The sequence below is a fragment of the Notamacropus eugenii genome, chromosome 5, assembly GCF_028372415.1.
Source record: "Notamacropus eugenii isolate mMacEug1 chromosome 5, mMacEug1.pri_v2, whole genome shotgun sequence".
NCBI classification, from domain to species: domain Eukaryota; kingdom Metazoa; phylum Chordata; class Mammalia; order Diprotodontia; family Macropodidae; genus Notamacropus; species Notamacropus eugenii.
The window spans coordinates 259,322,352-259,394,440 of NC_092876.1; the positions used below are offsets into that span (position 1 = coordinate 259,322,352).

A 72,089-nucleotide genomic window follows, 5' to 3' on the forward strand; every position below is an offset into this window, starting at 1 on the left:
TTCAAAAGGCAATAGTAAAAAGGGGGTTCTCACTCTAAATAATTATAAAATGTACAAATTATCTGGGGATTAATCTATCAAAGCTCCTGAAACACTTGTGTCAAATCAAATATAAAATACTCCTTAAAGAAATAAAAACCAATGTGAATACCTAAGGAATATTCAAGGCTCATGTTCTGGCCATTTGAATACAACAAAAATGCCAATACTACCCAAATTAATTTATACTTTTAATACCATGCTGATCAAATTATCAAACAATACTTTATTGGCCTTGACAAAATAATAACAAAATTCATTCGGAAAAAAAAAAAATATCTAGAATATCAAGAGAAATGACAAAAAGACAAATGGACAAAGGAAAAATAGCATTTCTGAACCTCATGCGACACTAGAAAGCAGCTGTTATCAAAATGACCTGGCACTGGCTAAAAATAAAGAAATAGATCAATAGAACAGACTATACAAGGAAGATTCAGAAACAATTGAACTCAATTACCATGTTCAATACAGCAGAAAACATGAATTACTTAGGAAAGAACTCCCTAATTGATAAAAATTCTAGTAAAACTGAAAAGTAATATGGCAAAAATTAGGCTTAGACCAACACTTTATACCATATTCCATAAAACATTTTAAATGGATACATGATCTTAATATTAAGGATAAGACAAAAAAATTAAAAGAGAAGCAAATCATATCCTTCTCATAGTTATGGGTAGGAGACATATTTTTAACCAAACAAGGGATACAGGCAGTTACAAAAGATAAAAACAGGTAATTTTGATTACATGTAACTGAAAAACTTCCACATAAAATTAATGCATCTATGATAAAAGGGAAGTGGTTAAGTGGGAAAAAGTCTTTGTATAAAATTTCTCTACTAAGGGTTTCATATCTAACATACAAACATATATATACACATATATGTATGTATATACATATGTATGTGTACGTATATATAATGCATACACAAATCTGCATCTGTATGTGTGTGTGTGTGCGTGTGTGTGTGTAAAGGTCCAAGTAGTTTGCTCATAATGTTATAGTCTCTCTTCTCCTTGAGCTTGGTTTACCAGAGGTTTATTCCAAGAAATCATAAATGAACATTACATGAGACAAAAGAGTTAATTGTCCCAGTTTTTCTGGAAATAAAGATAGAATAAATAAATAGGGAAGGCTCTTTGGGTATGCAGAGGGAGGGATAATGAGAAATAAAAATAAAATATATCAACAAAATTTTTAAAAAGATATTCCTTTCAGTGAGATGGTAAAGTAGGAAGCTAGATTCTAAGGGATAAAGAAGTGAGTGGAAAGCAAGGAAATTAAGACAAATATATTCAGATCTTTCCAGGAGTCTGCTTGAGCTCCTAGGTTGATTGCTTCAGAGGATGGCAGTCAGGTAAAGGATTTTCAAAGATGGGGGAGACCCTGGCATGTACCTAGAGAATATGAAAGAAGCCAGTGGATAAGGAGAGATTAAGGATGATTGAAAAAGAAGGAGCAAGCTCTGGAGGAGATGAGAGAAGATGGAGAGGTTGGCCTCAGGAAGGAGAACAGCAATCATTTCATCGGAGACTGATGTAAAGGAAGGAAAAATGGTAGGAGAAAATGATGAAGAGGGGTTTGAGGTATGGACTGGAGAAGAAGAAATTTGCCAGGGAAAGCCTCTATTTTCTCATGGTTTGGTACCTCCAGCTAGTTTCCTCACCTCTTGTATAACATAATGATAGTCACTACAGAGCAAAGTTTATTTTTCTTAATGTTTCACAGTTCCTTAAAAGTCAGAGCTTTCATATTATAATTACTAGAGAGGTGGAAGCTTTATAGATGTATTGATGCAGCTTTTTTGTAAGTATAGACCCCCTTCTCTTTTCAACTGGGCTACCCCACAGCTCTACTCATGCTTTGCTCACACTGTTGCAGTATCCCTCCTCCCTGAACTTCATTTCAAAAGCAGGACCCAGGTCTGACTAATTCAAAACTGTGAAGTAGGCAAGTTGTTGAATTTCTCCTTTTTGTGTCTTCTCCCACCTCCCCATCTCATCATACTCTTTGTTGTTGTTGACCTTTGTTTCTATTTATACTCACTCTGAGCCATCAAATTCAAACAATGAGCAAATGAGGCTTGAGCTGGGATTGGTCATTGGCCAATCTGTGAGAGCCAGAGTGATTTGGATTTAAAGGCTCCATTTTACCCCCCTTATCAAAGCCTGCTTTACCAGAGCTTTATTCCAAGAAATCATAAATGAAAACTACATGAGACAAAAGTTAATTATCCCAGTTTTGTTTTGTTTTTTTTAGGGGGGGAAGGTATTATAAATAAATAGGAAAGAAAAAAAATCCAGCCCATGAACTCCAAGATATTTTGCAAAGTATAAGTGGTCAAAACCACATGTAAGGGTATAACTCCCCATGTAGACAGAAGAATGAGGAAGAGTAGGAGGGAGGAAATAGCTGCATTGCCCAACTGAAACTGGCCTGTTGGTTCCCTCTGGGGTAGGACAGCTACTACTGCCAACAAATTGTTTTTCATCCTTGCTTCTTGAAAAAGACCAAGGACATCAGGGGGATGATATCTTGACTTTCAAGTGAATTAAATTTGACTGAAGCAGTGCTATGCAAAGTCATTAGTCTCATCCTCTCCTCCAGAATATTGGAGTCCAGTAGCAAGACATAAGTCAGGACAACTGGTAATGGCCCTGGATATAGTGAGAGACTTTGGCCTTTTTAATTTAAGGTCTTTCCCAGGTCTCAGTTTGTCTGAGACAATACCCATTCAGTGATTAAAGGCTAGGTAAGAATTGAGGTAAAAGACAGCCTAATGTGACTTCCCAAAAGAATCAGTCTGAAAGGGGAAGACCCTCAGAGTTTCTGGACAAAACACACCCAATTACTATTTATACTCCACCACATACTTTACTCTTGCCATTAAGAACAACCTTGCCTTTAGGTAGGGGGCTAATAAACATAATCACTTAGAGAGGTAAGAGATTGATAAGGTTTAGCAAATATCTGGAAGTGCTATTTGTATTTCAACAGGACTTAAGACAAAAGAATGAATCCTGGGTACTGGGAGAACTGGTGAGAGGATAAATATTGTTTTGGGTGTGGGTATAATTTAGGGCCACACTAATTCTACCTATGGGTTCTGACTCTGGGTCTGATAAAAAAAATGACTTATAGAAACAATCAAAAAGAATTCTAAAGGATTTAGCCTATTGCTCATGGAAAGTTGTTTCTTTCTCCAAGTTTGTTCTTAGAGAAGAGGGCTAGCTTAGGTGTGGGGCAAGGTCTTGGAACTTTTGCTGGCATATTACTTTCTACTAATAAGGGATTGGGTTACTGAAATACTGAAGTGGTTTGGTGGTATTATCAATGTGGATACTACCTGCGACAATGCAAATCAGAACTTCCTGTTTTTCTGGACTAGTCTTTCTCCATCCAATAGACTATTTTATGATCATGTCTCTTCCTCTTACCACTTCCCCCTTGCCCTGCCCCTTTACTGGAACATGCCTTCTTGTAAATTCTTCCCTGTCATCAAGACACTTTTTTTTTAATTAAAACATCTCAAACTAGAAAATTTCACTTTCCTAACTCAGTGAACATCAGACTTTTATTTTTTTTTTTTTTGGCTAATGTACTTTTTTAGTTAAAAATTAAGTTTAAGCATCTAAGCATTCACACCCAATATGGATATATTTATTTATTTATAAAGTTTCACACATATACCTTTGTGCTAATAATTAGGAATGTTCTAAAATGTATAGAAAATAGAAATTAATAAAGGATAAGAAAAAGATGAAATAATATTTGATCTTAGAAACAAATTGGAATTATTAAGCAGGGGAGTGATATGCTTCAACCTATACAATAAGAAAATAGCTTTGACAGCTCTGTGGAGGATGGGTCAGAGTACAGAGGAACATGAGGCAAGGAAACCAATTAGAAGCCTATTGCAATAGTTCAGGCAAAAAGTAATGAGGGCCTAAATTAAACTGGTGGCTGTGTGAATGGAACAAGAGATAAATTCAAGAGAAATGCTGTCAAGACATAAATGACAAGATTTGACAACTGATTGGCTATATAGGGGTGAGCCAAAAATTACATGAGATTGGAACCTGAGTGACACTAGAAATATGATGGTATCCTTGACAGAAATAGGGAAATTGAGACTAGGTTTGGGAGGGAAAGAAAATGTAATAACATTTGTGATCTGCCTGCATTATGGCCATTTCCTTGCTACTCCATTTCCTTGACCCTTGGACCATGGTGGGCTTTGAGAGATAAGCTTTTGCCTTATCCTGCCCCAGGCCGGGCCTCTATATCACTTTATAGCGGTGATTTCTGGTCATTCCCAAACCATGCTACTGAACACATAGCCCCCATCTCCACATCTGCTTTCTAGCTCCCTTTTATGCATTATGTTCCCCTATTAGAAAACATGCTCCTTGAAGTTAAGGACTATCTTGCTTTCTTATATTGTATCTCTACTATTCAGCGCAGTGCTCGGTACATTGTAAATATTTACTAAATACTTTATCATTCGTTTATTTGTACTGCAACCCATCCATACCTGCTCAGCCAGTGCAACTTCATCTGTCCCATCTAAAACAAAGATTTTAACTTAACCATTACTATCACAAAGTCAGAGCTCTCATTTCAGAGAATATCTACTACAGAAACAAAGCAATCTCAGGGACAGGGAATACATATGCTGGTGGGAGTGGGGAGGGAATTTTTCCAGTGGCATTTGCAAAGCTCCTGCTATGGTACCTTGTAGGTTATTACTTAGTGTATTTTAACTACCCTGAGGGGCTTATGATCAGTTGAGAAAAGAGAAGGTTAGGAGTTGCACAGCTATGGAAAGAAGAGTAGGAGAGTACTAGGATATGATAGTTGAATAGTTGGTGTGGTTATGTTGGAGACAGGCTCCATTATAAGCAATGGCTGTCAAGATGGGTTGTGATCCATTTTCTCACCCAGAATGGTTGATCATATAGCCCTTAAGGTCAAACCACTCACCAGCTCTGGAGATGTCAGTCTTAGATGACTGGTTTTTCACAATCTTTGAGCTCAGAGATGAAAAACCAATGACATTCCTAAACAGGAGTCTTCTCTTTCGTCCAAGGGACCTGAGCTTTTCTGACAGCTTCAGTGCCATGACTCCAGGAAGTAAGTTGGAGTAGCTATAACTCCTAAACTGAGTCAGATTCTTTGAAACCTTGAAATTCCCTGAGTGCCCTGAAGGACTGACCAAGGAATGTGAGACCTCTGTGGCCTCCCTCTAATTGACATGTCCTAAAGACTGTAGTATCTAGGATTCCCTGATGATATCCCTGGTTGTATCTCTGCCTTATCCTGCTTTGGAGGTCTTACCTGGAAGGATGTTGCTCTTCTACTGTTTTAGTCACATTGGACTCTTTGTGACCCTTTGGACCTGTGCTCATAGGGATTTTCTTAGCAAAGATACCAGAGTGGTTTGTCATTAAGTGACTTGCCCAAAGTCACACAGCTAGGAAATTTCTGAGGCTGGATTTGAACTCAGGTCTTCCTGACTATCCAGCACTCTATCCACTGTACCACTTAAGTGGTACCTGGAAGAGGTGTTGTTGTTCAACTATGTGACCCCCTTTCTTCTTCATGTGTCCCCATTTTACAGATAAGGGACTGAAGCAAATCTAAAGTCACACAGCTAGTAAATGTCTCAGGCTGAATTTGAACTCAGATCTTCTTGACTATAGTACTGGTGTTCTATCTACTGTGCCACCAGCTGTCTCACCTGGAAGAATAATCAATAGCAAAATTCTCTTAAGGTGTAGAAGATCTGCCTCTGACACATAGCAGCTAGGTGACCCAGGGAAATTCTTTTACCCTCTCAGTGACCCTAAGCAACGATCTAAGCCTATAAATTGTAAAACAGGTCCAGATTTGCACTGGTAGACCTGGTTTCTTCATGTGGCATTTTCACATTAACAAATCAGAGGCTCCATCTTAAAAAAAAAGTTTTGTTATTCACTGGTTCACCTAATTCTTCATTGAAGGTCCTTTAATCACAGCAACGAACACTCAAAAATTGTTTTTATTTTCTTTTTTCTACATCACCTTCATTTCCAAATATAACCTTCCTCCATCATATTCTTAGAGAGCCATCCTTTGTAGCAAAGAATAAAAAAGGGGGAAAAAGAAGCAATTTAACAAAACTAAGCAACACATAGATTGAGTCTAAGAGTTTAGGCAATATTCCATGCCTGTAGTCCCCTACCTGTGCAAAGAAGTGAGTAAATTCCAGCAATGGACTCAGAAACTATACCTGTGCGATCTCCACCTGTGTGTATAGTTATTGTCTATCTCTCCATTAAGTCCTAACATATTGGAAGCCTTCTAACACTTTTGAAATTCCATGAAAGTCAGGACAACACTCAGATTGGTCATTTGTCTTTCCCATGCTGTTCATACATAGCTACTAGGCTTACCTCTCCCAGTAATACATTTACTAATTTCTTTTTTGCTATCTCTTATGCTCAAGTTGTTGTCAGCAAGATACTGTGCCATGCTTAGGCTAAGCACTCATCTCTCTGTTATCATTTGAGTTAATCTCAATTAAAATTTTTTGTACACAGTAGTTTCCTACAATTTGTATTCACATATTAAATAATATTGGTTCTAAAAAGATGGATTTTTGTGTTATGCATTAGTTTAGAAGCATTTAAAGTGCTATATAATTTACTAATTAAATCCAGCTCATTCCTTTCCTCTTGTTTCTATTCTGGGCCCACCTCATTTTCCATCTTCAGTGTCTGTTCAAGATGTGCTGATGAATAAACTAGAGGGATTATCCATCCAGCTGCATCTCATAGTCTGGATAACAGGCATCCTTTCTCCATTTGATTTTTCCTATATAAATCAGATCTCTTTTAAATGGCCATGACCTTTGTTGAAGAGGTCCTGTGGTATTTTGGGGCTTGATGCAGTCAGCACATTATCAGTCACAAACAGGAACATCTGGAGGATGTCATTGTCCATAGGGAATCCCTCTTCTATTGGACTCTGCACAGGACATCCTTCATGACAGAGGTAAACACCTTCAGAGAGCACATATTTCTCCCTTTTTACTTTCTTTGCTTGTGTATGTTTTACCATTTCAGTTTATATATGTTCTCATTATTGGGTTATCTAAATGTGACATGGACCTTTGGAGTCAGATACCTCTATAGATACAAATTCCTCTCCAAGGGAGACTTTGCTTATTGCTTAGAGAGGAGCAGGCAAAAATACCATGAGGTTGCACACTCTGCCCTCCTCTGAGAGTAGGTACTTGGCCTTGCTAGCCTCAAGTCATCAATTTTTCTACCAGTTAGGAGAATCTCATGCTAAATGCTCCAGGTTTGATGCCCACATTACACTGGGTGGTGGTGAAGTGACCATTAAATGAAATTGTCACCATTTTTGCATCAGTCAAAGACTTTTTTGTGATCCTAAATTACGCAAAGGAGCCATCTTGTTGAAGGAATTCCTTTAAGGTTACATTGTGCAATGCCTAACCAAATGCTTTCCGCAACTAACAACAAATATACATTATAGCTTTCAATCAAGGGAGACTGTGTGTGTGTGTGTGTGTGTGTGTGTGTGTCTGTGTGTCTGTGTGTCTGTGTGTGAGATGCAGTGGAAAGTGACCCAAAGTCACAGATAACTTGGGTTCAAATCCTCAGATCTTGGTCCTGTCACTCATTGCCCATGTTACTGCTAAGCAAGTGACTTCTCTTCTCTAGGACTTACTTAGCTCATCTATAAAATGAGGTGGTTAGAATAGATAACCTCTAATGTCCCTTCCAGGTCTAAATCTATGATCTTATGAATTATGTGGCTTTGATATAGTATAAAAAAATTCATGAAAGCCTTCTTATTTTAAAATTTTTATAAAGTATACCTTTGATGCATGAGTAAATGATTCCTATAAAGATGAAATGAAAAAGTAAGTAGCTATTGCTGTTCTCTCAGGAGCATTAAAAATATTTATAATTGGAATCTCTTAATCTCCCAAGCCCCCAAATTTGGTTCTACCAACATGGATTTTATTCTGTGTAGACTATGGATGGTTACCATTATAAAATGACAGTGACGAAATTCTGTAGAGGAAAGATCATTGACTTTGGAATGGAAAGAACTAAATTTTAGTCCTATTTCTGCCACTGACTAGCTGTGTGACGCAGGGCATTACTTAATCTCTCTGAGCCTCAATTTCCTTATTGGTAGAACACTACAATACTCAAAATTCTGTAATTTAGTGGTATGCTGAAGCCAGCTTCAACCACTTTTTGGGATCTGATTGCTAAATTTTCATTATGAGCACTTATATTTTGGAATTTGGAAATACAGCCCTGCTGTAAACCAGGGAATGATTAATTGTTCTTTTTTTTGTCTATACTTAAGAAAGTAATGAAGAAAATGTTAATAGTGCAGATTAAATTTTAAAGTGTGTCATGCATACATTTTTCCCAGAGGATTAGTTTTTAAACATTTACCATCACATCCTGGATTAAAACTATCTTTCATGAAGCCAGTAAGTCTTAGTAAATTCCTTGAGGAATTAACTACTTGAGGGATATAGTGATTAGATGCTGGGAAGCAGCTAGGTGGTAGGTACAGTAAACAGAATGATGGATTTGGAGTCAAGAAGACTTCAATTCAAATAAGCTGTGTGACCTGGCTAAATCATTTACCCTCTGTTTGCCTCTGGTTATTAATCTGTAAAATGGGAATAGTAATCATCCCATCTACCTGACAAGAAGTATTTGAAATCAAATGAAATAATATTTGTAAAGTGCTATGCAAACCTCAAAGCTCTATCTAAATGCTAGCTATTATTAGTATTTCTTCCCCAGAATTATACAGCTAATAAGCATCAATAGTGAGATTTGAACATGTCTTCCTGATTCTGCCCAGAATTCTATCTCTTATGCTCATCTATAGAAAGGGGATAGTAATATTTGCATTACTTGTCTTACAGAGGATACTGTAAATGCTAAGCCGTGTGTGTGTATGTGCATGTGCATGTGCATGTGTGTGTGTGTGTGTGTGTGTGTGTGTGTGTGTGTGTGTGTAAATTTGATCTGGTATTGATGATGACAATGACTAACATTTCTATAGTGCTTTAAGGTTTGTAAAGTTCTTTACAAATATTATCTCACTTTTATCCTCACAAAAAGCATTGCAGGTAGGTGATACAATTATCCCCATTTTACAGAAAAGGAAATTAAGGCAGACAGGGGTCAGGGGACTTGCCTAGTCTCCCTGCCTCCGAGTCCAGTGCCCTATTTACATTACCATCTAGCTTTTAAATACAAAGAGCCATTATTTATGACTCACGTTAATGAGGACCAGAGAACATATAGATAATTGAAATTTACAGAAAATTCCAAACCTCACTTTAGTCAAGAGTTTTTACTCACTTCCCTTACTTCTGTTCATATGCTCACCCTTTATTAGAAAGAACTGCTCACAAGAAGCAAAAAGAGATGATTTGAAATGCACTATCTCTAATTATCTATTATTCAAATTATGAATAATAGAATAAACAATTTTATTTGGTTTGAATTATCCTTGTTATCAGCATTAATATGTTGATAATTATGTCAAACCTTTATTGGGATCCTAATCGCCTAAGTTTTACCAAGAAATAAAAAAGATGTAGATGCCATGCCCTTCCTCCATTAACAATAGAAATGAAGGTAAACTCAGAATAATATATGTGGCTATATAAGGAATGGAATAGATTTATTCCCAGGGAAAAAAAAATGTGTGTAAATGGCATCTCTGCAAATTGAACCTTATTGAAAATTCTCTAGGGGAGGCTGATATTTAAAGGAAGCCTATGGTGATATAAAGTGAAAAATTATTTCATAAAAGAAGATCATCACTATGAAATAATTTCTTTCCCCCTAGACTTTCCTCCTAGACAGGATTTTTGCTAGCTTTCTGAATAACTAGCTGCCTACATGTTGTGAATCAAAGGGCTTTAGATGGGGTACTCTGACTCCAAATTTGTATTAGGTGGTTTGTTATGGATCCCTGAAATTCTACCATTAGAATTTAATTTCTTTGAGACTTAAAGCTTCTACCATTTTATATATATATATACACATATACCTGTATATACCTGTAAGAAGGGTAATTCCTTAAGTTATTGTAATAATTTCTGGCAAGGAGTTGGATTTCCACAAAATCTCTGGGATTCATAGTTCTTCCCAGTTTGAGAAGAGAGAAAATTGACACAAGTTTAGTTCTCAGAAGGGAGTATAGAGGTTCTTTTTTGTATGGTAGCAGTTCTTTTTAGAAAAAAAAATGAGAGTAGAAGGGAGAAGTGGGAGTTATCTCATGGTAGCAGCACCGTTATTGTGGTAGACACTGTCTACCACACCGGCAGTTGTATTCTTTAAGACCATGAGAGATGACTTCTAAATGGAGATGTGTATGACTAAAAGGTGTGTGTGTGTGTGTGTGTGTGTGTGTGTGTGTGTGTGTGTGTGTGTGTGTGTGCGCGCGCGAGTGTAAATCAAAGGAATCTCTCTATTATCAGGAGCACTAAGTGACAAACCAGCTTCCTCTTGAGGAAATAGGGGAACTGGTAGTCCCTCCCCTTACCTCTGCCTTACTTCTATTTAATTGTATTTTTTTTCTGTTAAAGAATACATTTACCAGAATTACTATTATTTTTCATAAGTACCTGAATTTGATCCTCCTCTTAGTTTGCCTGATAGCCCTTTATTTGTGGCATGAGAACACAATGGGTACAATACAGGAGTGAGAGGGTTCTTTCCTAGTCCAGGGTTCTTAAATCCAAACCTGTTGTTGCAGAGCTGTGTTCTCTATCTGCGCTAGCCATTTTATACCTTCCAATACAATTTTATATATTTCCAATACAAACTTTGACCAGATTTCTATATCTGCCCCATATATATAAACCTAACAGTGACAGGATGTTACACTATTATCTATTGATCTATAGCAAAACAGAAAGCAAAACCTAGGATAGGTTCTTGAAAGGAAGTGGAGATGTAAAGAATGAAAGAATGTTTTAATACTCAAAGATCTTAACAAAGGAAGAATGACCTTAGTCAAGAAATGTGTGTATGTAGGTACATAATCTGCAAGTAGCATCAATTCACTTACATTTCCCAGAGGAAGGAAGGCATTTGTAGTTACCAGATTCAAAGCAAACATATCCTTTATACATCATAAAAAAGAGTTAAAAATAACCCCATAAACCAACCACTATGAAATGAGTTGTGACAGTTGTGGTTTAATGGACCCTACAGCAATCATTAATCTACTTGCAATTTATTGAGCACAATCTATGAGATGTAGATCTAATCTCATTTTTCACCATGCTGCTATCCAATTTTCCCAACAATTTCTATTAAATGACTCTCTTACAATGTAATCTTGAAGTTATCTAGTCCTAATCTGTAATATACCTTCAGTTCCCATGTGAGATTATTGTCATTATATCTTCAAAACCATTCACAATTTTGCCTTATATCTCATTCAATACTTAAATTAAGTTCACATATATCTACTCCGTTTTTATATTTGTCTTATTTTTTAAAAACCTACTCAATTACTTTCTTCAGGTTACATTGCAAATGAAACAACCTAATAATTAAGCCATCTCAGTCATTTGTTCCTAAGCTTTTTACCCATAGCTGTGTCTCATTCCTCACTATCTCTTGAGACCTGCTGGTTGTTATGGGTCCAGGGTTTCATTTATTTTGTTTTGTGGAGACTCCTCATTTTGAAAACCAATAAATAATAATAAAAATAAGGCTATCATTGAAAGAAAGGCAGGCATTCCCCATCAGCTCATTTCTAAAAATGTTCCTTTGGCATTAATAGATTAAGGAACTCTGATTCTGATTGCCCAGTTACAAAATGTCCCTCTTAGGATAAGCTTTTGTTGTTCAATTGTTTCAGTTGCGTCCTACTCTTCAAGATCCCACTTGGGGTTTTCTTGGAAGAGATACTTAAGTGCTTTGCTTTTTCCTTTTCCTGTTCATTTTTGTAGGTGAGAAACTGAAGCAAACAGGGTTAAGTGACTTGCCCAGAATCACGCAGGTAGTAAGTGTCTGAGGCCAGATATGAACTCAAGAAGTCTTCTTGACTTTCTACTGCTCCATCATACTTGCCAACTCAGATTTTGACTGATGTCACCTCCCTCAGCCTCCTTCTGATTAGAGGGCTGGAGGGTGAAGTACTAAACTCCTCCCAGTGCCTTCCTTTATACTTTACCTTTCTTTACTTTGCATCTGCTGCCCTGCCTGGTTTCCAAAGCACAAGATGCTCTCTGGTATCCCATTGTTTCCTCCTCCACTTCCTATCTCCTTCTGTGTGTTGTCTTGCCCTTTAGACTGGATCCTGGAAGACAGGGACCGTCCTTTTTACTGATTGTATCCCAAGTGTTTTTAGCACCATGCCTGGCACATAGTAGGAGCTTAATACATGTTTATTGGATTGGATTGTTAAAATTGTCCTATTGCTTATGTCAGTTGATGCTTCAATGGCTACCAGGGATTACCATTCAGACAGTTTTTAAAAAATTACATGCATATATAGGGTAGATATGTCTATCATGAGGCTGAGTAGAAGATACTTTTAAGAGTGCTAAAGTGATTTTATGTAAATATACTCAGCCTATGGACAGTTTATTTAAAATTTGACCTTTTTTATAGGGATATTCTAGCCTTCCCTTGATTTTTAAAGTTTAAATTGCTTTCTTCCCTGGGAATCAATACTAAAATAGCTATTTAATACTTGCAGAGTGCTCTAATCCCTTAAGGAAAAAGTGCAACAAAAAGGCATAGGAATGGGGGACCTGTGATACAAATGGTATGTGAAGCTCTGCCAGGAAGACTGTTGTAATGGTGCAGGCCAGCCAGCACCTTTTCTGAAATTAATAGTCTTAGAGAGCTACCTAGGTCACTGAGAGGCTAAGGGAATTTTCATACAGTTCTGCATGTGTCAGAAGTGGGTTAGAGACTTTATTATAAATGCAAAAATAATTCTTTTACTCTACTCCATTCCATTCAACAAACATTATTCAGCCAAAAGTGTAGAAACCAGTAGGGTCTACTTACCCAACTTCCACTAGCATTGGCAAGTTGTGTCCCCAAAGGTCAATGATTATGGCTCTCTTCTGAGTCCTAATGTGATTTTCATTGATTGATTATCAACCAGAGTTAATTTATCATGAAAAAGAGTATTTACTAAACAACTGTAGCAAGGAAAATTATCACAGAATTATCTTCTTCACCAATTCTTTCCCCTACTTCCCACATACAAGTGGGGACACCCTGGCACACAAAAAGTCCCTGAGAAGAGCAGGCTCCAATTGAAAGAGCTGATGTGACTAAAGGGTCAACTCATAATTCCTGGTTTTCTGGAAATCTTTCCCCCCTCTTAGAGGAGCCTTCATGTTTTCCTCAGTGGTAGCATTGTGCCAGACTTCAAGAGTTGGTGTCCTTATAGAATTCTGAAGTCACCTTTCCATGGTTTGTTTAGTTTGTTTTTAATGTGTCTCTCACCTACCTGGGGATGCTGCTATCAACTTTGATAGAGAATGAGACCTTCCTTATGGAGACTCTGATGGATCTCCTAAACTCACAAAGTTGTCTGGGGAGGAAGGTAAAATAATATTTCCTCTTGGATTACCTCCCCACCCTGTCCTCTGGTACAGGTACAAGTGTCTGCTTCCTCAAGGGACTGCTAAACCTAGAATCTCTGGAAGTTCAACTACATTACTAATAGACTGATGAAACCCCAGGATCGTTTACTGCTTTATTCACAGAGAAGATGTCACAGTGGATTGAGGCCTGGGTCTTGAGCCAAGATACTCTGGGTCCATATTCATCCTCACATACTTGTTAGCTTTATGACCCTGGGCAGGTCTGTCCTCTCTTTGCCCTAGTTTCCTCAATTGTAAAGTGGGGATAATAACACCTACCCTATGGGATTGTTGTGAAGATCAAATGAGATAATATTTGCAAAATCTCTTAGCACAGTGCTTGGCATATATTAGACACTATATAAATGCTTATTCCTTCCTTCTCTCTTCTCCTTCCAAGTATGAGAGGATAACCAGTACAAAAGCAAGGAGAAGGGAGACAGGGTGCCGCGTATGATGAATACTAAGAAGACAATGAATCTTTTAGCAAAGGTTTAAGTAGAGACACTCAAAGGATGGGAAGACAGTAACAAGGAAAGGGTATTAGGGTTGTCTAGTGACACCTTCCCCTACTTTTGCATTGGGACCAGGACTGATACCTCTAAACTAGGGCAACACATCAAACTTCCACAATGAGATTGGGACAGAGAAGAGAAAAAAAACAGGGATGGCATCAGAGAACCTTAAACCTGGTAGTTTTGAGGTCATGGAAATAAGAGAGAGGCCACAATAATCTAAAATTTCTAGGTCAATGTTGTTATTAAGCACTTACTATGTGTTAGTCTGTGTGCAGGACACTGTATATAAATACAAAAAAATTAAATAATACCTACTCTCAAGGAGTACACATTCTTTTGGGGGAGACAACATATATAAGAATACATACACACATACACATACATACACACACACATATATATATGCATATATATATATGTACATATATAAGAAGATATGGAATAAATGTTTCCTGCGGATGCATCAGAGAGGAGGAGAAGGCTAGAGGTCAAACCAGCAGACAATCTAGATGTCAGTAAATGGTCACTCATCCTATAACCCCAGGACTCCTTCTGAAACAGTCCTACAAGTTCCCAGAAAATACTGGGAAGTCACAAAAAAGATGAAAGAATATCTGAAGATTTATTTCATTCTCTGATTTCTGTCCTCTGATTGATTCACTGGGTACAACCTGAGAGCCTCTAGCCAAGCAGCATAGTGTGAAATATGGGCTCAGGGTCAGATTCCCTCCAGGATTGTGTTGATAACCCATAAAGTTCTGAGCTACCTGCACTTACCAAGATGGTTAAAGAAGAGTAACTGATTCCTAAACATGATAACATTTTTAAGTACTCTTTGTAATTTGAAGTCATTTGACCTAATAAGTTCACAAGAAAAGACTTAGTATGGAGGAGATAGTAAGCTGTCTTCTTTTCATGGGCTATGTTGTTCTCTTTCTTCAAGTGACTGTAAGACATTTTAAAAATCTCTTTTGATGTGCAGTATCAGTGCCCAAGATTTTTGAGAATCTTCTTGATGTCCATATGCATGCAGTTATCTCTTTAACACTGGGAAGGGGAGTTATGAGAAACTTTCACAATAGTATAGGTAAGAGGTAAGGAGAAATGGAACTAGTGTAGTGTCAGTGTGAATGGAGAGGAGAGGATGGGCATGAGCAGTACTGTAGAGTTAGAAGGGATGAGACTTGGTGACTGATTGGATGTGGGAAATGAAGAAAAGAAAATCAGGAAGTTCTAAAGCTGTGAGATTGTGAAGATGCCAGTGCTATTATCAGAACTAGGGAAGAGAGGGAAAGTTGCAGATTTGGAGGAGAAGATGCAGAACATTTAGATCACATTGATTTGGAAGTAGTGGTAGAACATTTGGATGGAAAGACGGAACTAGAGGTTTAAGAAGAGGTTAAGACTAGAGAGATACACATTTCAAGTCATCTTCAGAAATTTCCATATCTAGATCTTTACTGATTTGAGAGGTATTAGACCCATCCTTATCCTTTCTACCTCAAAATTTTCACTGTCAGTTGATCTTTTTATTAAATTTGGTTGTCATATTTCCTTATATATTATGTCACTGCCCTACTCCTCAAGGGGCTAATTAGATTTTCCAAAATTAAACAGGCTATTTATACAAAGCTGAAAATGGAAATGGATAAAAGAAAAGACATTACTATGGAACTATCACTGTTTCCTACTAAATTTTAAACCACGTAAAGTAAATGCCACAAGGAGTTCCAAATCACCTAGGAACCACTTTGGTCAGCAATTACAACTTGATTGCTAAAGAGGTGGAAATGGTTGAAGTGGAGAGAGAGTCAGCAAAGAACAACACTAGTTGCCCCATATATAAACTCATTTGCAAAACCTTACAGAATATATTTTGGAAGTTTATGAGTATTGACTCATAATGCAGCAATAGGCTGTGGGAAGAAATGTTTGCTGAAAGTTTGCCATAAGATCCAACTCAGTCAGTTTTTCCAAAGAGCACTTAAAGATGAAAGTGGAATTAGATCAACAAACTAATGAAAACTTAAACAAAAAAGAATCAACATTTTTACAATAAACTGTCAATAACCAGAGCCACCACATTTGGATGCAACATCACAGCTTCCTGTGTATGTCAAGAAAAAATGGAAATGGCACACACACACACACACACACACACACACACACACACACATCCTCAACAAAAAACAAAAAAAAAAAACCCAAACCATAGACAAGAAGCATAGCTTGGTCAAACCAAAAATACATGAAAGAAACCCATGTTAGAGATGACAAAATTTCAGGGATACTGAAAAATTGACTTCCTCTTATATGGTAGGTTTATCTAGCTGTTCTTGTCCTTATTTTCTTTCAAGAAAAAAATCTTAGATGGTATTATTATCCAAAAAAGTCAATTTATGGAACACCAAACACTACCAACTCATCTGTCAACTTTCTCTTCTCTACAAAATCTTTATGCAAATAATCTATATACATATTTAAGGACATGCTTGATGGAAAGATGAGAAGGGAACAGGCAGGTTTTTCTAAAAAATATTCCATAGCAAATGATATTTTAGAGTTAAACAATTGACTGAAAAGTACAGAAAATTTATGGAATTTGCTATGTTTATTGTTTGTTGATTATTTTTAAAAAGCACTTCATTCAGTAGAGCAAAACAGAAAAGACTCTTCTCCAATAAGGTAGGTATCTTTTGTATGCCTGATAAGATTATATGAGATTCTCTGATCAACCCAAAGAAAACAACAACCTTATTTGATGATCTTCTCATTTTATCAGTATCAAATGAAGCAGGGAAATTTTTGCTTGCCAAAACTCATTGTCACTGTCATGGAGAATATCTAGCACACAATCTAAAAGGGAGAGAAACTCCCTGTAGGAAATAAATTCCTCTAATGCTCTGGTTTTGGTTTGACACTGTAATTTACATGAAGTACTGAAATGCTGAAGAGTTTTTTAAATGTGGTCCAAAATCGATAAAAAAGAAAGGAAGAAAAAAAAGGAAAGAAGGAAGACAGAATGGGAAGGAAAGAAGAAAAAACAAAAGAGTTTGTTTTATTTACACAGAATATAAAAGTGGATGAAGCAAGTCTTTTATCTGGGTTATTACATGTAATTAGATGAACAGCTCATGAAATTGTTCAGTCAGGATCACATACCTTGGACATGCACTGATGATGGAGAATATATTGGGCCCAGAATTAAATTGAAGAAAGACAGGGGCCTGTATTTCATTGGGAAACTATACAATGGTTTCAGTGACCCCATGCTTCTCCTCAAAATGAAACTCCATGTTTTTAATATCAATATTTTGATGAAAGACAGTCTGGCATGGTGGATATGGGTAGGTTTGGAATCAGGAAGGCCTGGGGTCAAATTTTCCTTCTGACACTTAATAGTCATGTGACACTAAGCCACTGACTTTATGATCCTCAGGCAAGTGCCCAGCCCTAGACTTATGTACTAAGTTATAGACAGATTGTAGTCTGTACTGGTGGAAGAAATTCCCATGAGGATAATTTCCCACTCCAAGAAAAATCACAGATCCTTTGGGGAATTCATGTTTTCTTCCAGTGATTCTATGTGACTATGAACCACATAATACTATAATCTACAAATAATCAAATACATAGACCACTCAAAGGTTAAGGGAGAAATTGTTGTGGGTACCAGTTTGTTAACACATATTGCCAAGAAGTGATGTGGAACATTACCTAGAAATGGATGACTGAGAAAAGAGTTAATAAGAATTCCCTTCAGTAATAGTTCTCCTTCCACTTATTTCAAGACTTTAGTCGTTTCATGCCTTCAGCATCTCATTCTAGCAATGAAGATCACAAAGTATCCATACTTCAAAAACAGAATAATTGAGTTTCAGATTTGGAAAGGATGTTAGTGGACATCTAGTCAACATATTCCTGAAAAAAAAATCCCTTTTTTCATTACACCTAACAAATGGTTATCCATGAATGAGCCTTTGCCTGAAGATGTCCAGTGATGGGGGAACCATTTGCTCCTTGGGGTACTATATTACATTTTAGGGTAGTCCTAATGATTAAGAAGCATTTTCTTATACATAGCTTAAAATTGCCTAGTTCTGTCATCCAGGGCTGAGCAGAGCAAATCCAGTCTCTCTTCCTAGACTCTTTAAATACTTGAAAATTGGTAAACTTCTTCAGGCTACTCAATCTTATTTCTTTCAACTGATCTCTTTTTGACAAAGCTTCCCATAAATGCTCTGCAATGGTCCAATTGCCTTTTCAGCTCTAACATTTTATAATTTCATGACTTTGTAATTTATTATCCAATTGTTTACCTCTGGCCATAATTTACTTTCAATTTTATTTTTTCCCCCTTTTTTTTCTTTTAGGGACAAGTCTACTACTTCCTCCAGTAAGCTAGTCTTATGTTTATAAATTATTATTCTTTTGTATATCTTCTGGTCATTGAAGTTATTTCTGCAATTCACTAAATAATAGCATTAATAAAATGGAAACCTTTATTGATGATATTATGAAGCCCAAAATGCAACGTTTCCTGTCAGGAAAAAGGGATACTGATGGGGGGAGGTTTACATATTTCCAAGAAAAACTGTTGCTTCAGACTTCCTAAGAAATGGGGTAATGATCAGTGCAACAATTGTTGCAGATGTTAAAAAATTATTAGTGAGAATTTTTTCCTTGAATCTTTTTTTAAGATGAAACCAAGAGTTTTAGAGATTTCCAATAGTATTTCAGTTGATTTTTTAATGCTAACAAATTGATGGTTTAAGTTTTTCTCTTTTCTGTGTCCTCATTACTAGTGCTTTCTAATGTCAAATAGAATAGTTTGAACTGTTTCAATTTCCACTTCCATAAATACCTTTTTAACAATAAATGACCTTAATAATTCCCAGAAATAGAAACTGAAAGAGAAAGGGGTTAACATTTACTATAAAACTTATTAACTGGAACTTAATGAACTGGGGCCTTGGGGAGATGAATTATAACAGAGGTAACTGTGTTTTATATTTCAGCTTTATTGAATGATATGTGATCAATCACAAATAGTGTCATAGCAAAATTTTATATTAGAGAACTGGGAAAGAAGTTAACATTTTTGGAAAAGGAGCTACCAGAAAGGAAGAATGCTCCCCCTGAAAGGAGAAATTTCTACTCTAATAGACTTAGATAGAAAAGAGAAGATAAATGAGGTAAAGCTATGCCACCCTTAAAGTAACTTCTACAATCATGCAGTTCAGTACTTATCCACGAAGGTTTATTATTGAAAGTAGAAGACTAATTATGACATCATTTTAAAGTGGTCTCATCATGGAGTCCTTGAGAAGAGCAAGATAAAGTCTTCTTCTTAATAAGAAGATAATGGAAGCATGGTGCTATGACTGCAGTGCCAGTTCTTGAGTCAGAGGTTACTTGTTGAGACCTTTCAGTTATGTCTGACTATTAGTGACCCATTTGGGATTTTCTTACCATTTAGTAAATGATAAAAATTGCCATTTTCTTTTCCAGTTCATTTTGCAGATGAGGAAACTGAAGACCTGAATTCAAATTTTGATTCTGTTACTTACTGAGGAAACTTGAGTAAATCTGTTCACTATTTTGAGTTTCAGATTATATGTCTATGAAATTGGGAAGGGTGTCAGACCGGAGAAGTTCCTTCCACCTCTAAATTTAAAAGTCTATGTTCTAGGGACATAACATAATAAAAAACGGCTCACATTTATATAGCTTTAAAAAGCCCATTCCTCAAAACAACAAGCATGGCCAATCTGGGCTGCCAGAGAAGGATTTACCACCATGAAATCACAATTCAAGTTTTCTTAGGATCCTAGGAGTAACCCTTTTGGAAGACTATCCCCCTCATTCTCCTCTTCTTTCTCCTCTTTCTTCTCCTCACTATTACAGCTCTCAACCCTCCTCAGCATGTTTCCGTTTATACAAAAAAGTCACAGTAATGATATCACTATACTAGTCATTTAACAAAAGGCAAAATAAATAATAATCATAACATTACAGATGCAGGGTCAGGTATTTCTGAGACTTCCTGGCTTTTTTCAAGAGTGGGCTTAAGTGACATATTAATCTCTCTGTTAGAACCTACACAGGTTCTAAGGCAGGGCCTATTTTTGCTTTTTTCTTTGAGGAGTGACCACTCTGGGACTACTTCCCCAACTACCCTGCAAATTAATGGTCAGTGGTCTCAGAGGATAACCTTGATAATGGAGTTTCTAGTAATGTTTTTCACAAGACCCTAAAAAAAGTATGTATCCCATTAATAACCAGGAGACCTGATTTCAATAGGCTTTTAGAAATGCATATTTATTGAGGTGATTTTTTGATACAAAGCCTCCCTCCAAAAACCCAGAGTATATTCTCCCACAACGTACATGGGAGAGTAGTCTTTGTTTTTGAGTACAATGGTAGTGAAGCACATCTATAGAAAATGGCAAAGAGTAAATTCTTAACTAGGTGGCACAGTGCATAGGTGCTGGCCTTGGAGCAAAGGAAACTGATTTCAAATCCTTCCTTACTTACTAGTAAGGAAGGATACACTTACTAGTTACACGATCCTGGGCAATTTCCTTAACTTCAGCTTTTTTTCATCTATAAAATGAGGAAGCTGGGCTCAATGGCCTCTACAATCCCTTCCCTCTCTAATTTAGAATTTTATGTTATTGGAAGTCCTTTCTGGTGTCCATAACAGGCATTCTTTTCTAGTTCAAAGGGTCTAGTTTGAAGGTGCTTCTTTTCTTGGGTAGGTGTTTTTTCTGCTTCCATCTGTGTACATGTTTTGTGAGTGTTTGTATTAGCCATCCCATATACCTGGAATGTACTCCCTCTTTACTGCCTCAAAATCCTATCCCTTTAAGACACAGCCTAAACACCATCTGTGTGAATCCTTTCCTGATCCTCCCTACTGCTAGTTTCATACCTTCCCAAGTTACCTTGTGTTTAACTATTTTGAATATATTTGGATTTATGAATGCTATATTTATGTGGTTATAAATTTACATAGGTACCTATTGTCTCACCCACTGGAATGTAAGCTCCTTTGAGTAGAGATTGAGGCATTCTCTGTACTTGTATCCCCAGTGCATAATATATATTTGCTGACTGGTTGATTGATGGCTCTCTGAGATCCTGTCCAACTTTGACATTCTGTAGTTCTGCATATTTTCATATAGTTAAGATAGATGCCTCCTAAAGGGTATTCACACACCAATGACATCATATGTCCTTGATGTGTTGACATGACCTTGGGTAAGTCAGTTTCTCAGAGCCTCTGGACCCTTATCTGCATAGTGCAGCAAACAATACTTGAATTATCTACTTCACAGAGTGCCTGAGAGAAAAGCAGTTCAAAAACCCTTACATGTCACAGAAATGTGGGTTTGATGCTGCATTATAGGAGTTCTAAGTCTTTTGTTTTCTTCCATTCTACTGTTGAAGTTAGCAGAGACAGCAGCAGTAGCAGTTTTCAGTGGAGTTTGAAGCCTGGTAGGACAGTTCTAGGGCTGCTCACGCCCATCTTCTTTCTCAAGTAGTGATTAATTAAACTTTTGACTTAATTAAAGATCCTGGTTGCTGTTTCATTTCTCAGAATTCTTGCATCAGTCAGGAAGTAGGAGCTAACAGTGGGTGTGTGCTCTTTGCTGTGGGGGAAGGGAGGTTACCGTAGAGAGAATACTTCCTCTAAGCCGCCAGTCTTCACCACTGGGCATAGATTTTGCCTAAAGGGCAGGGAGGGCTTTAGAATGAACTGTCTGGTAGAAAACTTAAATATAGTTAAGTATAGTATGCTTCCCAGGTGGACGGTGATGGGCTTTGGGAATTGTTAACTCCCTCTGCCCTACCACATCTCTTCCAGCTCCCTACAGAGCTCTGAGTTTGTTCCTCTTCTATTGTTAACCGCTGTCTGAATTTCCCACTGTTGAACAAAATGTTGCTTGTTACTGCTGTATTTTGTAGTTTTCCGACTGGGGAAAGAGCATTGGACTGGGTGCAAGTTCTGGTTTTGTTTCTTTCTGGCTGTGTGACCTTGGTTAAGATGCATAACCTGTCTGGACCTTAGTTTAGAGACATAAATTTACTTCTGGAAAGGACCTTATAAATTTTCTAATTTAACCATTTAAAGATGAGGAAACTGAGACCTAAAGTCACTAAGTGATATGTCCAAAGTCACACTGATGGGATACAGACTCTGGGAACCTCCTTGAACTCCCCTTGAATCTGGCTTTTCATATCCAGATCTGTTACCCTTAACCTAGCCTGGCCCTCCATGGTCTGATACCTCCCAATGGCCTCCATCTCCTTCCTACCCTTGATTACATCTCCAGGTACCCCAGTCCCATTAAGACTAGACCACTCCTTGATCTCTCTCACAATTGTTCAGTATATAAATTCCATCTTACTTCCATGAAGGTGTTCTGATTCTGTCAATTCTATCTGGCCCACTTGTCAATACAAACATCACAAATGGTTAGGCTTAAGAGTCAACTCAATATGGTGAATCTTTAATAAACTTTGTTTTACTTTGGCTGAAAGGAGTCTTGAGTCAAATGCATTTGGCAGGTCCTGGCCTGTCGGTATTTTGGGGTCCTGAGCACCCCAAACCTCAACATTATGGTTCCTTGACCTCATCAACATAGCTAGTAAGTGGTAGAGACAAGATTTGAACCTAGATCCTAAAATGCCAAATTCAGTGTTTGATTTGCTCCCAACTTTCCCATTACCTTCCGATTTTGTCTGCAAAACAAGGGAATTTGACCTGATAATGTCTAAGATTACTTCTAGTTCCAGAATCCTTTTGTTGTGGTTTAGTCCTGACTCTTCATGACCTTGTCTGGGGTTTTCTTGGCAAAGATACTGGACAAGTTTATCATTTCCTTTTCCAACTCCTTTGACAGATGAGGAAACTGAGGCAAACAAGGTTAAATGACTTGCCTAGGGGTCACACAGCTAGTGAGTGTCTGAGGCCAAATTTGAACTCAGGCAGATGAGTCTTCCTGACTCCAGGCCTGGCACTCCATCCATTGTACCACCTAGCTACCCAAGAAACCTAGGGCACTGAAATGTTTTCTTTGGCAAATAGGACTAAGAGTCCTATATGTAAAATAATCAATTTAGGCAGGATTTGATTTTGACTATGAAAGTGTCAATGATATCATAATTTAGATTTTTCAATGGATCTTTAAATCAGCCTGGTCATATGTTTTTTTATTTTCTAGCATTATATCAGTATCTTTGGCACTAAGGTTTCTACTTGCTCATGAAACAAACCCTTATTTTCCCTTAAAAACACCTCTAAAATGTTGTCATTCCACTAACATTCTATTTTGGAAAATTCTTTATGTCTATAACATATCTGGGTCATTTGTTTGCAGATGTTTAGTAAATGATGGTTAATCTAAAAATATCCAGAAACAATTACGTGGAAATAATTGTATTTCAAGCACTGAGATCCTTTATATTTCTGTTATTGTCCCAAATAATTGCTAGACACGGCAATGAACACCTGTAATCCCTGTTACTGGGTAGGCCAAGGTGGGAGGATGTCCTGAACTCAGGGCTTCTGACTACAGTGGGCCAAAGCTGATCGGATGTCTGCACTAATTTCAACATTAATATTCTGAGCCCCCCAGGAGCAGGTGACTACCAGATGATCTAAGGAAGGGTAAATCAGACTCTTATGGAAATGGAACAGAACAGAGCTTCCATGTCTATTAGAGTGGCCCCTGTCTGACTGATCTTGAAGACAGTCTTTAAAACCATCATCACTGATGAATCTTTAAAATCTCTAAAGGTACTTTTTTAGATTGCCACCTTGTTTCTTCAACCTATTTATTCTTAAATATGCAGCATAGAAATTCAAATCCAAGTATCTTCTTAAGATGACTCTATCCCTACTTCAATTAATAGATTCTAATGAAATAAATTGGCAAAAAAAAAAATGAATCTGCCTTTTATTTCCTTTTTCACTCTACATCAGGTTAAACATTTTCAGATAATTCTCTCTACAGGATTAATGTGTAGGGGAATCTATTTTTTAAACCAAACATGCAAGACAGGAAAAAAAATACCAAATAAAAACTACAAGTTAACAAGACAACTTCATTTTTTTTTTCTCCCTTCTTCCCAGAATTAGAATTGGAAGAGACCTTAGAGGGCTTCTTTCCCAAACTATGCCTAAACAAGAATATTCTCTATGTTATCCTTGTCAGGTGGTCATCTAGCCTTTTAATGGAAAACGAAGGATGCACTCCTCTCCCCAAGCCCTCCCACTTCATTTTTGAATATCTCTGCTTGCTAGGAAGTTTTTCTGTAAGCTAATAAACTTGGCAGTCCTCTCTAGTGAGGCAGGTCATAACATATCACTGTGTTCACAGTGAGGGTCTACCCAAGGTGCTTGAGGCCTTCCTGGTCTGAATTCTAAGGATATCAATGGAGTACTCTCACTGCCTAACTGTTATCCATTGACCTGTGCAAGTGATTAGACCATCTTCTTTTTAAACCTAGCATGCAAATTCCTAAATTTACCCTTTCCCCCCCTACTTCAATATATTGCACCTAGGTTTATCCTGTGGGGCCAAACAGAATAAGCTGAAATCCTTTTCCACGTGACCATGCTTCAGCTACTGAAAGTAAAGGGTTATATCTTCTTTTTCTCCAGGCTAAACATTTTCAATTCCTTCAGCTATTTCTCATAAGGCCAAAACTTAGTCATTCTGGTTGTCTGCTTCTTGAAGGCAGAAATTCACTTACATTTAAATTAAAAAATGAAACCTCAAACTTTATTTAACAATGACAACAAGTCCTGAAAGAGAATATATCTTCTACATGGGATATAATTTTGAATTAAGGAAGGGGTAGAATTTAGAGGAATGTGGAGAAGGAAAGAAGGGGAGGAAAAGAAAGTGTTAAGAGAAAAGGGTGGAAGGAGGAGGATTGGAAGATAAAAGAGGAAGGAGATAGACACTCACAGAATTAGGGAGGAGCCAAAAGAGCATAAACAAATGGGAGTTAGTCATATACCTGGGGAAGAAAGGAAGAGTATAACATAGATGAGAGAGAAAAGCAGAGAAAGCAATACATAGAAGGAATGTGAGGTGAGGGAGAGAAGCAGCAGGTTCCTGGGGCAAGTATTAAAAAGTAATCTGCTTTGGTCATTCTTTAACGATTCACTTGAGCCTTGGACTCTAGAATAAATGATAACCTATTATGAATCAGTTGATTAATTAAAATGATAATTTCTTATCATTTAGTTGATTAACCCCTGGTTCACAGGTCATTGTTCTTTATTCTTAAACCTCCAGATCTCCTCTGAACAAAGTAATAATAGCAACTCATATTAATATAACGTCCCTCACAATAACCCTGTGAGGTAGGTATTAGAAGTACTATTACTCCCATCTTAGAGATGAGGGAAGAAACAGGAAACTCACACAGATTAAGTGACATGCTCACTGTCCCAGAATCAGTAAATGTCAGATAGAGATGGAATTCAAAAACAGATCAGATCTCAAGTCCAGAGCCTTATCTCTACAGAATAACTCATGAAGGGGATGACTCTGTGTGTGTGTGTGTGTGTGTGTGTGTGTGTGTGTGTGTGTGTGTGTGTGTGTAAGAGAGAGAGAGAGAGAGAGAGAGAGAGAGAGAGAGAGAGAGAGAGAGAGAGAAGAGAGAGAGAGAGAGAGAGAGAGAGAGAGAGAGAGAGAGAGAGAGAGAGAGAGAGAGAGAGAGAAAGAGAGAGAGAGAGACAGACAGAGAGAGAGAATTCCTCCAGCTGTATGAAATTAAGTGGAAGTCCTGGAGGTGCCCTTTCTCTAATTCCTAGTGTTCAGTGTCTAACAGGAAGCTTAGGCTACTAATTCACTATCAATGGTCCTGCACTTTGCACTTTATTTAGTAGTGATAATTTATCAGGCATGTATTTATTATTATGCATTAAGTATGAGCCAAACACCATCACTGAGCCCTGCCATAAAACTATGGTGACCAGAAACTTGAAGCAATTATAGTGGGAAAAGAGGAGACATTGTTTTAGGGGGTCAACAACTGAGGGCCCTGCAATGCACTGATTCCACTGGCTGAGCTTAGCCATTGAAAGGAGAGAGATGAAATCTTATATAGCACTTTAAGGTTTGCAGAGTGCTTTAAAACTATTTTATCATTTGAACTTCACAATTACCCAATACTATACATATATTATCCCCATTTCACAGTTAAACAGAGGGGTATCTTGCCCAAGGTCACACAGCCAGTTAAATGTAGAGAATATGATTTTGAAATCAAGGTTTTCCTTACTCCTTGCCCAGTGATCTAAAGAGGGTAAAGGAAAAGTAGAAATAAGAGAGGTGCAAAATATAATGCACAATGTGGAAAACAATGGAATGCCTCCCTCAGTTGCCTCAGGGGTGTGTTGGAACCAGCTCAAGAACTGGATCAAAATGTAAGCGTTCCCCATTGGAAATTGGTAAATGTAACAAATCATGGAGTGATTTACAGTTTTGTTGATTGTCTAGACTAAAGAAAGTGATGGAGAAAGTGTTAATAATGGAGATTAAAGTGCATCTTGTTTTCTGAGAGTCCATTGTTAAACATTTACTAGCTTGTCACTGAGTCATTGAGTCACTAAACTATTTGTTAACATTCCTTCATTGGCATTCATACCAGTAGTGGTCAGTCTCTGGATTGGTATAAAAATGTAAGCAATGTACAGATGGAAAATGTCTGTACTTTCTTACTTGCAAGGGAAATTTTCTTTTTTAAGGAGTATATATATATATTAGCTAACAGACACCTCAACAGAATAAAACTTTTCTCTCTTGGCTAGCTACCAGTCAAGGAAGGCATTGAGTTAACCTTGGTTTCTACCAAGCTAAGTGAAATATTAGGGTCTGATAGGATCTTCCCAATCTATGAAGTTGAGTACTAGCCAGAGGATTTGTCTGTGAATGTGCCTTCCTTGGACCAGCCTACCTAAGTGCCAAAGGTTGTTTGTGGAAAGGTGATAAAACTTTCTATGATTACTGAGTCACTGTATTCCACGTGGATAAAATAATTCCCGGAAGAAAATTTGGAACGACTCCTTTTCTCTATTTCCTGCTTTGAAATAGAGGCACAAGAGCATTTAGAATCATTATTATCCTGACCATCCCCACCCAAGCTCTAGGGTTACAGAGAGAGGCAAAGATAATCCCTTCAAATTCTAATGGGGGAGACCAGGAGAAAGTAATAACATATACAAGTGTAAAAGAGAGCCTCTCCAGGGGAAAGGCACCAACTGAGGGGAGACCCTGGAAAGACCTCTTAGCCGTAGGTGAAGTTAGCCAGGGAAGGTAGAAGGTGGAGTTGTGAGGAAGGAGAGAATTCTAGACTTGGGGGTCAGCCAGGCATGGGGGGCAGGTGGGGGAGGTGTGAGTGTGGTGTAAAAGGTGCAGCAAGAAAGTCAGTGGTACTGGATGTTACGTGGAGGCAGGTAAAGCGAAAGAGGACTGAAAGGGAGCAAAGGAACCACTTCAAAGGCCAGAGCATTTTATTTGGTGCTGGAAGTAGCCCCTGGGGGGGGGGGGGGGTTATGGGAGGATGGGGTGACGTGGTCAGACCCTTACTTGAGTTTAAAATCTTGGTTTTTCTACTTATCTTAGAGCACTTTAATCCCGGTTCTTTCGTTCGTAAGCAGTCTTCGAGACCTTTTACAATTCTAACGTTCTATGAATGAATGAAAAGGCATTTCAGTTCTTCTGGAGGATACAGGGGATACAAATACAGGATCCCAGAGGATACAAAAGCCAGCCCCGGACCTCCCAGCCCAGATCCTGGCCGCAGCCCCGGGCTAAGTCCCGGTTCTTTTTCTGAGAGACCGTGTAACTGGTTACTTGTACCCCTCTCTGCGCCTCGGTTTCTGTAAACTGTGTTAAAGGACTGTCTGGGCCCCTTCTAGCTCAAAACCTCCGGAGCTGGATTATCCGCTTTTCCACGGATGGCCCCAGAAATCACTCGGGTCACCACGCGCCAGGGGCCAGACCTCCGCTATGTCCTCCAGGGTGGAGGGCAGGGAAGGTGGATAGGTGGGTGGAGGTAGATCGAGGGGAAAGAGGGGAAGGAGGACGGGAGGGGGAGGGGAAGGGGGAAGGGAGAAAAGGGACAAAAGACAGGGCTGGGCACGCCAAGTGTCACCTTCAGAATTTAGGCAAGAGGGTGAGGCTCCCGGGCCCGCCCCCAACTTTCTCCCCTCCCCCCGCCGTGCGGACGTATCGACGTGATGACGAAACTCGGATGGCGTCATAAGGGGCGGGGCGAATCGGGTCTGACTGCCTGGGTCTGCAGCTCGGCGGCAGAATTGGTCAGTCGCTGCCGGGGGCTGGAGCTCAGGGCACGCTCTCTCGCTCTGCCTGCCTTTGTGCCACCCCACCCCTCCACCCGCCCCCCCAGTCTCCTAGGGTCCTTTGGCACGCGCGCGGCCCGGCGCGCGCGCGCGTGTGTGTGTATAAGCGAGCACTCCGGGGCTGGAGGCCGGCTCGCGAGCCGAGCAACGCGGAGCGCGCAGCCGGGGCTTCCCGGCTTCCTTTTTTTCCCGAGCGGGGCGTTTGCAGCGAGCGCTCCTTTTACTGCCTTCCATTAAGTCCGTGTGTCTGCCCGAGACGGGCCGTGTGGTCGGGGGTGCCCCCTCTTCGTGCCTCCTTCCATTTTCTTGCGGCTTCGACCTCCTTTTTTTTTCCTAGGGGAGAACCCGGGGGAGTTAGTTAGACGGCGACCCCCAGGGCTTTCCTCCGAGCGTCCCCGCCGCCCAAGGTCGAGCCTCGTCGGGCCTCCCCCTCCCCGTGCCCCCGAGGGGTGGGATGCTTTGTGCTCTGCCCGGGTCCCAGCCGTAGCCGCCGCCGCCGCACCTGCAGCCGGCCTCGATATGAACGGGGCGAACGACCCGCACTTCTTTATAAAAGACATTAAGCCCGGACTGAAAAACTTAAATGTCGTCTTTATTGTACTGGAGATCGGTAAGTGGGGGCCCCGCCGCCGGAGCACCCCTCCCCCCTGCCTGCCCTCCTTCCCGGGGGAGGTGCTCCACGCGTGCCCCCCGGGCCCTCTCCTTACGCACGTGGCCGCTTCCCCGAGGCCCAGAGGGAGCCCTGCCTGCGCCCCCCACTGTGCGAAGCCCCCATGGGAGGGAGGGGGTGACCTCGTCGTCTCTTCTCCCCTTCCTTTGGGGGATCCACCCCCCGCACCTGGAGAAAAAGCCCCCTCCTTCAAACTAATAACCGGAGTCTTCCCTTTTTCCTCCACCTCCCCTCTGCATGCTTTAAATTCTCGCAGGACGAGTGACCAAAACCAAGGACGGCCACGAAGTCCGGTCGTGCAAGGTAGCCGATAAGACGGGCAGCATCACCATCTCGGTGTGGGACGAGATCGGAGGTCTGATCCAGCCCGGGGACATCATCCGGCTGACCCGAGGGTAGGTGTGCGGACCGGAGGAGGAGCCCGCCCGGGCCCGCCGGAGCTGGAGAAGCGCTCCGGGCCGGACAGGACCACGCGTGCCCCCTGCCCCCGCAGCCTGGGGCGGGGGTGGCTCTGTGATAGACGCCTGTCCCGTCCTCCCTGAATTTCTCTATAATTCAGTGAGATCATCAGCCTCTGGAGTCCCCTCATGCAAAACTCCCCTAAATTTGAGCCCCTACCTGGGGACTAACCTGGGTCGGAACTCTTAGGGTGCAATAATAAACTTGGCAAGCCCGCTGAGCGTCTCTTAGATAGGCAGAAACAGTGGCTTGTCTGCCTTTGTTAGGTAAACTGAAGTGGGATCCTGTACTTTTTGGGGGTTTTTTGCTAAGGTTTTCAGTAGGGAAGAATGACATAACATTCTGGTGAGGCAAATTGGAAAAAACGTAGCTTGATGTAAAATGCTGAGCTCTATCATTTAGAGTGCAAAGTAAAAATAAATTTAACATAGGAGTTATGTAGTACCACAACTGAGTTCCAGCATCCACGCAACAAGCTGATGCACTTTGGGGTGGGTGTGATAGGCAGGGTAGATAGAATTTTCAGTAAACTAGGAAGCAGGCTTTGGAAGTTTGGGGAGTGAGATTTTTGTAATATTTTTGTGAGTCATAACTACTGGGAAGTAGGGTGGAGATTGATAATAGTCATAATAGTATAGTGTAATTAGACATGTTACCTTGATGCTGAGGAACTCAAGAACACTCAACAGGCATTCATTATCTTAATATTTTTATAACATCTCCAGGAAGTAAGCCTAAGAGTTTATATCTTCCAAGTGGGAAGTTGGAGACAGGCTTTATTCCTGACTGTAAATTTGATTCTTTGACAGTGAATCAAGTGACAAATGAGACATAGAAGTGGTGGTGGTAAATCATTGCACTCTTCACAGCTGGACAAAGAATTCGTAGAGATAATTCCTATTTTGGTGGGGATGGCGAAGTTTCAATAACATTTAGAATGTTAGCATTTCCATGCTTTTACCTAGGATTAAAAAGACTAGGTAACTGATTTTTCTTCCAAATTTTACTTCCTTCAGGTATGTATTTGAAATCTTAGCGTTTAGGGAGAGATTCTTTTAGTAGTAATTGTTGATAGCTTTTAGGTAGAATTATGGAGTTGGAAGGGACCTTCATTATTAAAAACAATAATAAAAGCTAGCATTTACATAGCACTTTAAGGTTTGCAAAATGTTATACAGATATTCTCATTGGGTTCTCGAAACAATCTTTGGAGTAAAGTGCTATTATCTATTCCTATTTTTATAGATGAAGAAACTGAGGCAGAGAGATTTAATCAGTAGCCTAGGGTTACACAGCAAGTGTCTGAGGCTGAATTTGAACTCAGTTCTTCTAGAATCCCTAGTCCAAAACTATTCTGTGCCACCCAGCTGTTCAGGATGACCTTAGAGATCATCAAGTTCAAAATACCCTGCTTCCGCCAGTTTTGCAGATGAAAAACCTGGCCCAAGAGAAAGGAAATTACTTGTCCCTGGGTTGCAAAATAAGTGACAGGGTCTGAGCCCCAAGTTCCTCCAACTAAGTACGTAGAAATCTTTACACTGTACCAGACCCTTGCCTGTATTAAGGTAGAACTTTCTTTTACACGGTGAGGTTTTGAATTAGATGTGTAGGACTTAGAGCAGGAAGCAGGTTAGAGATCAACTCCCTCACTTTTGAAAGAACTGAAAGTCAAGAGAAGTGACTTTTTAAAGTCATGCAGATGAGACTAGCCTGCCCCAGGTGCCCTGACTAAATCCATTGCCTTTTACTCTATACGTCTAGTCTAAAGAGATGAGAGATGTCTGGAATAACAAAAATGGTGTTCAAGTAAACTAACTTTTACATATAGTAGATAAGTAGTTCGTTTTTTGTAACAGTAATTTTTTCCCCACCAAACTCTCTATACCTTGGTATTTTAACTCATATCTCTCTATTCCAGTCTAAAATTACTTTTCAGAATAATTGTTAACAGTATTCACAATGATTAGATTTTGCCCCTAAAACTTTCTACATTGGTAACTAGAACTACTGAATGTCATCACCATAGTGTGTGTGACTGAGGCAGCATTTTTTTATTATTAAAGAATTCAGTCAAAGAAAAATTAACAGTCTGGGAATGGAGCTGGAATTCCATAGCATAAACTGTTAGTATTAACGGAGACCAAAAGGTCAACCATTTGTGAAGAGAAGGGGGTTCACGGATGAGGACTGTTAAAACAGTATTCAGCCAAAGGTCAGGCCTAGTGCTATAAATGTGCTATATGGAAGGAATTGATGTTTTGGCTAGACAGTTTGACATTTACAATATGTTATAACATAAACTCAGAAAATTAATATATTCCCAAGTATAATTTAATGTATGCTGCAGTAAAGCAGGGCACAATGAAGCTTAAGGATTTATTTTAAAAAATAACCATTTTATAGATTTTCCTTAAGTTTAAAGCTTGTCCTTGAGATATATGTATTCTAGCCTAAACTGTCTGGCACCTATAATCATACAAAATGAACAAACCCTAGACACATTAATTTAAAATAGCTTAATGCTCAAATTAAGTGCAGAAAAACATTTTTAGGACTACACAGTTTTAGGATGTTAAATGCCTTTGTTCAGTTTTTAAATTTAGAATCTGGATTATAGATTTAATCTAGAAAGGATTTTAGCATCCTGAATTTTTACCAATGAGAGTACTGAAACCCAGTATATAATCCTTGCTCAGGTTCACATAGTAAAAAAAAACTGGGATTTGAACTCGTACTCCAATTTAAGCAGCACTAATTAGCCACTCTTCTGACCTTTAGTCAGAAACATTGCTTTTTTTTTATGATTAAAAAGCAGTAAATTGTTTTCCCATGGCTGATATCATCGTGTATATATCTACTCTTTATAGGACATATCCTCATAGGTCATATATTGAGGGCTGGAAGGGACTTCAGAGGCCACCAACTCCATCCCCATCATTTGATGGATGAGGCTGCTGAGGACCAAAGAGATGGAATTTCTTGGATGAACGCAGAGCCATTGTTCTTTTTACTGTACCACACTGACTCTTCTAGTAGACCTTTCCATAGGGTCTTGTGCAAGCTAATAATGTTGTCTTTAATGCATTTGGTCTTAAATATTTGTATAACTCAGTCATACTACACCTATCATCATGGTAAACCCAGTACTAAATGTCAAGCACCATAGTAGGTAGGCCTTGGTGAGAAAGACAAAAAGAAAGAAAAAGTTACTGTTTTAAAAGGATCATGTGTTCTGTCCAGGAAGATGGGGACATACAGAAGTATATGTAAAATAACCTAAATACAAGATAATTTTGGGGGGAGATTAGAGAAAGTTCTTCAAGTGGGGAGATATGGAAAGAACTCAAGTAAAAGGTAATATTAGTGACCTGTATTGAAAGGCACAATAAGTTTGATCACGATTTTGTTACTTCACATGTACAGGTTGGAGTTGGGAAGACTTGAGTTTGAATCCTCAAGTAATTGCTAGTTCTGTGACCTTTGGCAAGTCACTTAACCTTTTAACTTCTGTTTTTCTGTTGTGTAAAGGGGGAGATGGTAAGAGCACCTGCTTTACAGAGTGGTTGTGAAGATCAAATGAATTAACACCCCTTAAACTTTGCAAAATGTAAGGTGCTTTTCATGTTGTTATTCTGTAGGTTATTTTGTAAGTGGTCAGGACCTAGAATGTTACCCTAGGTAGTGGGATTCCCAGGTCAGCTCACAAATCCTCGTTAATCCATAATACTCATTTAGTTATAGTGTTATTTGATAGAACTATAGAATTTTAACTATTCTAACATTGCTTCTGTGCGAAGAGCCCTGGACCCAATTTTGGAATGCTAGTCACATTTACCCTATCCTTCCCCTTCCCCACTTCCCCCAACAAACAATAAAAGGGAAAAAGCATACATATATCACTTGGTTGCAGGAGCAGGGAGCCCTCTGATACACTGTTATGGTAGTTATGTAGTAAGAGACAAGGGATCAGGACTTCTAGAGGTCAGGCTGATAGTAAGGAAGTGGTGCCCAGGGCATGTGATCTCTTGCCAAATACCCTGTCATCCCTTTTATTTTCCATTGCCATCTCATTACTTTGACTAAGGTTTCTGACCCTAGTGTCTTGGCCAGTGGAAGGCAGTCTGTAGCAAAACCATAATCCCTTTTGTGGTTTTTAAAGTTGCTTTATAACTAGATTTTCTTCCCTTCTTGGTTATGAGTCTGTGAGGGAAGCCTATGGGGTACTTACATGGTAATGGGTAAGTACTTGGGAACATCATTTGCATGTTTACTAGCTCAGCAGCTTCCTTGAGTCTTTTGGGGTATTTCATCACCTGGGCAGAATTGGGCCTTGAGGAGGGTAGGAGGAGGGGTGAGGGGAAGAGAAGGTAATGTGATACAGAGGGAGTGGGGAGGGAAGCAGACTTCGCTTGGTTCACCCTTTCTTTCCTCCCATTAATTGTGGCCTGCTCTAGGCCTGTAGGGAAAGGTGGGAAGCAGCTGCTTCATTTTGCACCTTAAGATGAGTGGGGGAGGGGGAGTTGGAGGAGAGGAGAAAACCCCCAGCAATTGGCAAGAAAAGGAAGGGAGTTCCTGGAGATACCCTAGATGGGTTCCCAGGAGATTATTGGTCTCTCTGGAAACCAGTTAACTCAGTGCAACCACTTCTGTATATGGTTTAAAAAAATGCTTCCTTTTTTGGGTGGTGCCATTCACATTAAATAATCTACTTAAAACATTTACTGATTTTAAGTGTAGGCGATTTTAGTTTGCCAAAATGAATGACTTCTAGTGTATCTCCTTGATTCATGATATGATTATAAGCTTTTCCAGCCCTTCTGTCATTTTTGATAAATTGTAGCTTCATTTCTTGGCTTTTAAATTAAGAATGGCAGATTTTCTATGGTGAAATCAAATTAGCTTTAACTTAGAGTTATAGTTTGTTATGGGACTAATGGAAACTCTATAAAGCCCAGAACTTTATACTAAGTAGAATTTATTTTGGATTTAAGTAGGATGTTTTTTTCCTTATGTCATGCTTTGTTTTAGCATACCAGGTTGCATCAGCACCCACTCATCCAGATTAGTGATTAAAATTTTATGTGAAGGATGGCAGGTGAACCTTCCCCCTAATCATGCCAATCTTTTGACACTTTGATTAAACTAATAGTAGACCTTCACCTTCTGATGTGGAGAGAAAAATGTTGACATGTGACTAGTGTGAGTAAATATAGCATTAAGAACAAGAATGCAGATATTAATATCCCCTGGTTAAATTAACAGTGTCTACTTGAAGGAAGGGAATGCAAGAAAAGAAAGGGAACCAATACATTGGATTGACCCTTGTGGCAAATTAATGGGGGACTTGGAATCATCCCTTGTGGCAAATTAATTGGAAGGCATAGCAGGGGAGAGTTGCATAATATTGACAGGAATGGATGAATGAGTGGTGAATTAGCATCATTGGGTTGAAGAATCATTGTTGAGATCAGATCATAGGTCCATTAGAATAACGGAGTCAAGCTTCTGGACCACATTCAAGAGGAACGTTGTACAGTGCTTGTAGGTACACACACAACTGACTCTTGTTTATTCTCCTCAGATACGCATCCATGTGGAAAGGATGTCTGACTCTTTACACAGGAAGAGGAGGTGAACTTCAGAAAATTGGGGAGTAAGTATTAAAATAGGGAAGCTATGGTGTGCTTAACATTTTGTAAAATAAATGGTAGGTATGAAGTACAACTTATCTGGAGGGTTTTTTTATTAAAAGAAATGAAAGTTAATACTATTTGATTAACGGTAACATGGATGACATGTTAAATCTGTTCATTTGGTTTAGTTGTATACCTACTAAATTTCTATTTCTTATGTGGTTGGTCTCAGTTATTCTAGCAAAGAACAGCAAGAAACTTCCCTAAATTTCTCCTCAGAAGGACCATTCCTACAGGCCTTTGGTACATGGTTTTTCCAGGAATCGTAATGAGCATTTACTGATACCAGCTGCTGCCTTCTAAAACAAACAAAAACAAAGCATGCAGCAGTTATCTAGGCATAAGTTAAAACTTGATTTTTTTCTGTTCTTGGGTGAATATGTGCTCATATTAAAAGGACTAGCAGCACTGAAACACTGAAGCCCTCTATTTATTCACAGTCTAGGTACGGTGCAGGCAGCCGCAATGCGAGCTTCCATACACTGCCCTGGTAATGAGCTCCACCTTGACCTGGAGGGACCATCCTCTCTGGGGGTGTAAAGGTAATCCAGCCTCCATGCTAGCTTAGTTATTGGGATGCATAATTACAAGTAGGGTGTATACATATATATACATATACATATATATATATATATATATACATATATATATATATATATATAGTGATCCAATTAATTATTCCATTCAGCTTTTGGTTAGGGCTCAGTTAAAAAAAAAAAAACTAATTTGAGACCATACGTCAGATTGGAGACTAATACGTTGAAAGAAAAGTCACATGTTACGTAAAGCTTTTTAAAAAAAATTTAAAATCCCACAGTGAGGGAACAGAATAAGTTTTGTTCAGAAAAGCTGTCAATAATGATGAAAGGAGAATTTAGTTCTGAAACTGGTTAACACTTTCTGTGATTTAGGCCAGGGGAAAAGGTGGTTTCTTTATACCTGTCTTCATGTGTTAATATGTCTAATGTTGATTATTATAGGGAGATAAAAGCAAAGGTATGGAGCACTGGTCATCTCATCTGTTTAAGAATAACTAAAATTAATCCTGTTGAGAATAGTAGGAATAACAGACCCAAAAAGAAGTTAAATGCTTAAGCCATTCAATTCTGAAATGACTTCCAAGGTGGTATGCAAGATCTTTGTCAGTTGCAGATGTATTTTTCCTTTTTTTTATTAGGCTAAGGAAATACTGATTGTAACAATGTTATTTATATATTTAGGTAAGAGTGAGTAAACATGAGTTTGTGAATTGTCAGCCTACACCCCTATTAGCTGCCTCACTTATGAATAATACCATTGGGAGACTAGAGGTAGGGAGTTTGATTTGATTGGATCCAGATAAAACCGTCCACAACTGAGAAGAACTCTAAACATACGTTATACTAAGGTATGGGTCAGTAGAATGAATCATCTTTTGATCTAAAAAATACCACAGGGATGTTTCAATGTTTTTGACACTCGATAGTGAATAATAGTTCATTGTAGGTATAAAAACATCCAACCAAAAATACTAAATAATGGAGGGATGATATTTGCAGATTGTGTTTAATAAATACTATAACGTGTTTGAGTTTCTTTTATTGTTGTAAGGAGGATATATGTGGTTAGCAGGAAAGGGGTAGGAATTCGATTTATCTTTGGCACTTTACACTAATGTTGAATTTGGAAGCAACCTTATCCGAAAAGAGGGTTCTTACTTACTTGATTTTCCTGATCTAGAAATTCTCCGGTTGCCTTTTTTTTTTTTAAGTCACAACAACTATCTAACTTTTTGCTTTATTTTCAGATTTTGTATGGTATACTCAGAAGTGCCAAACTTCAGTGAACCTAACCCAGACTATCTTGGACAGCAGAGCAAAGTGGTAATTAAGTTTTATGAGCAAGCTGCTTTTTTGCTACGTACTACAATTTTTATAGATCAGTTATTAACAGCCCTGTTTTCTTGACACTTTTAAAATGTCTATAATTATTTCAGAAGCTAACATGAAATTCTTAAATCTTAAAGCATTTGTTTTCATGCATATACATACCAAAACTTCATGCATATATATGTATGTAATTTGCCATTCCAAAGGGGGGAGAAAGGGATATGAGGAAATTTAGCAATTGTAATTTATGTTTACATGCCTTAATTGTATGAATAGTTTAGGCAGAGGTACTATTAATTAGAGAATTGTACTTGGGCAAACTTTTAAAAACAAATGGGAATGGATAGAAACTCAAAAACATGCATTTCTGTGAGCTTTTGGTACATTTCATGGTCATCCGGTTTTTCTTTGATGCTATTTACTTAAATCTTTCTCTTAACATTTTCCTTAAGGCACATGGTGAACAAAAAAATAATTCTTCAGCAAGTAATATGGGTACAGGTACATTTGGGCCAGTAGGTAAGTCTTTGTGTGTCTGCTATCTGTGAGGTTGAAGAATGTGTATTTTGTAGAAGAAGCTTAATTTCTGGGTTTGGCTTTTAGGAAAAAGCTGTGTTACCAGAAGTGTGTAAACAAACCATTTTGCCACTGAATTTGTAGAACTCATTATATCCTGGTAACTTCATTTGACATAAACTGGTTCTTTTGCTGATATATTTGTTTACAGCTTAGCTTTTCAAACTTAATTATGGAGTATTCACTTTTAAAAGTTTATTGGATGAAAAAAGACTGAAACTATTATTTTCTTAGTCTTGAAAATAACCAAATAGAATTTTACTTTGGGGATCTTGAATAATGGTGTTTTGGAGATCAGGTTTGGTGGAAATTTTATTTGTCTTAATGATTACAAGACTAGTTTATGGATGATTGCTAAATTTTTTTTCTAACTTTTGTATTTTAAAACTTCTGCACAAATCAAAATGCTTTATTGTGTCTGTCTGTCTTGATTCTTCAGTAATAATGTCTGCTAGGACTTTTAACTTCTGTTTTCAGTTTTCTCTCTGCATTTATTTTCAGTGTAGGGAGGGGACATCTGTTCTTTTTTGTAAGTGTTGATTTCCCCCTTGGGTACCTAAGTTAATCTTCTCTCTTCTCTTCTACTTGATGACAGCACCAAGTACAGTTTAAAGCTATCATGTATGTTTACTTAAAATTATCAATTTGGAGGGGGGAAGGCAGTCACCAGAAATGTATTTCCCTAGTCTGATAGTCTTTAAGTGTCTGTCCTACGTGTGTGTGTGTGTGTGTGTGTGTGTGTGTGTGTGTGTGTGTGTGTGTTTTGAAAAGGAGGTATCTTTATACAGGTGTCAATGTCGGGGTGTGGAACTGGTGATGAATTGTTACTATTGTTTTAGGAAATGGTGTACAAACTGGACCTGAATCAGGGCGATTCCCGTTTTCATATAATCATGCCCACTCCTATGCAGGTACTGGGAGAGCCAATGGACGAGGACCTGTAAACCCACAGCCACCAGCAACAGCTAATGTTCAACCAGTTGTGACCACAATAAGTAATGGGAGGGACCCCCGGAGAGCCTTTAAAAGATGACCTATGCCAAATGTTCACATACAGCTTGCCTAAACTACATGATGCCCTACTTGAACACTTATTGCACTTTTATTTATGGTTATCTGTGAAAAGTTTGTCCTTTATTGGTATGTTTTTATGTTTTGGTTTGTTGAGACAAGTGATTTGTTTTATGATGATGCAATTAAGCTGCTTAAATGCTATCTGAAAGAATGGTCTATAAAGGAGGGAAAATAGATTTGGAACAAAAAAAAGCAGAAAGCCCCACCCATAAACTGCACTTCACATGGGTGTATGGGTCAGCTTTAATAGCCTCTATGAGTCTGTCCTCTGTATAAACTTTGTAACTCCCATTTGACTTAATGAGAGGTATTTTTTTTTGTCAAATATAGAAGTTGCCAATTAAAGCAATAACTTCCAAAAAATTGAAAATCTTGTTTAAAAGATAGCAACAAATGGTTGAATGTCTTGTGACTCCAAAAAAGATTGATTTTATGACATAATTCGTGTTACTGCCATGAAGATATTTCCAATGATTGAACAATCTTAGGCTGATTTTTTTTTTTATTACCTGAAACAGGCTAGCAGAATTATGAAATACAGCATATTAATGATATGTATTATAGCAGGTAATTTTATTTTTAAGCTACATTTATTTTCTTTTGGGGTAGGGCTCTTAAAATACTCTTTGGCTAAATAACATTTAAAATTGTCCCTTAAATATTATTTTTTTTTCAAAACCAATCGTTTTAAAATGTTTTAGAACTTTGACACTTGAAAAAACCTTTAAGAACATTAGTCTGATTATTGTGTATATAATGTGGTGATAGTAAGTACTACCCAAGTTAGGGGGAATTTGAACAGAAGCCAGATGGAAATCTGCAAACCTAAATATAATTTAATAAAATGCTTGCTGTCAAAGTACTACAATTTTTACATCAGAAATACCTGACATGGATTGAAGTTCCTAGAAACGTAACTTCTTTGAATGAGTTTGTGTCAAACAGCTTATTTTAAAAATAGAAATTTCATCATGAACTTGAAGAGTTTTTGGAGAAAATTCATGCTACTTTGTCCATCAGCCAAAGATAGAGGAATGCCTCTGGTAGAACTGAGTGTAGCTTTATTCAGAATTGTTTGGGAAGTGGATTTCATTTTCACTTGATAAATGATTTCCATTCAGTTCCACCATTTCTCGTAGGGTGGATTACTAGTGAATTTTTGATTTGTTAGACTTATTCTTAAAGTTGACCCCTTGAATAAAACTTGCACTAATGTTAAAAAAAAAACCTACTTTAATTCTTTGTCCAGCCTTAAATATCATGTTGTAGAAAATACTTGTTTGCCATCCCGATCTTATATGATTACTTAAAATTGTTAAAAAAAAAAAATTATTTTCCCTGTGGAACGAACCCCCTTGTAAGGGTAATAATCTCTAGGCTTGCTTTCTTGACACAGACTTGGTAAAGACTATCTTTATTATTTGTGGGTATGTTGCTTTTCCTCATCTCTTTAAATCACAGTGCGTATCTTTCCTGAAGACCTCATAGCATTTGGATTGGGGAGATTGATGGCCTGGATTTTTTTTCTTCTTTGCCTTAGTTATAGAACCTTTCATATTATTTATTTTTGGTATAGTAATGAGTTTTTTGTAGCTTTGTTGGAAGTTCATAAAAATATCCAAAGCATGAAAGCTGAGGTGGTGCCATTTTCATGATTGGTGTTCATCTTAGAATTTGTGTTTACGTTGACAATGATGTCTGTGTCTGAAAGATTATTTAATATATGTAATTTCCTGATGTACTTTATGGGAATCGATCTTTTAAAAAAATGAATTTAATGAATTCCTGCTATGTAATGAAATGACAAAAGGAAGAGACTGTTTAATCTAGACATACAAGTTTATTTCTAAATCTCTTCCTTCCTTTTAACAAGCCAAATCCAACCAGATTACCCATCCAAACTTTTTTCCAACTTTCTAAGGTACTTTTTAGCTGCTCATTTTTTAATAATTGAAATTGGGTTATCTTGTTATTATTTTGCTCTTTTCCTAAGAACTTTGCATTTCATATGGTTACCAAGAAAGCAAAATCATTTGGTATGAAGCAGTAATGTATTTGGACCTCCCTGTCATCCTTTCATTTTTCCCCCCCTTGGAAATGGACTCTAAGTTAACTACTTTTCTAACAGAGACACATGCAAAAAATTGGTAGAACATTTTTGTACTTTTAAGTAATGTAACAGTCCCAAAGGAAAGTTAAAATATTCTTCGCTTTAAAAAAGGAAATAGAAATATTAAACATTGTATTGTTTTACCCCCTTGGGTACATCAGCTTTCATGTAGTAGGCATTAGAAAACAAAGGATGTAGGGGGAAGGCTAAATTTAACAGTATTTGCACACGTGCTATGAATGTATGTGGTTTGTATTGGGAACAACATGTCTTTGCTTCTTTTGAGGTTAGTGATATTCTTGTTTCAATATTTTACCTTTGTTCTTTTTTTTTTCAGTGCCATTTATTAATGAGTCTCTTTTCTCTTAAGGAAAGACCCTCCAATACCAAAGCAAGTGACTTACAATCTATAGTGACCTACATTTATCTAACCAGTCTAGTCTACTTGGGCAACACTCATCAAGAAGTCAGAGGAAGAATATTTTTCTGCTTTCCCCTCACTCCATTTTTCACTTACCAACTTAATTTTTTTTTAAAAGAGCACTTAAGATGGAAATATTAACATCTATTGGAAAAGTCACTGGAATGAGTTCCCCACATAATCTCTACATCATGGTTAATTCTGAAATGGATTGAAGTCTCATCAGAAGAACCAGTTTGTTATGGCTTATGCCTCTGCCTTGGGCATGGTGGGGTGTTAAAATGTGGGAGAGTTGAAGGATGAACAGAGAAACCCAGATGAAATGTATTTCATATAGGTGGTACCTAAGCACTCTAGCGTTACCCTATTATTTCTCTCCTATTCCTTTTTGTAGCTCTACCACTAAAGGCTTAGAGTTCACACAGGATATAATTTATATAGTAAAGCATTAGAGAAGTATGAATACATGTTTGAAGGAAGGAGAAAATGTTTGCAAGGAATCAGACATGCACGTTGATTTTTTTTTTCTCCTACCTTATAGTTAAGCCCAGTAATAGCCCCTGGCCATTTGAAGGTTCATCACTTAAGGACTTATATTTGTAAGGCAAACTCAGTCATCATTAGTAATACCATAAGTTACTTAATGTGGTAAGTTTAAAGAAATGCTTTTAGGTACAGGTCATTTTCTATATATACACAATTGGAGTCATCAGGTTGTTGAAGTCTCACTCATAGTATACTATGAAAGAAGAGTAGAAATAAAATGAACAAATCATAGTTTGCTAGCATCTAGCAATTTTAAAGATAATTGGCAAAACTAGGTCCTAAATTAGGGTTTTACGACTGGTTACTCTTCTATGGACTTGAGGGTATGGATCTGGGCATATTCTACAAATTGAAGACAACACTTGCCCTATTCTGTGCTCAAAAGTCTTCCTTGATGTCATGCCACTCTGTGCTTTAGACACAACCTGTCTTTTGGCTCTCTCTTTTCCTTCGAGATAAAGCTCAGTCCAGTGCTTTCAAAGACTTCACAGGCAAGTTCTCAAAAAGGAACAGTGTTTTTCTCCCATCGTGCAAATGAAATTGCAATCCCTATGTCAGGTGTTGAACTTAAACCCTGGTTTATGGTAGAAAACTTGAAAAGTCCTAATTTGTGAACTATGAAAAATGACATTATCCTTGTGATGTGTCTGGTATCCCTAATCTTGTCTTTGGAAAAACCAGAGGGTTTTGGGGGAGGGGGAGTAATGGAAGTTACCAAATTGACGTACTTGGATGTAATCACAGGTTCTGTAAGATATACCTAAAGCCCTACCTGTTTTATTTTTCCAGTCCATTTCCAAGTACTGCCTTCAGTCCTATAACAATGTGAGCAAACTAGATGGGAAAGAGTTTTAAGCTTGAGCAGCATTTGGCCATGTTTCATGTTTTGTAATCATGACAGATTTTTAGTGCCTAAGGCCATGAACATAACATGGTAAAATCTTGATAATTCAGAAAAGAGCAGTCATGATTTACCAGGAAATCTGGAGATTTTAAAGATGCCTTATGTTAAAGTATAGTGTTATGTGAGGTTGTAAGTGGGTGCCAGTGAATTAGATAAATTCTTTAGAAGGCTCATAGCACAACCGCAAAAGGCCTTTATCTTGTAAAAGTTATAGGATCTACCACTGAAGGCACAAAGTATATTAGATCATTTGTGACATAAAAGGGCTTAGAACTTATGCTTTAGCACCAACAACCTTGACTCAGCTGTTATACTTGTAAGTCACTCAAGTTTAATGGAATTCTCCCAATTTGGGTAGCATAATGTATGAACTGAAATTTTTTATGATATTCCCAGATTAATTGATTACTAATGCCATCTGGCTGCAGGACAGCTTATATCATTAATACACTAAGATTGGTTTAAATTGGGTGTATGAGACCTTTCTCATTTCCACTCCCCATTTTAAAACTGAGCAGACAACTTTTTGGGGTGGTAGTGGTGGTAGAATTAACCTTGAATCTGCACCTTCACTTTATTATATGACCTCTGGCACCATCAGTTTTAAAATACACCATACTATAATGAAATGCAAAAAAACTTGTAACCCAAGTTGACTAGAACATAATTAAAATGTGTTCAGTATAAATCTCATGTAGTTCACATAAAATTTTCAATTAGACTTACTTTAAAACATGTAATTTACATTCCAGTCACAACAAAATACTGACATTTTCATTTGAATTTTGCAATTACCCTGTGAATACGGCAAGGTAGGTATCATCCTTATCTTGTAGGTGATGAAACTACATGAGTTGGTGTTGCTATAAGAAATTTTTGACCCAGCTCATTTTTCTGTTAAATTGTGCCCTTCTCAGTGCATTAGTGAAAGACCTCCACGTAGCCAGCAGTGGAGGCACTTTGCCAAAGTCCAGCCTGTGAAATTCAAAGGAAGATTAGATACCAAAGCTTCCCCCCTAAGTTAGAATTTAAAACAAGTTTCTATTTATATTCACTTTGGTAGTTTTCCATAGGTGGGGGGAGATAAGTTCAGACAATCCCTACCTTAAAGAAACTTAAGTTTCATAAATTATGGCACCAAAAATTAGGAAATCCTGTTCAAGGTCCGACTAGGAAGATTCCAAGAGACGTTGAGATGCTGCAGAAGATGAGTAGAGATTCTGTAGGTGTGGATGATAAGGGGGCAGTCTAAACCAAGTTATGCAGTTGGAAGGGTGAGGTGGTTTCCCTGAAGTTTGATGGAAATAGGATGGGAAAAAAAGTATATAAGTATCCTATAAAGGGATCAAACATGCTACGGATTTTATGATCTGGTCCTCCCGAAAATAGTGGCCTTTGTAAAGTCGTTTACCCAAGTATTCTGGCATGATTTAAGTCAAGGTGATTAAGCTAGGTCTTGAATGTTCCACGTACTGGCAACAACGTAAACACCCGTTTTTTTCTTGCAGTATGGTTAGGGGTGGTGGTGTAGAAAAGAGCCGATAGAAGGAAGCGTAAACTTTGTTTAATGTCTGTTTCAGTCGTGTCAGACCCTTCATGACTCCATTTGTGGTTTTCTTGGCAAAGATACTGGAGTGGTTTGACGTTTCTCAAATTCATTTTACAGATGAGGAAACTGAGGTAAACAGGGTTAAGTGACTTGCATAAAGTCACGCAGCAAGTGATTTAATTCAGGTTTGAACTCAGGAAGTTGAGTCTCCTGATTCTAGGCTTGACGCTATACAATGTGTCACCTAACTGCTCAGTGCCATCTACCGGGCAGATAATAGATCATTAGAAATTCTGAAGCCAATAAATACGTTTTAAACGTTCCTGTCTTCGGGCAAAATACTATCATTCTACAGAGAATTTCTGCCTACTCGTTTCAGCACGATGTGAAAACTTTAAATGTCATGAGCTAGTCTCAAGAATCTGTTCATCCCTTTATATTAAAAAAAGAAAAGATCTGAAATTGTAGCAGAAGCAACAGTTACTCTACAGATTACAACTGTAGAAATTAGCCAGGGTTATGGAATCAGCGTGGAAGCTTTCCTTCACAGCAAGTAGCTGGTTGCCACTAATTCTGGTGAAAAGTGTAATGATTAGAAATACTTTTTGATGAGTGGTTGACTTTGTAAAAACAGATGAAGTAGAAATATAAATGTCCTTCAAAACCATATTCCCAATGTTAGTATTCATGCTGTACATATATGTATGTATTTATACATGGTATGTATCCATAGCTTTTGACTTACATCTGATTTTATTTTGAGCTCCCAGGTGAGGAAACTTCCAATGAAGTTGAGCAACTAACCCTGCAACTGCAATTGCTTATGTTACTGAGAAGTGACTTTTACAGGGTCACGCAAACATGAGAGGCCAGACTGACCAAGTGCAGCTGTTTATTACTACCCAACTGTTGTATCAGTGTGTGTACATCCTCACCCTGCTACCTCTCCCCCCGCCCCCAGGGTAATTGTTAGTCGCTTCAAATAGTACTAGAAAAATGAATTAGTTTGTCTCACTTTGTCTTCTCTTAATTGCATGGTACTGTTGCCTATGAATTTTTTCAGTGAGAAATGTTACTTCAACAACGAACCACAAAACTGAGTGAACAAGAATGTGAATTGTGTTAACACCTAAGGCACTTGTAGGGCATCTGCTCAGCCTGGGTTTCAAAAGATTGACTGCTCTTTAGTGAGGTTCTTATGGATCCTAGATTTGGGTAGTCCTTAGCTCTGTGAATTCAGAACTATCTTACCACACCACAGGGTAAGGCTCTGGAGAGTCACTTCATGGTAACCAAGCTCACAAGGCAGTGTGACTAGTATTGCAGAACATCAATGCTAATTTAGAATGGGAGAAAAAAATTGGTGAGATAATTGGTAGCATTTACTTGCCAAGGATATTCCCTCCTGGTGAATAGGTAAATCTACTCAGGAGACTGAATTGTATAGACAAGAGGTTGCTTAGCACAGAATAAGCAGAGGGAATTGAATGTTCTGAAGAGAGATCAACTTCCCACACACAGATGTTTCCATCTAAATAACCAATATTGGACTTTAGAATCTGTACTTTTCTTTCCATGGTACAGGCTTCTGGGGAGATTTAAACTGAACTGCAAACCTTAATCATACATTTATTGAGGAAGTTACAATAGAACCTCATATCTGGAGTAGTAAGAGATCTTAGTTTAGGCTCAGGGCTGGCAAGGAAGGACTATAGTCATCATATTCTCTAACCCCCCCCCTTCAATTTATAAATAAGAAAGATAACCTTGAAGAGAAGTGAAGTAACTTGACTAAGATTGCACAGTTAGGAAAAGTGACAGGTTGAAAGAATCAAGAAACCCTGTGTTACACTGTGCCTTTCACAATTTCTGTGACCCTAGCTACATCCCTTGACATCTTTGTGTCCTAATTGTCCTTATGTGTAAATGGCGATTATCATACCTGTACTGGCTACCTTTGAGGGTTATAATGAAGGTAAACAGTTTCTAAACCTTTAAGTACTATAGAAACTTGGAATAGTTACTAGTGGCAGTCAGTCATGGAATCCAGGTCTCATGAATCCTGTTTCAATACTGTTATACTGCTTTAAGATAGTGTATAAATGTTCCAACAGTTCATATAAATGACTAGGATAACTTTTATATAGTCAAGTCCAAGTATATACTGTTTTCTTCTCTGTCCTCCAGAATTTATTTTAAAAGTATTGATAATGATTGTTTACCCTAACATTTAAAGTTGAATTCTCATCAGACACACTTTGAACATTTAGAAACAAAACTGAACTTACTCCTAAGCTCTAATTTTTAGTTACTTGCAATATAAGCTTAAGAGTCCTTAGAGACATAGAGTCCTAGAGTTAGAACCATCTTCTGATGAATGAATTTGATGCAATTTCCCAAAACTAGTGTTCAGAGCATCATTCTAGGTTTGGAAAATAGTTTAGATGAGCCTAGGTGCTTGTCCACATGAAACTTACAGACTTGATGGAGAATTTAACATGTAGATGATTAAGACAAATAATAGATCATAAATATTTTAGAGAATTGTAAAGGCATTGTGAGCTCTGCAGGGAAAAATGGAGTGGAAAAAGCTTTACAGACTTTGAGGGTTCATAGCTTTATAAAGGTGGGAAGGACCTCAGGGGTCACTAGTCTGCCCCCCTCATTTTTACAGATGAGGAAACTAAGGCACAGGGGAATTAAGTGACAAGTTCACACAAGTAATGTGTCAGAGACGTTGCTCTCTCAAACCTCTCCGTTTATCTCCTATGTATCCCAGATGCTGAGAATATAGAATACATCTATACATGTCCTTCCTCATCAGCCTTAATACATTAGAACCTCTTCTGCTTTGAGTCTTTTGGGAGCTGTGGGTACTTTCACACCTCTTAAGTAGGGGGTTAGTGGAGGGATGGAAAAAGTTTCCATCCTGGGCCACTGAGAGAGGTAGGGTTTGGAGGGAATGTAACAGAAAATCTTATGGGTCATCTCCAAGTCTGTATTTGATGGGGACTTTTTAAGGACTTTTTTAATGGAAAACTTTAAAGACCTGTCATTTAGAAGACATTCAACAGGCATGTGTTAAATGATAAATATATTTAAGGCATTATGTATTGGGCATAGGAAGACAGAAGCAGTTACTGCCTTTAAGGAACTTATTTTTTATTCTGAAGAAAGGGGTTATATAGTATGTATGTCATTCTTTGAGAGATCTGCATATACTTCCTTCCTTTGACATAAATCACTAAACTCAGTCATGTCTTCTCATCCGATATCCTTGTCCATATTCTTCCTCAGATTCTCCACAGGTCATTAACCCAACATGTTGGGTTTTACATTTAATTGGTATGAGTAGAGCACTACCCATTTCTGAATGAAGCAGAGCTTTGAAGCTCTGAAGTCAAAACATTTAAATTTTTGGTTTCTGTCTCTCTGGGAAAATGCACTGACACTCTGCTGGACAAGACTTTAAGCTTGCTGATTTGTTACCATGTGAAAACTTGGGGAAATAATCTCCTGCTCTCACTGCCTAACTTCCCCTCTTGCTTTTCTGGTTATACAAGTCCTTGATCATACAATCAGAACTGGAAGGGACCTTAAAGGTGTGATGTTTAAAAAGTTTGAGAGACATAACTTCTGGGTAATTAATCATTAATAATACAAGCATTTTTATTAATAAAAGAGGTAGGAGGCACTCTTGAATGCCAAAGACTCTCATGATGGGGGTCATAGTTTAAATGCCTTTGAAGGAGTGGTTGTTCCTGAGGGTGGCAATCAACTCTGGTTATCAATTAATGAGACAATGAATAAGAAGTGGGCTCACTTCAAAGCGGGATGGAGAATCATGTCACTCTTGGACAAAGAGATGAGTTTTGGGCAATCTAATCAACGAATTTGTCCACACAACCCTCAGTAGAACAACATGCTTCTGTAGGGTTGGGTGGGGTCTAAGATTGAGGAGAATTAATTCAATCTCATTATTCAGTAATGTACTTTTTAAGAGACTGAACTTTGAAATGACCACAGAAAAAGGGGGAACTCTGAATTTTCCCAAATCATTGGTTATTAATCATTTCAAAGGCCATGTATTAAAACTGTCTTTTTCTGGTTCCCCTGTCCTCCCGTCTGCCCTGTCCTTCACCTTTCCAGTCAGTATAAAGGGGCAATAGTAAGAAATAAGATTGTAAAGGGGAACCTGGAAGTCATGTACAAACTGTTCCAAAGATGAAAGGAGTATAATTTACAAATTGTATCACATATTGACCAATATTCACACCCTAATAGTATGTACTGAATTAGCAGAAGCCATCTAGGGGCTACTCTCAAGGTTCTTGGTCCTATGATATGTAAATCTCAGACGAGTTCAAGAAAACAAGGAGTAAGACCAGCACCAAATGGCAATAATTTTGAGATGATGTAGACTTATTTAAAGTTTTACTGACAGGTTGTGTTTGTCCTTCATTCTCGAAGAGGACCATGACAACAAGACGATGACATAACTTGCAGTTGACTTTGAGTGAGGGAGGGCTGTGCAAGGTCACCAACCCCACTTTCTTCTCCTGAGCCATCTGGGTCCAGTGGTCAGATACTCATCAGGATGGTAGAGATGGCCCAGGATGAAGTTTTACTGACAACTTGAAGATGAAAGATATGTTAATGAACTAACCCTGAGGTGACATATATATATATGTCTGCTTCCCAAACACTGTATAAGATGAGAACTCCTGTCCTTTAGCCTCACCTAGCCCTCTTTATGATTTATGGTCTGGTCCATGCTGCCTAGTGCTCCCAATTCTAATCCATTATTACATGAGTCATATTCTTTGCCTCTCCCTTTCCCCATCCTCTTCCCTACCAATGCCTGTCTTCCTTTACCATTCCATCTCCTGTTCCCATGACATCTGTCTCTATATTCTTTCACTACTTGTCTCTGCCTTTATGGGCTTTTTGCCCCCATATCCTATGTGCTTAATTAAAGTGTGATTGCTACTCTATTTCCTGCTACCAGTCATAATGTTTTTTGGCATGTCCCGAAGAACTGGGTATACCTGTCCCCCATTTTCTAATTTCATAAATTATCAATTCAGGTCATCAAATCCAATACTGTCATTTTACAAATGAGGAAATTAGAAACGACTTGTCCAGCATTAAACAACATGTAGGTGGCATAGGTGGTATTTGAACCCATGACTTTGATTCTAAGTACTCACATTGTCCACTATATCAGATGTTACTTTTATCACTTTTGGATGTAAAGCATCTTTGGAAATAATCTATGCCTCTCTTGTAATCATTTCCTTTGAGTCACCTGTGACTTTGATTCTTCAGAGACTGAACTTTTGCAAGATTTGTATCTTGTTCACAAAAGACAATATTTGTGTTAAAAAAAAAAAAGATGCATCTTTGAATGAAGAAGAAATAAAGAAAATTATCAGAAATTCCTGTGCTGAAAACTTAAATGAAGTGAGTGAATGAATGGATGTCTACAAAAACATAAATAATTCAAATCAACAACACAGGAATTAAAGAATTAAAAAATATCTCAGAAAGAGAAATTAAATAAATCATGACCCACAAAAGAGGGGGGAAGCTCAATTCCTGGTTTAAAAGTGGAATTCTAGCAAACACTTAAAGAACAAATAATCCTTTTTATATAAACTATATAAACTATATAGAGAAAGAAGATATTCTAACATTCCTTTTATAAGATCTATATGGTCCTAATATTCAAATTAGGAAGGAAAAGGGAGCAAACAAGAACTACAATCAATATAATTAATAAATATGAAGATAAATATACAAAACTAGGCAAAAATGAATAAAAAGGCTAAAGTAATGTAAAAATATTCATTAGAAACAAGTGCATCTATACCAGGAGTTCAAGAAGAGTTGTCCAGTAATTGCATATTGATTACTGTATATTATAAAATTTATTATCTATTATCATAGTTAACCATGTTAGTAATTCTATATCATAACTATATTACTAATACAAAAATGTATTTGAAAAAATACAACTCACTCATGTTAAAAATCAAAAAAAGTGTTAAAATGAAAAGACTTTTTCTAAATAGGGTGAAGAGTATTTGTCTAAAACCTAGATACAGTGTGTGTTCATCCTTTGTTGCTGAGGGAAGACCATGCCATCAGAGAAGTAATGACATGACTTGTACTTGACTTTGCTTTGAGTGAGGGAGGGCTGTGTAGGTCACCAGCCTCACTTCTCCTCCAGAGCCATCTGAATCCAGTGACCAGATATTCATCAGGATGACTGGAGATGATCCAGTCTGAGGCAATTGGGGTTAAGTGACTTGCCCAAGGTCACACAGCTAGTGAGTGTCAAGTGTCTGAGGTGACATCTAAAACCTAGAGACAGTATTATAAATCATAAAGAAAAATAGGAAGCTTTTCCAGTAAGATTAGGGATGAATGTCTCCATTTTTATTTGAAATAATGCTAGAAATGCTAGCTACCTCTTTGAGAATGAAGGACAAACAGCAGCAACAACAGAAATACTAGCTATAGCAATAAGAAAGTAAAAAGAAATTATGGTAATAAGCATAGACAAGGTGGAGACAAAATGATCTTTGCTATGCCATAGTTTACTAAGAAAACTCAATAGAGCCAACAAAAATTTAACTAGCTTCAAGAAAGAACTATACATAAATTTATAAAAATCACAAGCATTTCTGTTATATTACTAAGAAAAACCAGCAGGCAGAATATCTAGGCTATTTCTTTCCTTAGGCAAGACCCTTTTCATACCATCTGTACTCCCCTGGCTGTTCTCCCTTTGGAGAAGTGATTGTTCCCCCACCCTCCAACTAGGCTTTGGAAATCATATGGAAAGAAAAATAGCAAAGACTTTTTGTCTCAATACTAGTTCAGCTAGTCAGGCTAACCCAAGTCTAGAGGGATTTCATGATAATCTTGTAAAAATGAATAATTGTTTTTCTATAGCTCTAAGATTCAGGCAGAGGCAAAACTGGCAAAATGCTGCAGTTTTAAATATCTTTTTCTTTTCTTCCAGCTACATTTGCGATGCAAGTGGCCAACGGTGGTTTACCATGATTGCTGCTTTAACAGACAAAGAAGCTATTTAAACTCCCCCCCCCCCAAAAAAAAAAATCAAAAACAAGTTTTTTAAAGACCAGATCTCTCTGTCCTGCCCAGGCTACAAATACTGAGACTACTCATGGACTCAATACTACTGCTGATCAGCATAGGAATCTTTATTATCTCTGTTTCTGACCTGAGCTGGGTTAGCTCTTGTTAGACATCCTTGTGGCCTCCTGAAATTGAGGGCTCACTACTGAAGTTAGTGTGGCTATCTGATCAGCGTAGCCCTGTGCAGCTCAGAACTCCTGAGCTCAAGAGATTTGCCGACTTAGCCTTCCTGGTATCTGGGAGTATAGGTATACACCATGATGCCCAACAATAATCTCGAGTTGTACTCTCATTATCTGAAGACATCAGGCTATTACCCTCTCTGAAGGGAGTGGAGAAGGAGAAAAAGGGGAATGAAAGGTTATCAGCTTATGATTCAGGAGTCCTGACCAGTTTCACCAATAAAGCATCTGTCCTGGCTTTCATGCATGATTTGATTACATTATCTGGGTTCTGGAGTCCTAGTTTCTGCTGTTATTACAGTTACCTACTTCAGATATCCTACTCTACTGTCAAATTCTAGTGATTTCTTTGATTCTCTTCCACACAAATCTGCAAGTAAAGGAGACTGAGCCTGTTAGATTATCTGTCACAAAGAACAGAGCAAAACCCTTCAAGGTATGGGGTGGAGAGAGGGAAGAGGAGGGGAAAATGCTAAGGGATTTCCACCCATAACTGCAGGTAAGGCATCCACTTTGAACATCTTGATTTCCTTGGCCACACCAAGACAGCACTGCAGATAGAAAGAGGAAAAGGCCAAGACAATTAAAGAAACTAATGGAATATAGTAAAAATTAAAGAGGGTTTAGTGCTACCAGATCTTAATTTATATGCAATTCAAATATTAACAAAACTATCTAGTTCCAGGCAAGTTAGAGAAAAGCAGATTATTAGACTAGATTAGATAAGCAAAACCTAGAAGTACACACGAACACATATATAGGTCAAGTGACTCAAGTAAGAATGGAATTCTGGAAGGCAGTTTTTAATAGAAAACAATTTCTTATATAATATACCACAAATTCCAAATAGATATGTAATCTAAACAAAAATTAGAGAAGAATGAAATGTAACTTACCTAAATGTGAGTAAGGGGAGAATTGGAAATTAGATACTAGATAGGAAAGGTTCTAAAAGCCAAAATTTACAATTTTTATATAAATTAAAAAGCTTTTATACAAACACAATCAATGCACCGAGAACTAGAAGAAAGCCTACAGAAAATAACTTTGCATTAAAAATCTCTGATAAAATTTTGGTAGTACAAATCCATAAGAAATTAATACAAATCCAGAAAATTGAAAGTAAGCAAGTGGTCACTGCTTATTGAATGAGTTGAATGAATATGGAGAAATAGTTTTCAAAAGAAGAAAGATAATCTAGATAAACATGAGCAATTAATAATTGCTAATCATTAGAGGAATTCAAATTAAAATAAATATTATGCTCATCATATTTTCAGCATTTGAAAATCAGTTTTGGAGGGTTCATGGGAAGAGAAACACACTAATTCATTGTTGCTCAAGTTTTAAACCAATGACAATTTAAATTAAATTACTGATGACAATTCCCAGTCATGCTGATGAATATCTGACCACTGGACCCAGATGGCTCTGGAGGAAAATGAGGTTGGTGTCTTTGCACAGCCCTCCCTCACTCAAATCAAAGTCAATTGCAAGTCATATCACCATCTCCCTGATGTCACAGTCCCCTTTGAGAATGAAGGACAAACCACAATAATGACAGCAAGTTATCATACAGTTGTCCCTTCTACATCATTACTTTCCCCATGAAGATTTCAGCATATCGTGGGTTGGCATAAGATTGCGGGAACTGTAGACATGTGAAGGCCAGAAGACAACGCAGCACCTACAACCAAATATTTAACCCAGATTTTATAATAAGGTACTGTAAACACCCCATAAAAGAAAAAGAAACAGTTCAGACTTCTTTGGTACAAAGGGAGGGCCAAACATTTTTACATGGATTTTCCAGATGGTGTAGGGGGGTGGGATGCCACACCCTTATCCCCTGCAATGTGGGAGAGACAACTATATATAAAAATATTCATAGCAGGATTATTTGTGATATTAAAAAACTTCAAGCAAAATTATATATTCATCAGCTGGGAAACTGCTAAACCAACTGATATGTGAACATGATGGAATATTACTGCATTATAAGGAATGACACATATGTAGAATTCAGAGAAATTCTGGGAGATTTTTATGAAGTAATATTGAATGAAGATAGGTCCAAAAGAATTATGTATAATGACTATGTGTATGTTTATGTACATATTACTATATATATATATAATGTCTATAACAATCTATCACTTGAAGTCTCACCTCTATTATTCTGTCCCCCTTCTCCCATTGGTGGATTTTTCCTGGAGTCCCTATTTGGGGGAGGGGTCTAGGCCAACCAACCTTCATTTCCCTCCTGGCTGGGCTTATGACTTTCCAGACTTCTATACTATGTCCTTGGCACTGGATACCTATCTCCCCCCTCATCTCCCCAACCCCCTCAGCTACCTTTTTTGTGTTGTCTTTCTCCTTTAGATTGTAAGCTCCTTGAGGGCAAGGATTGTCTCAAGTAACCATAAAACTGGAAAATGAGACAAGTGATAATCATGCATTTAGACACTTTTGCTTAAGTGCTTCCAGGCAATGTATTTTTTTCAGGATTTAAAAAAAATATTTAATCAGAAATGTACACCATATGAAAATAAACTACATCAATGAAATAGTATAAGAGTAGTGTGGTATGCTCTGTTATTTTGTCTGTGTAGGTTATGTATATCCACATGGGTCTGTCTAGATGGAAATTACAGAGAGGCAAGAACAGATATATTTAGAATCTCCTCCCCCTGCTCTGGGGAAAATTTGATTTTTACCAGGAAGGGAAGCAGGAGGTTGGGCTTAGAGGCTGGCTACTCTGCTCTCCTCAGAGAAGGGAGGTAATGTCAAAACAGTTATATTGATCTTCTCCCTTAAATATTGTTAGTCCAGGAGAAAGAATTTTTAGGTTCAAAATGAAACCCTGATAACTATCTGTTAGTGAGGACAGATGACCCAAGCTATATAACTAAAATTTGATTTCCTTCTAACCAAATGCCAGTTTCAAAATGAACACACGTAGTAAAGAGTGAATAAACTCATTTATCCAAGTCAGTAGCAAAACAAATACCAGAGAACGCATACTTAGAAGAATACTGACCAGACAATAAATGAGTGAATGAAGTCTCTCTTTGGGAGTGAAATAACATAGTTCAACCAAGAAAGAGGATCTTAGATCTGAGTTAGCTCAAAGGACCAGTTGTATAAGACTATCCTCATTAAGCAAGAGCGATTTCTTGGTGCTCTGAATTAGGGGTGGAGTTGGTGAGAACTGAAGAGAAGAGAGATCCTAGTCTTCTGATTTCTAGCTTTGAGAGAGAAGACACAGAATTCCAAATTCTCTTTAGCTTCCTAAAGGAAGAGAAAGACTCTGAGAAGAAGTCAGCATGTAGAAAGCCAACACCGTTCCCAGCTTACTTCACTAAAGACTTCAGAGCATTTCCCCTTGAGTTAGATCTAAGAGGGCAAAGTGGAAGGAATAGGTGGACTTAGGTTGGAACTTTGGAGTGAGGTTGAGGGAGATAGGAATGGAGAATTGGGTGGTGGGAGGGATGGAGAATGGAATTGGGATAATAACCTAAAGGAGTTCAGAGTCACTGGAATGTGGAGGGTACGAGCAGGTATGAGAATGATCATTATTGGGTGGAAGGTGACAAAGAGTAGGTACAGCAGGAGAAGGGAGGCCTGAAGTCAAAGGAGGATTGCTCTTCTTTGTATGGGAGATTCTCCACATCCCAGTTGGGAGACTGGGCTGGGAGCAGGAGGTGCCGGCACAGATGAAAGTGCTTACTTTAGGGGAGACTGAAGATGCCCAGACTAGGTTCTTGTAGCTTTCTCTCAGATGGTGTGGTCTTCTCACCTGAGGAGACTGGGTGTGAGACAGCAGCAGAAAGTTATGGATTCCCTGCACAATGGGAAGTTCTTTGGTGGTAGGTTGAACTAAGTAACCTTTGAAGTCCCTTCTACCTCAGATTCTGACTAAGATTTTAACACAAACAATTTTTTTTTTAAATAAGGAAATGCACCAGAAAATACTCCAGCAAACTTAAAGGGTGACTAGGAAAGAAACCCACTTATCTAAATCTGTGTTCTGTGATCTCCACACATATCTCCTTAAAGCAAAATCAATATGCAATAAAATGCCTATTTGCTTGAATTGCTACTTTGTCAAATTTTCTCACTGATAAGTGTTTCAGGTCAAATGCACTGTAATTTACTTTTTCCTTTGTCCACTTGCTTGTTCTCTGCTATTTTGGAAAAGTGAAAAAAAAGTTTTCTCTGAACCCCCCACTTTTGTTTTGTTTTGTTTCTTCAGGTGTTGAAATAGTAACTATTAATTCCTAGGCTATGTTCAGCTGAATGTTTCATCTTTTTCAGCACAAAGAGCTAACTGAGAAAAAATGAAAACTGACATATATGTAGCAATAGCACTTAAAGATTTGCAAAGCTCTTGTCTTCACTGGGAAGTAGGTAGGACAAATATTATCCCCATTTTATGGATGAGAAAACTGAGGATTGGAAAGGGTAAGTGACTTAAATGCCTATAAATATGTTAGTGTTTGAGCGTGTAAAGTGTTAGGTCTTCTGGCTTGAGGTCTAGTGTGTATTCTCTTAAAGAGAAGGTGGCTGCTTGCTACCGGTTGAGTAACAAAAGAGAAGAGGACATAAAAATTCAGCCCTCTATTTCCTACCCCTTTCCTCAACTCCCAGCTCATTCTTACTTTATTTCCAATTTCCCTTTCCAGGGCTAGGGGTGGGTGGCTGTTAACACCCCTGTTCATTTTTTGCATCCTTAAGGAGACATATACAGTTAGCTTGTGCCAGAACAAGGTGCCTGGTCCTTCCATTGGAATAATGATGCTTAAGCCTCAAACTTGAAGGCTACAAGAAAGTGTACTTAATCTTTGTTTTCTTTTAATATCTCTTTGCTTCTCTCTCTGTCTCTCATATCTCACTTCCCCCATCACACACATACCCCTTTGCTTAAAGCAGTGAGAAATTATAAAAGGAGCAGATAAAAGTTAGGAGATCTAGATTCTAATTAACTTTTCCATTGATTTCTCTGTAAATCTGGATGAGTCATTGCTTGTTAATAAATGGGGGAGAGAATCTTAAAGATTAATGAAGTTGCTGAGGATGCAGGGAATGCGACTTAGATACTTACATGTTTCTTTCCCTCACCCCACCCAATAAATATTGTACATGTCTTCCATTAAAGAACAGAGCCAAGTCATGTGCCTTTGTGCAAATAAGCTCTATTCCCGTATGTCATTTTTCAAAGAAATTTTTACCCTTGTTAATTGTGGATATGTCCTTTAGGTCCCAATGAGGGATCATGAAGCACACTAGTCCACTGACTTCCATGCGTATCACAAGAGGAAAAAAGACTGAAAAATGTCAAAAGAACTAAGATCTAATAAAGCCTAACTTCGTTTCTACCAATATTTAGCTTTCTGGATTTTTCATATGGAAAAATATTATCAGTGATAGCCAACCACAAATTGTGCCCTATAGTGAAGCAGGCTGGACTTGGAGTTACAAAGATCTGGTTTTGAATCCCACAACAGAAACTAGCTGTGTGCCTCTGGGCAAATTGCATTACCAAGTGATACCAATTTCCTCATCTGAGATCTCTCTCAGCTCTAAATCTATGATTCTATGACCCCCCCATTCTAGACTCTCTTGCCCAATCTGTACATTGGCTTATCTTGTATTAAAGAATTATAGAATTTGAGAACTGTAAGGGATCTTAGTTGCCATCTAGTCCAGATCATATATCAAAGGACTCCCTACTATAACATACCCCATAAGTGACTATCAAACCTCTATCTGAAGACATTCAAGGAGGGAGAACTCACAACCTTTTAAAGAAGCTCATCCTACTTTGTTAGCTTTTGTTGTTGGACATATTTTGCTGACATTAAGAATAGAGTTGCCTATTACTACTGGTTCTATCTTCTGGGATCAAACAGAACAAGTTGAATTCCTCCACTATATGACAGCCTTTCAAATGCTTGAAGACAGCTATCATGTCCTCCCTGCCTCCTCAACCCCTCAATCTGAGTCTTTGTTTCTCCACTTAATCATGCTTACTACCTTCAACTATACTCATGCATCATGTACTCAAGACCCTCCATCATCCTGGTTGTTCTCCTCTGGACACTCTCTAATTTATTAATGTTCTCCATAAATCATGGTGCCCAGAACTGAAGGCTATATTCCAGATGAAGTCTGATGAGGCTGGAGTATATAGCTGGACTATCTTTGCTGATATCTAAAAGCTATGCTCCTCTTAATACAATCCACGATTTGAAATGTGGGGCAATATAGTTTACATTTGTCAAATGCAAAGTTACTATGATCATTTACTACCATGTATTGTATGTCTATTCTGTTCCATTGATCCACTTTTGTATTTCTTAGGCAGTACCAGATAGTTTTGATAATTACTGCTTTATGATATAGTTTAAAATCCGCTACTGCTAGTTCTCCTTTCTTTACATTTCCCCCCATTAATTCCTTTGACGTTCTTGACCCTTTGTTCTTCCAAATGAATTTTATTATTTTTTCCTAACTCAGTGCATTTTTTTGATAATTTAATTGGGATGGCATTGAATAAGTAAGTTAGTTTAAATAGAATTGTAATTTTTATTATATTGGCTCTGCCCACCCATGAACAATTAATACTATTCCAGTTATTAAGTCTGACTTTATTTGTATAATAATATTTCATAATTATGTTCATGTAGTTCCTGAGTTTGTTTTGGCAGGTATTTTATACTGTCTATACTTATTTTAAAAAGTGTGTCTTCTTGCAGGTTTTTGTTGGTGATGTATAAAAATGCTGGTGACTTCTGTGAGTTTATTTTATATCTTGCTATTTTGCAAAAAAAATATTGTTTCAACTAACTTTTTATCTCTAGGATTTTCCAAGTACATTATCTTATTGTCTACAAAAAAGTTTTTAATTACCTCATTGCTCATTCTGATTTCTTCCATTTCTTTTTCTCCTCTTATTGCTATTGCTAGCATTTTTAGAATAATATTGAATAATATTGGTGATAATGGAAATCCTTGTTTCATTCCTGATCTTGTTGGCAAGGCTTTTAGCTTATTCCCATACAAATAATGCTCGCTGATGGTTTTAGTAGATATTTCTTATCCTTTAAAGGAAAATTCCACTTATGCCTATTTTTTCAAGTGTTTTTTTTTTAAATAGGAATGTGTGTTGTATATTGTCAAAAGTCTTTTCTGCATCTATTGATATAATCAAATGATTTTTGTTACTTTTGCTATTAATATAACCAATTCTGTTAATAACTTCCCTTATGTTAAACCACCCCCTGCATTCCTGGTTTAAATTCTGCTTGGTCACAATGCATGATCTTTGTGATAATTTGTTGTAATCTCCTAGTTAGTATTTCATTTAGGCTTTTTGTATTCATATTCATTAATGAAATTGGTCTATGATTTTCTTTTTCTGTTTTTGCTCTTCCTGGTTTAAATAACAGCACTATATTTGTTTCTTAAAAGGAGTTTAGTAAAATTACTTCTTTGCCTATTATTCCAAATAATATCTTTAAAGTATTAGAATTGATCTTTAAATGTTTGGTTGAATTCACTTGGAAATCCATCTGTTCTGATGCTTTTTTCTTTTTCTTGATCATTTTAATGTTTATTTATTTTTAGTTTTCAAAACTCATTTCCACAAAATTTTGAGTTTCAAATTCTCTCCCCATCTCTCCCCTCCCCCCACCCCAAAATGCTGAGCATTCTGATTACACCTTCCTCCAATCTGCCCTCCCTTCTAACACCCCTCCCTTCCCTTGTTCCCATCTTCTCTCTGGTCTTGTAGCGCAAGATAAATTTCTATACCCCATTACCTGTATTTCTTATTTCCCAGTTGTATGCAAAAACAATTTTCAACATTTGTTCCTAAAACTTTGAGTTCCAACTTCTCTTCTTTCCTCCCTCCCCACCCATCCCCACTGAGAAGGAAAGCAATTCAACACAAGCTATATACATGTAGTTTTGCAAATGACTTCCATAATAGTCATGTTGTATAAGACTAGCTATATTTCCCTCCATCCTATTCTGCCCCCCCATTTCTTCTCTCTTTTGAGCTTGTCCCTCCCCAAGAGTGCTTACTTCTAATTGCTCCCTCCTCACATTTGCTCTCCCTTCTATCATCCCCTCTACCTGTTTATCCCCTTCTGCCCTACTTTCCTGTAGTGTAAGATAAGTTTTCATACCAATTCGAGTGTGCATGTTATTCCTTCCTTGAGGCAACTGTGATGAGAGTAAGCTTCACTTTTCCCCTCTTACCTGCCCCTCTTTTCCCCTCCATTGAAAAAGCTTTTTCTTGCCTCTTCTATGAGAGATTATTTGTCCCATTCCATTTCTCCCTTTCTCCTCCCAATATATTCCTCTCTCACCCCTTAATTTTATTTTTGTAGATATGATCCCTTCCTATTCAACTCACCCTGTGCTCTCTGTCTATGTGTGTGTGTGTGTGTGTGTGTGTGTGTGTGTGTGTGTGTGTGTGTGCGTAATCCCTCCAACTGCCCAAATACTGAGAAAAATTTCAAGAGTTACAAATATTACCTTTCATGTAGGAATGTAAACAGTTCAACTTTAGTAAGTCCCTTATGATTTCTCTTTCCTGTTTACCTTTTCATGCTTCTCTTGATTCTTGTGTCTGAAAGTCAAATTTTCTTTTCAGCTCTGGTCTTTTCATTAAGAATGTTTGAAAGTCCCGTATTTCATTGAAAGACCATTTTCCCCCTGAAGTATTATACTCATTTTTGCTGGGTAGGTGATTCTTGGTTTTAATCCTAGTTCTTTTGATTTCTGGAATATCATATTCCAAGCCCTTCAATCCCTCCATGTAGAAGCTGCTAGATCTTGTGTTATCCTGATTGTATTTCCACAATACTCAAACTGTTTTTTTCTGGCTGCTTGCAATATTTTCTCCTTGACCTGGGAAATCTGAAATTTAGCTACAATATTCCAAGAAGTTTCTCTTTTTGGATCTCTTTCAGGAGGTGATTGGTGAATTCTTTCAATATTTATTTTGCCCTCTGGTTCTAGAATATCAGGGCAGTTTTCTTTGATAATTTCATGAAAGATGATGTCTAGGCTCTTTTTTTGATCATGGCTTTCAAGTAGTCTCAAAATTTTTAAATTGTCTCTCCTGGATCTATTTTCCAGGTCAGTTGTTTTTCCAATGAGATATTTCACATTGTCTTCTATCTTTTCATTCTTTTGGTTTTGTTTTGTAATTTCTTGATTTCTCATCAAGTCATTAGATTCCATCTGCTCCATTCTAATTTTGAAAGAACTATTTTCTTCAGCGAGCTTTTGAACCTCCTTTTCCATTTGGCAAAATGCTTTTTAAAGCATTCTTCTCTTCATTGGCTTTTTGAACATCTTTTGACAATTGAATTAGCCAATTTTTATGTTATTTTCTTCAGCATTTTTTTGGGTCTCCTTTAGCAAGCTGTTGACTCACTTTTCATGATTTTCTTGCATCACTCTCATTTTTCTTCCCAATTTTTCTTCCACTTCTCTTACTTGATTTTCAAAATCCTTTTTGAGCTCTTCCATAGACTGAGACCACTGCATATTTATTTTCGAGGTTTTGAATGCAGAAGCTTTGACTTTTAGGTCTTCCTCTGATGGTATGCATGGTTCCTCCTCATCAGAAAGGATGGAAGAAAATACCTGTTCAACAAGAAAGTAGCCTTCTATAGTCTTATTTTTTCCCCCCTTTTTTTGGGCATTTTCCTAGTCAGTTACTTGACTTTTGATTCCTCTGTTTAGATGAGGATATACTCTGGGGACCTGTAATATCTGAGTTCCTCAAAGGTGGCACAATCCAGGGAGAGGAGTTTATTCCTCTCCTGGCCTACACTTTGGTCTGGGAACAACCACAAGCACTTTTTTTTGCCCAGGATCTGTGAGTAGAATTCCCTCTCCAGAATCTCTACTAGCTCCACCAGGCCAGCAAAGCTCCTCCTCACTCCAGGGCCACCACTCAGAGCTGAGATACAAATCAGCTGTGCAATTCCCCTAGGAGCTTTAGGCTGAGGGTTCTTAAATGGATGCTATGACAAAATGACTGTTGCCACCCTAGGACCAGACCACATTCCCTTCTCACCCAGGTGAAAGAGCTTTCTCACTGACCTTTGAAGCTGTCTTTGGTGTTTGTGGGTTGAGAGATCTGGGAACTGCAGCTGCTGCTGGGGATTCCACGTGCCCTGAGGCCTGCTCCAGTTCTGTGTCTGCCATGGCCTAAGGACAGGCTGAGCTCTGTACCACTCCCAGTGAGATAGACATTTCCTGTCGGCCTTCCAGGCTGCCTTGGGCTGGAAATCTTTTTCACTCTGTCGTTTTGTGGCTTCTGCTGCTCTAGAATTTATTTAGAATTATTTTTTACAGGTATTTTATGGGTTTTTTGGCAGAGGAGCTTCTACAGGTCTGTCCTTCTACTCCACCATCTTGACTCTGCCCCTGAGGCTTTTTTTCTTAGGAAGCTCATTTATGGACTGTTCAACTTCTTTTTCTAAAAAATGGTTTACTTTGATGTTCCATTTGCTCTTCTGATAATCTAGGCAGTTTATATTTTTGTAAGTATTCATCTATTTCATTTAAATTGTTAAATTTATTGTAATATAATTGGGCAAAATAACTCCTAATAATTGCTTTGATTTCATCTTCATTAGTAATATATTCACTGTTTTCATTTTTGATATTAGTAATTTGGTCTTCCCTGTCTTTTAAAAAATCATATTAACTAATGGTGTATCTATTCTATTTTTTCATAAAACTAATTTCTACTTTTATTTATTTAATGGTTTTCTTACATTCAATTTTATAAATATCACCTTTAATTTTTAGGATTTCTAATTTGTTGTTTAATTGGGGATTTTTAATTTGTTCTTTTTCTAGGTTTTTTAAATTGATATCCAATTTATTAGTTTGCTCTTTCTCTGTTTTATTACTGTAAACATTGAGAGATAAAAATTTTCCTATTATTACAGCTTTTGTTGCACTCATAGATTTTGGTTATCTCATTGTCCTCTTTAATAAAAGTGTTTATTGTTTATATGACTTATTCTTTAATCTTCTTAGGATTTGCTTTTTTAGTCTCTAATTAATTTTTAATCTTTGTTTCCTTGGTCTCTTATAAATATAATTTTTTCACATTATGATCTGAAAAAGATGCATTTAATATTCTGCTTTTAACTATATGGTTAAATGCCCTAATATATGGACAATTTTTGTAATGGTACCAAGTACCATTGTGAAAAAAGGTATGTTCCCGTTATATTCTCTCCAGATATCTATCATATCCAGCTTAACTAAGATTCTATTAGTTTCTTTGATTTCTTTTTTTTCTGGTTAGATTTATCTAGTTCTGAGAGAGGACATTTGAAGCTCCCAACTATTATAGTTTTGCTATTTATTTCTACCTGTAGAAATCTAGTTTTTCCTTAAAAAAATCTGGATGGTATAGCATTTGGTATGCATATAAGTTTAATATTGATATTACTTCATTATCTATGGTGCTTTTTATTACAATGTAGTTTCCTTATTTATCCCTTTTAATTACATCTATATTACCTTGAACTTTGTCTGAGGTCATGATTGTTACTCCTGCTTTTTTTTTGCATTAGTTGAAGCATAATAAATTCTACTCTAACCTCTTATTTTTACTCTATGTATAGCTCTCATTTTAAAATGTGTTTCTTATAAACAACATTTTGTCATAATTTGTTTTTTTATGTCTTTTGGTAGGAGGTTGGTACTATGATTCATCTTCACCCCTCTGCCCTTTTAGTTAATTATTGCATTAGTCAGAGTCCTGAAGCCTTCCAAAGTTATTTTTGCTTATAATTTTATCACTGTATAAGCTATTCTCCTAGTTCTGCTCATTTCACGCTGCAGCAGTTCACAGATTTTCCCTGTTTCTTCTGAAACTATATATTTTTATCATTTTTTTATGGCCCCAAAATATTTCATTACATACATACACAGAAATAAACATATTGGTTTAGCCATTCTCAATCAGGTGGAGGACCCCCTTATTACACAAATAACAACTATAATTATCTTTGTACATATGGGTTCATTTCCTCTTTGATCTTGGGATGTAGACTTAGTGGAGATATTGTTGAGTTAAAAGGAATGCACAGTTTAATGACTTTTTGGACATTCTTCTAAATTGCTTTCCAGAATGACTGGATCAATTCACAGCTTCACTAATAGTGCATTAGTGTATCTGTTTCTCCAAAGACTGTCCAACATTGGTCATTTCTCCTTTTCTATCATTTTTGCTGATCTGATGGGCATGAAGTAGAAATCTCAGAATTTGTATTTTTCTAATTTTATTAACTATTTGTAGTAGTTTTTCATGTAGTTGTTTCTAGCTTGGAATTCTTTCTTTCAAGCCTGACATTTATATAATTTTACCATTAACCAATTGAAGAATGACTTCTATCTCATAAAAATTTGAATCAGCTCCTTTTATATCTTGGATATCAGATCTTTATCACAGATTCTTGCTGCAAAGATTTTTTCACTCCAGTTACCAATCTCCTTACTATTTTTTGACATTAATTTTAAAAATTTTGAGTTCTAAATTCTCTCCCTCCATTCAACACTTCCTCCATTGAGAAGGCAAGCAATATGATATTCATTATATGTGTGAAGTTATACTAATTTCTATATTAGCCATGTTGCAAAACAAGGCAAGAAAAATAAAGAAAGTGAAAAATAATATTCTTCAATCTGCACTCAGAGTTCATCAGTTTTCTGTCTGGAGGTAGATAGTGTTTTTCATCATGAATCCTTTGGAATTTATTTATTTATTTATTTGGATCATTGCATTGATCAGAGCAGCTAAATCTTTCTCAGTTGATCATAATTACAATATTGCTGTTATTGTGTACAGTGTTCTCCTGGTTCTGCTCATTTTACATCAATTCATATAAGTCTTCTCAGTTTTTTTAAGCCACCCCCCTCATCATTTCTCATAGCACAGTAGTATTCCACCCCAACTTGTTCAGTAATTCTTCAAATAATAGGCATCCCTTCAATTTTTAATTTTTTACTACCACAAAAAGAGCTATTATAATATTTTTACATGTAGATCTTTTTCCTTTTTCTTTGATCTCTTTTGGATATAGATCTAGTAGTGGTATTTTGGGGCCAAAGGGCATGCACAGTTTTATAGCCTATTGGACATAATTCTAAAGTGTCCTCCAGAATGGTTGGACCCATTCATAATTTAACAAACAGTATATGAATGTACCTATTTTTCTATGGCCCCTCCAGCATTTGTCATTTTCCTTTTTTTGTTATGTTAGCCAATCTGATAGGTGTAAAGTAGTATCCCAGAATTGTCTTAATTTGCATTTTGTAATTATTAGTGATTTAGAGCATTTTTTTTCATATGGCTACTGATAACTTTGATTTCTTCTTCTGAAAACTGCCTATTCATGTCCTTTTACCACTTATTCATTGGGGAATAGCTCTTTTTTTTTTAAAATGTTGACTCAGTTCCCTATATATTTGAAAAATCAAGGCTTTTTCAGAGAAATTTGCGATAAATTCCCCCTTTCCTAGCCCCTCATTTTCCTGCTATTTTTCTAATTTTACCTGCATTTCTTTTGTTTGTGTAAAATCTTTTTACATTTCATATAATCAAAATGATCCATTTTACATCCTATGATACTGTCTCTTGTTTGGTCATAAACTCTTCCCCTATCCATAGATCTGACAGGCAAATTTTTTCATGTTTCCCTAATATGTTTATTATATCCCTTTTCTCTTCCTACTAATAACACAATAAAACAGAAAATAGTCTGCTTTGCTCTGCATTCTGATTCCATAGTTCTTTCTCTAGATGTGGATGGCATTTTCTATCACGAGTCCTTTGGAATTGTTTTAGGTCCTTGCATTGCTGAGAAGTCTATCAAAATCAGTTATTGTGGCTGTTTCTGTGAACAATGTCCTCCTGGTTCTGCTTACCTCATTCAGTAACAGTTCACAGAAGTCTTTCCAGGATTTTCTGAAATCTGCTTGTTTATCATTTCTTTAGCACAATGGTATTCCATTATAGGAGCAAGCTTCTTTTAATTTCATTGCTTCAGTTGCCATCTGCAGTGATCTTTGAGCCCAAGAATATAAATTCTGATCCTACTTCTATTTCTTCTCCCCATATTTGCCAGGAAGTGATGGGACCAGATGCCAAGGTCTTAGTTTTTTGATGTTAAATTTCAAGCCAGCTTTTATACTCTTCTTTCACCCTCATTAAGAGGCTTCTTAATTTTTACTTTCTGCCATCAGAATAGTATCATCTGCATATCAGAGAGTGTTAACATTTCTCCTGGCAACCTTAATTCTGGCTTTTGATTCATTCAGCCTGGAATTTTGCATGATGTACTTTGCATGTAAATTAAATAAATAGACAATATACAACCTTGTTGTATTCCTTTTCCAGTTCTAAAAGAATCATTTATTCCATGTTTGGTTCTAACTGTTCCTTCTTGGCCAGTATATAGGTTCCTCAGGAAACAAGTAAGATGATCTGACACTCCCATCTTTTGAGGATGTGCCACATTTTGTTGTGATTCATGCTGTCAAAGACTTTGGTGTAGTCAATGAAACAGCAGATATTTTTCTGGAACTCCCTTACTTTTTCCATAATCCAACAAATGTTGGCAATTTGGTCTTTAGTTCCTCTGCCTCTTCAAAAGTCAGTATGCTCTTCTGGCAATTCTTGCTTCACGTATTGCCAAAGCCTTCCTTGCAGAATCTTAAGCATAACTTTGATGATTTGTGAAATGAATCCAATTGTTTGGCAATTTGAACATTCATTGACATTTCCATTCTTTAGAATTGGGACATAAATTGATCTTTTCCAATTCAGTGGCCACTATTGAATTTTCCAATTTGCTTGTATATTAAGTACAACACGTAAATAGTGTCACCTTATAGGATTTTAAATTGGTAAGCTGGAATTCGTTGTTAGCAATGCTTCTTAAGGGCTACTTACTTCATTCTCCAGGATATCTGGCTCCAGATCAGCAACCAAAACATTGTGATTATCAGTGATGTTAAGATCTTTCATGTAGAGTTCTACATATTCTTGCCACCTCTTATTAATCTTTTCTACATCTGTGAAGTTCCTACCACTTATGTCTTTTATCACACCCATTTTTGTGTGAAATGTTCCATTCCCTTAATACCTCTACTTTTCTTGAAGAGATCTCATCTTTCCCATTCTATTGTTTTCTTCTCTTTCTTCACATTGCTCATTTAAGAAATCCATCTTATTTCTCTTTGCCTATTATTCCAGTTATCTTTTGATTTCCTATTTTAGCATTCTAATCTTCTATGATGAATGTGACATCTTTTTTTTCAGTGTTATTGCTGGAAGATATTGCAGGTCTTCATTGAACTGATCAACTTTGACCTCTTTGGCATCAGTTATTAGAGCATAGGCTTGTATTACTATCATATTTAAATGGTTTGCCTTGGATTCAGACAGATATCATTCTGTCATTTTTGATTTTATACCCCAGTACTACTTTTCTCACCCTTTTATTGACTATGAGAGCTACTCCATTTCTTCTAAGGGATTCATGCCACAGTAGTATATGTAATGATCATTTGAATTAAATCCACCCATTTCTTTCCATCTGAGTTCACTGACACTCAAAATGTCAATACTTAAGCTTACTTTGGTTCATATATCTTACATTCCAGGTTCCTATGCAATATTGATCTTTACAGCATCAGATTTTTCTTTTGTCACCAGACACACCCACTGATGAACTTCAAATCTTGGCTTTGGCCTAACCACTTTGTTAGTACTGGAGCTACTTATAGTTGTCCTCTGCTTGAGGGGCTCATCTTCTGGTGTCATTTTTTTTTTATCATTTTAATACTATCTATTGGGTTTTCTCAGCAAAGATACTGGAGTGGTTTGCCATTTCCTTCTCCAGTAGCTCACCTTTTGTCACAACTCTCTACTATTTCCTGTCTATCTTGAGTAACCCTGCATGGCTTAGCTCATTGAGCTACAGAAGCCCCTCTGTCATGACAAGTCAATGATCCAAGAGGGGAGACTAGGGCCTACTTTTTGAGAAAGTGGTCTCTTTTTCATTCAACTGGAGATACTCTTACTGTTTCCTATTCAATTTAGACTCCCAACACTGTTCTCTGAGAGGACGTAAGGTCTCTTGGGAAAAAGCCACAAAACACAGTAAGAAGTGAAAGCCATAACTTAAACACTGTGACCAGTGAAAACCATCACTCAGATACCATGACCAGGGAAAACCATAACATGGACCATAACGGTGACCAGAACATGACCTGTACGTGATCAGTATGCAACCATGTATTTAGACACTTACTCAACAGCACTGGTTTAATGCCCAGGTTCTGGAATGAGCTCATTAGTACTCAGAAAACTGAACATATACACCAATCCTCCCTTTGTCTATTTCCTATAATTATTACTGGGTTTTCCTGGGGTCTTTGTGGGAACTGATCCACTGATGAGACTGTTGTGTCTGGCCATTGTCCTTATGTAAGTAATCCAATTGATTAAATTATTACTTATGATGAATGTGGAGCTCCTGGCCTCTTCCTTGGATATCAAACTAGCTCAGTGCAGGGGAATTCTGGGCAAAAGAGAGGAATTCCATAGTTTCCTCGAGGGGTAAGTGGTCCAGGAGGAAAGGGATGGCAAGTTGATGATTTAACAAATTCTATAATGTTAATACAATTGGTTTTTAAGTTACCTACTCCTTCTTCAAGATTTCTATAAACGTTACCTGAATTTTTCTTGGAGAAGTTTTTTGGAGGGCATGGGGGAAGTATGCTGCCTTCCCATGCCTGGAATCTCTTCCTCCCCATCTCTACTTCATGACTTTCTTAAGTCCCAGCTAAAATCTCACCTTCTATAGGAAGTCTTACCTAGTCCCCTTTAATTCTAAAGTCTTCCCTTTGTTGATTATCACCAGTTTATCTTTTACATATAGATTGTTTGTACATAGGTGTCTCCCCTATTAGATAGTGAGCTTTTTAGGAATTCTCCTTGAGGACTATTTTTTGTCTTTCTTTGTATCCAACACTACTTAGCACAGTGCCTGGCACAGAAGAAAAACATTTTTGACTGACTGACATCTCTCTTTAAAAGCTTGAAATGACTTAGATACTTATTGCTATTAAATTAAAATAAAATTATTTCCTCCCAAATCTCAGAGTACAGCAATGGTATTAACAATTTCCCCTTGACATTGTGTAGCAATGAGAGCCTACTTATAGTTAGATCTTATCAATTAGTAGTGCATCCAATCAATAGTATCATGTTTTTCTGCAGTATCATTTAGCTGGTTAGGAGTGGGAGTAGGGAAAAGAGTGGGGAGATCAAAGTTGCAACTGAGAACATACAGGTCTAATATGGACAGACCTGAAAGTCCAATTCCAGTATATTAGAGGTTTTGAACATAAATTGTGTGACTTAAAAAAATTGATTAATTTAATTCAATGTACAAAGCCTTTCCTAAATGTCTGTTGTGTGTAGATTCTGGTGCTATGTCTATGTCCTTGGCCTCAAGGAGTTTACAGTCTAGTAGGATTTAAGTGACACAACCAGGCTTTTAATTGGCAACAATACTGTTTGAACATTGCACACAGCATTTAATGGATGAATCTCTAGACTTCATTTTAAAATGCATTCTGAGAGTTTTTTATTTGTTTCTTTCCTCTCAGCTGAAAGAAGTGTTATATTTTCAGAAATTTCAAGCTGTGGTATGGAGCAGCATTCATATTAACTGTTTCTAGTCCCCATGGAAGAAAATAATGGTTAAGAAATTGCTTATCCTGAATGTAGGAAGGCTGCAGCATCAGCTGAAAAGCCAGCATGCGACCTGTTTTGCTCATCACTGAGACACATAGCCACATGCTGTGAGATGGGGAAGTGCCTGCTGTGAAATGATGTACTAGGTATCTGCAGAGTATTTTGTATTGTTGGGCTCTTTGTGTCTGGTGGTTAAAGCAATAAGTAGCAGAATATGTGAAATGAGGACAAATATATGAAATATACTTTGTCATTCTGGGTTGTACAGAGTTAAACTGCTTAGAAACAGCAGCAGCTTCAGGTGAACATGATTCTGCTCAGCAAAGGGGAGAAAACCCAACAACCTAGATCTTTATTCTCAGACATATAGGTTCATGATGAATTCATGGGCATCATAGATTGTTTCTTCTTTCCCTCTTCCCTTTGCTCTCCTTGAATATGTATTGCATTTCAGTGAGGGTGGGAAGAAAAGCTGGGAGGGGAGTTCAGTTTTCCTCCGTCCCAGCTTGTTTAGCCTAAATGTAGTGGGAAGCAGGTTCAGGTAATATGAATAACCCCACCCAGTTACTCCCAAAGAAATTTAAAGGTACTCAAAAGACTATCTGGGAGAAATTGAGATGCTTTGAGGTATTTCTGGTTTCATGAGAAAAGTTCACTTGGGAAGGAGATACCCTGCTAGGTGTCTGGGGATAAAAGATTTCAGGGTTTGGAGTCACCATTTCTCAAGTTTTTGTCAGTGAATGATGCCTGCTGGGAGATGACAGGGGTGGGGTACTTTTTGTGTTTAGAGTGAATTTCTGGGAGCACAAAGGTCAGTGGGAACCATAGCAGAAGAGGAAAACAATAGAATAAGGTCCGACTGACTCTATGTTAGTCACAAAGTTGGGGAAATTGTATTGATATCATACACACACACACATAGACATATACATACATACTTACACACTAATCTAAGTTCACCTATATAGGTCCTATTATGCAGATGCCTATACAATTATATATTCTGTGTGTGTGTGTGTGTGTGTGTGTGTGTGTGAGAGTGAAATTAACATTGTAGGCGGCATTGAAGGGGAAGAGAATTCACAAAATGTCAGACTGAGAAGGGAAGTATGTGGGAAAGGATAGCATAGGTTCATTTCCTTTATGATTGTAGTAAATATGATGGGCCTCGGTCAGTGGATGCATGAACTTAAAGTCTGATCTGGTGCCAGCTAACAGACACCCCCTTTTCTTCATCCACCTGCTGAGAGGTTGTTAGCACAGACTAACTCAAGGCTGATCATTCTGCCTTGCTGCCTCCTAGCAATCCTCAGAGGATATTTATACCTTTGGTAGATAGTGATTGTAATTCTTTGAAACCTGAAAGGTAAAGTAAGGTGTAATTTGTTCTACTTTGACAGAGAAAACTCATCTCATATTAAGATAAATGAACTCTGTCTCTTCCAGTGCCCTTCTCAAAATTTAATTCTTTTCTGGAAGTGCTGATCTTGGGTCAACAAGAATTTTATTGCCATTGGAGTATTGGGTGCCCCTGTTCATCCATTGTCTGTTGCCATTCACAATCAAGTGTGAATGGTCCACCATCTTCCATACTCTGATAGCATCCTATCTCCCATTTTGACAAACAATTTCAAAAGAGGGCACCACAGGTGAAGAGAACACGTTTATCTAAAAGAATAGATTCTCGGTTTTATTTTTAAGAAAAAGATCATACCTAATCATTTAGGAAAAGATTCAAGAAAATAGAAGCAAAACCCAAAGAACAAAGTCCAAGCCACCATCCTTTATCAGAGATGAATCTGAATGACTGGGCTCAGGTATCACTTAGATTTTTGATGCAATTTAATTTGTCTCTCTTTTGTGCAGTGAAGGCAGAAAGTAGAAAGATATAACAGGAAGTTAAAAGGATAGATGATAAGCACCACTGAAAGTATGTGGGGAAGTTTATAGTGTACAGTAATGGAGTGTCTTAAAAACTGGATATTAGTTATTCAAACCCAGATTAAAGTTAAGCAGAACAACCTCTGTAAGACTGCTATCTGTAGTGACTTTCAGGACACTTAACTGCTTAATGCCATTTTTCTCTAATACTTGTGTTTTTCATAGACAAGCCCATGGAAGACATTTAATTCATAAATTCTATAGCTTTACACTGAAGGCAGTATGGTATAGGGGAAGGCTAGCTTGGAAAATATGGGATTGAATTCTAGCTCTCACACTTACTATTAACTAGGAGTCCTTTAAGTCACTGGTAACTCACTTCTCTAAACCTCACTTTCCTTAAATGTAAAAGGAGAACACAGATACATGTACTCTGTATTTCACAAGGCTCTAGTGAAGCTTTGTCAACTAAAAGGGTTGAACATATGTGGGTTGTAAAAGAAGACAGCAACAGGCTATTTATTCTGAAGACCAAAAGACTCTT

The 72,089-nt window shown here is 37.6% G+C and overlaps 1 protein-coding gene across 4 annotated transcripts; it reads left to right on the top strand.

Annotated features, from left to right (window-relative positions):
- The first annotated feature begins 28,509 nt into the window (after positions 1 to 28,509).
- On the top strand, positions 28,510 to 45,514 carry NABP1 (nucleic acid binding protein 1). 4 transcript variants are annotated; one of them, XM_072612704.1, is made up of 6 exons: positions 28,510 to 29,240; positions 29,557 to 29,695; positions 35,341 to 35,412; positions 37,239 to 37,314; positions 37,773 to 37,839; positions 38,736 to 45,514. In XM_072612704.1, exons 1-6 carry the CDS (start codon positions 29,150 to 29,152, stop codon positions 38,927 to 38,929), a joined length of 639 nt encoding a protein of 212 aa, XP_072468805.1. In that variant the 5' UTR covers positions 28,510 to 29,149; the 3' UTR covers positions 38,930 to 45,514. The 4 variants fall into 4 exon arrangements, with proteins under 4 accessions (XP_072468805.1, XP_072468806.1, XP_072468808.1 ...); XM_072612705.1 differs by having other exon boundaries at positions 38,808 to 45,514; XM_072612707.1 differs by lacking the exons at positions 28,510 to 29,240; positions 29,557 to 29,695 and adding an exon at positions 29,720 to 33,366.
- The last annotated feature ends 26,575 nt before the right edge of the window (positions 45,515 to 72,089 follow it).

Coding starts and splice junctions, on each gene's coding strand:
- NABP1 (XM_072612704.1), top strand. CDS start 29,150: ATGAACGGGGCGAACGACCCGCACTTCTTTATAAAAGACATTAAGCCC. Junction 35,413..37,238: donor GAACTTCAGAAAATTGGGGA/GTAAGTATTAAA, acceptor CTTTATTTTCAG/ATTTTGTATGGTATACTCAG. Junction 37,840..38,735: donor AGGTACATTTGGGCCAGTAG/GTAAGTCTTTGT, acceptor CTATTGTTTTAG/GAAATGGTGTACAAACTGGA.